The sequence below is a fragment of the Micromys minutus genome (genome assembly GCF_963924665.1).
Source record: "Micromys minutus genome assembly, chromosome: 29".
Lineage (NCBI taxonomy): Eukaryota > Metazoa > Chordata > Mammalia > Rodentia > Muridae > Micromys > Micromys minutus.
The window spans coordinates 36,724,867-36,796,955 of NC_137964.1; the positions used below are offsets into that span (position 1 = coordinate 36,724,867).

At 40.2% G+C, this 72,089-nt stretch overlaps 2 protein-coding genes and 1 pseudogene across 7 annotated transcripts; 1 reads left to right on the plus strand and 2 right to left on the minus strand.

Moving 5' to 3' along the window:
• Positions 1–11,523: 11,523 nt before the first annotated feature.
• LOC308439524 (vomeronasal type-2 receptor 116-like) lies at positions 11,524–36,765 on the plus strand (the record flags this gene model as incomplete). Its single annotated transcript, XM_080941346.1, has 6 exons — positions 11,524–11,729; positions 25,531–25,813; positions 26,145–26,945; positions 33,329–33,553; positions 34,544–34,667; positions 35,822–36,765. The coding sequence occupies 6 exons, from the start codon at positions 11,524–11,526 to the stop codon at positions 36,763–36,765; spliced, it is 2,583 nt and encodes an 860-aa protein (XP_080797472.1).
• Positions 36,766–43,594: 6,829 nt separating this feature from the next.
• LOC308439162 (GA-binding protein alpha chain-like) lies at positions 43,595–44,948 on the minus strand (annotated as a pseudogene). Its single transcript has one exon. The product of its transcript is annotated as a GA-binding protein alpha chain-like (transcript).
• Positions 44,949–57,765: 12,817 nt separating this feature from the next.
• On the minus strand, positions 57,766–63,403 carry LOC308439400 (interleukin-3 receptor subunit alpha-like). 5 transcript variants are annotated; one of them, XM_080941194.1, is made up of 12 exons: positions 63,196–63,403; positions 62,764–62,850; positions 62,415–62,569; positions 62,214–62,334; positions 61,731–61,863; positions 61,041–61,225; positions 60,408–60,523; positions 59,864–59,893; positions 59,668–59,779; positions 58,963–59,065; positions 58,359–58,434; positions 57,766–57,904 (listed from the first exon to the last, which is right to left on the minus strand). In XM_080941194.1, exons 2-12 carry the CDS (start codon positions 62,807–62,809, stop codon positions 57,839–57,841), a joined length of 1,143 nt encoding a protein of 380 aa, XP_080797320.1. In that variant the 5' UTR covers positions 62,810–62,850; positions 63,196–63,403; the 3' UTR covers positions 57,766–57,838. The 5 variants fall into 5 exon arrangements, with proteins under 5 accessions (XP_080797320.1, XP_080797322.1, XP_080797321.1 ...); XM_080941196.1 differs by lacking the exon at positions 60,408–60,523 and having other exon boundaries at positions 59,668–59,766; XM_080941195.1 differs by lacking the exon at positions 60,408–60,523 and having other exon boundaries at positions 59,864–59,961.
• Between the last annotated feature and the right edge of the window lie 8,686 nt (positions 63,404–72,089).

Consider the following 72,089-nt stretch of genomic DNA (forward strand, 5'->3'; position numbering starts at 1 on the left):
ATGGCCCTTCCACATGTGATCACTAATTGAGAAAATGACTTACAGCTGGATCTCATGGAGACATTTTCTCAAGGCAGACTTCTTTCTCTGTAATAACTCCAGCTTGTCTGAAGGTGACACCCAAAACCAGCTAGTACAGTTACTTTATCCATCTATCCCCAATTAGGCTACATGTGTTAATCACCTAAGCCAGCAGCTTTTAACCCTCAGATTCAGAATAGAACGTCCAGAGACCATCAGTCTTTAAAGCCACACCAGAGTCCTTGACCACAACAACTCTTATGATGACAACATTTAATTGTTGCTGGCTTACAGGTTCAGAGGTTCAGTCCATTATCATCAAGATAGAAACATGGGTAGCATCCAGGCAAGCATGGTGCAGGAGGAACAGAGAGTTCTACATCTTCATCTGAAGGCTGATAGCAGAATACTGGCTTCCAGGAAGTTAGGATGAGGGTCTTAAGGCCCAAACCCACAGTGACACACTTGCTCTAACAGGGCCACACCTACTCCAACAGGGCCACACTTTCCAATACTGCCACTCCCTGGTTCGAGAATATAGAAACAATCACATTTCACTCCCTGGTCCCCATTTGCTTGTTCAAACACATAAGTCTATATGGGCCATACCTAAACATAGCATAATGTAAAATACATTTAATCCAACTTCCAAAGTCCTCATAGTCTATAGCAGTCTCAACAATGTTAAAAGTTCAAAGTGCGAAGTCTCTTCTGGGATTTTTTTTCAATCACTTAACTATAATCCTCAAAGCAATACAGGAAACCAGCTGGGAAAACTCCAAACTCTGTATCTCCATGTCTGGGTTAGGGTTAGGGAGTTAGGGTTAGGTTTAGGGTTTAGTGTTAATGGTGGGGCTTAGAGTTAGGTGTTAGGGTTAGAAGGAATGAAAAGAAGAAAGAAAGGAAGGAAGGAAGGAAGGAAGGAAGGAAGGAAGGAAGGAAGGAAGGAAAGGCATGAATTTGATGTAGGGAATGGGAGGAGGTTGTTTTGGGGAAAGGGAGGGATGAAAATGATATAAATATAGTGTTCACATATAAAATTTCCAATTCAATTAAAAACTGTAATGGCTATTCCTGGTTAATGAAATTAAAAAAAAAAACACTAGGTCTAACCTTCAAAAACCACATGTTCCAATCAATTGGAATACCCTAAATTAAAGTATATCGATTTCTAGGTGTATATGTCCTACCAAAATTAAATCATGAAAATATTTTAAAAAATAGAACAGGTTTGTAGAAAACAATAAAAGTGAAGCAATAGTCAAATATCTACCAATTAAAAAAATTACCAGACATTTAAGGAAATAAACAAATGCTTTGAAATCTATTCTATTAAATAGCTAAAGAAGGTTACATTACTAAACTCTTTATGAAGCTACTATTAGCCTAACACAAAAAACAGATAAAAAACAAAATAAACATTTACTGACCAATCTCTAACATATATTTCTTTAATGCATATAAAATTTCTTTTAAAAATACTTGCAAACTTGATTCAATAATATATCAAGAAATCACTCACCATAATCAAGCTGGTTTATTCCAAAGATGTACTGCTAATTCAATATGTCAATGAATAAATTTTATAAGTCTCACAAAATGATCTTTTTTATAGAATAGAAATCACATGACATCTTGAAAGACATGGAAGGCTTTTGACAAAAGCAACACCAATCATGTCAAACATCCCAAAGAAACTCAGAATATAAGAAACATATTTTACTATAATAATATACATGACAAGCCTATAGCCAACATTATATTAAATAGAGAAAACAAGGTTTTCACTTTCCTGACTCTTATTCAATATAGTATTAAACAATCTTGGCTAGAACAATATAAAGCAAATAAAAGGAATATAATACAGAAAGGAAGAAGTCAAAGTATCTCTATTTGTAGATAATATAATTTTATATGTCAAAGACTCCACTAGAAAACCTAAAGAATGGATAATTACTTTCAACAAAATGGCAGAATACAAAAATGACATATAAAAGTCAGTAGCCCTTCCTTCCAGTCTGAATTTGTGCCCTGAGCAGATCTTAAGTGCAGGTTCCACACCCCTTCCCACAAAACCCAGAGGAAACCAGTCTCCTAGGTGCTCTAACACACCCAAGATCACAGGATCACAGAAGAAGCTCGACTCTCAGGAGATTTGACATACCCAGGAGCACTGGAGCTCTGACACACTCAAGATCACAGTTGAGGTCACAACATCTTTCCCAACAAAGAGTGTAACTGGGACCTCCACAGGAACTAGGGAAACACAACCCCCTGCCCAGCCAGAGGCATGGGTTTCGTGCAGCTTGTACATGTACTGAGAGCAAATTCAGGTCTCTGCACCCCCCACTCCTGCAACATCCAGCGAAAGCTTGACTTCCAGGAGCTCTGACAGACCCAGGATCACAGTATCACTGAATCACAGGGACAGCTGAACTCTGAGGAGTTCTGACACAACCAGGATCACAAGAGGGACTGGGTCCAGTCAGAGACAGCAAGGGCAGGTAGCACTAAAGATAACCAAATGGCAAGAGGCAAGCTTAAGAACATAAGCAACAGAAACCATAGTTATTGGCATCATCAGAACTCAGTTCTTCCACTATAGCAAGTCCTGGAAAACCCATCACACTGGATAAGCACGATTTAGATTGAAAGATCACATCTCATGATATTGATAGAGGACTTTAGGAAATACATAAATAACTCCCTTAAAGAAATACAGGAGAACACAGATAAACAGGTAGAAACCCTTAAAGTAGAAACAAAAAAATCCCTTAGAGAATTACAGGAAAATACAACCAAACAGGTGAAGGAACTGAACAAAAATATCAAGGATCTAAAAGTAGAAATAATAAAGAAGGCAGAACAGGTGCTCAGGCCATCTGCCACCAGGAACAGCGGAGATCCAGGGACACAGGCCTGATGAGAAAGCGCTCCGAGTAACCAGGGAGCAGAGAAGTCTGTGCTGAATGCTCGGAAAGTGCCTCCCCATTGGTTCAGGGGAGCAGGAACCCTGCCTTAGGGTGTCTGTTTCCACCTGGCCGCCCGTGAGAGCAGAACAGTCGCTCAGGCCATCTGCCACCAGGAATAGCGGAGATCCAGGGACACAGGCCAGGTACAAGGGAGAGACAAGAACCAATCACTGACAACAAGACCATGTATAATCACAGACAACAAGATGGCAAGAGGAAAGCAAAAGAACTTACCCCAGAGAAACCAAGACAACCTGGCAACACCAGACCCAAAATCATACCTCAAGATGATGATAGAGATCCTTAAACAAGAACGGGAGGAAAAGCATAAAGAAATGGAAGCTTTTAGAGAGGAAACAAGAAAAACACTCAAAGAACTAGAGGAAAACAGAACCAAAGAGATGAAGGAATGGAAGAAGGAATTTAAAACGGAAATGGAAACAATAAAGAAAACACTAAAAGAGACAACCCTAGAGGTAGAAAACCTAAAAAAGAAATCAGGAGTCACAGATGCAAGCATCTCCAACAGACTACAAGAGATGGAAGAGAGAATCTTGGGGGCTGAAGACAACATGAAAACAGACAAAACAGTCAGAGAAGATGCAAAACCAAAAAGCTCCTAAACCAAAATGCCCAGGAGATCCAGGACACAATAAGAAGACCAAACCTAAGGATAATAGGAATAGAAGAGGTTGAAGAATATCAACTAAGAGACACAGTAAATATCTTCAACAAAATCGTAGAAGAAAACTTCCCTACCTTTAAGAATGAGATGACCATGAGCATAAAAGAAGCCTACAGAACTCCAAATAGAGAGGACCAGAAAAGAAATTCCTCCTGACACATAATAGTCAAAATGCCAATTGCCCAAAGCAAAGAATACTAAAAGCAGAAAGGGAAAAAGGTCATGTAACATATAAAGGCAGACCAATCAGAATCACACTCGACTTTTCAACAGACTATGAAAGCTAGAAGATCCTGGACAGACATCATGCAGAGCCTAAGAGAACACAAGTGCCAGCCCAAGCTGCTATACCCAGCAAAACTATCAATCACTATAGATGGAGAGACTAAGATATTTTAGGACAAAACTAAATTTACACCATATCTGACCACAAACCCAGCACTACAACGAATTATAGGTGGAAAACTCAATACAATGAGGGGAACTACATACTAGTAAAAACAAGAAAATACCTAAGCAAGAAAACCACAAGAAGAAAGACACACAGGCACAATTCTACAACTAAAAACAAAAATAGCAGGAAACAGCAACCACTATTCCTTAATATCTGTTAACATAAATGGACTCAATTCCCCAATAAAAAGACATAGGCTATCAGACTGGATACATAAACAGAATCCAGCATTTTGCTGCATACAGGAAACTCATCTCAGAGACAAAGACAGACACTATCTCAGAGTAAAAGGTTGGAAAAAAACCGTCCAAGCAAATGGCCCCAAGAAACAAGCTGGAGTGGCCATTCTAATATCGAATAAAGTAGATTTTCAACCAAAAGTTATCAAAAAAAAATAAGGAAGGACACTTTTTACTCATACAGGGAAAATTTGTCAGGAGGAACTCTCAATCCTTAACATATATGTTCCAAATACAAGAGCACCCATATTCATAAAAGAAACCATACGAAAGCTCAAAAAATATATTACACCCCACACAATAATAGTTCGAGACCTCAACAACCCACTCACATCAATGGACAGACCATGGAAACAGAAACTGAACAAAAATGCAGTGAAACTAGCAGAGGTTATGAACCAATTGGAATTAATAGACATCTACAGAACATTTCATCCTAAATAAAAAGAATACAACTTCTTCTCAGAACCTCACGGCACCTTCTCCAAAATTGACCATATAATCAGTCGCAAAACAAGCCTTAATAGATATAAGTAGATTGAAATACTTCCATGAATCCTATCAGATCACCATGGTCTAAGGCTCATCTTTAATAGCAACAAAGACAACAAAAAGCCCATATACATATCTCAAGGAAATACAGATAATAGGGAGTATGCTGTTAATGAGGTTGTGGCAGGGATAAAGGAGTACTTCGACACTCAGCTACTCATCAAATTTGAGAGACTACAGTATGCTAAAATTCTGGCTGATCACTGGAATGCACCCATGTCCTAGATGCTTGGAGAGCCACATTTACTGAGATCATTTGTGAGAATTGGAGCGATGTTAGCCTATACACCTCTAGATGAGAAAAGCCTTGTTTTATTACTGAACTATCTACATGATTTCCTCAAGTACCTAGCAAAGACTTCTACAACTTTGTTCAGTGCTAGTGATTATGAAGTAGCTCCTCATGAGTACCATCAGAAAGCCGTGTGAGGGTAGTGCTCTCTCTCACTTGTGCTTGGGTCTCTGTAAACATTTTGGTTCTTAGTTCTTCTCTTGTACAAATGATGTACTTTGAAGACTGTTAGTGTATGACAGAGTTGATGTTTGTTTTCTGTTTGATTTTAAACAGAACATAAATGGAGTAACTGCTTCGTATTCTTCATTTCAAAGTTTCTACCAGTGGATCTGTAATGGATAACAGAAACACATACTATAAAGTGTTTGCCTACTGATGAAGCTGCTTTTGAATGCTGGTGTTTTTCTTCCTTTGACACTATGCACTTTTATAATATGTGTTAATGCTGTATGACAAAATGCTCTAATTCCTAGTGCCAAAAATGGTTCACATCAGTATCTATAACTGAACATTCGTCTGTCTGGGCTCTTTTTTTTAATGCTTAAAAAGCCCTTTCTTTGCAAGTCAAACATGTTCCTTACCCATTTTATCTTTCCTCAGTTGTTAGAGAATGGTGGCTTGTTTTCATGTTTTTGTATTTGTGTCTAATGCACATTCTAACATGATAGACGCAATGCATCGTGTAGCTACAGTTTTATGGAAAAGTCAATCGTGGAGAAGTTGTTTTTCAGATCTTCAATAATTTTTTTCTTTAAAAAATTTCAAAAATGCTAATTACATAGAGAATAAAAAATTATTAATAATGATAGTTCTATAATATTTGCAGAATATGTCAATATTGATGTGTAGGTTTATTATTGGTTATTTTATCTGTTTACATTTCAAAAGTTATCTCCCTTCTCCATTTCTCCTCTGCAAACCACCTATCCCTTTTCCCTTCTCCCAGCTTCTATGCGAATACTCTCACACTCACTCACACCTCACTGAGCTAGCATCCCCTATGCTGGAACATCAAACCTTCACTGGAACAAGGGCCTCTTTTCCCATTGATGCCATATAAGGCCATCTTCTGTTACATATGCAGCTAGAGACATGAACCCTTTCATGTGTACTCTTTGGTTGGTGGTTTGGTCCTTGGGAGCTCTAGGGTGTCTAGTTGGTTGATTTTATTATTTTTTCTATAGGGTTACAAACCCCTTCATCTCCTTGAGTCCTTCCCCTAATGCCTCCACTGGGATTTTAGTCAGGATTTTTCTGTTGTGAACAGACACTATGACCAAGGCAACTCTTAGAAGAACAACATTTAATTGGGCTGGCTTTCAGATTCAGAGGTTCAGTTCATTATCATCAAGTCAAGAACATGGCAGCATCCTAGCAGGCATGGTGCAGGAGAAGCTGAGAGTTCTATATCTTCATCTGAAGTCTTCTAGTAAAATGCTGACTTTGAGGTAGCTAGGAGTAGAGTCTTGAAGCCCATGCCCACATGACATACCTACTTCAACAAGGCCACAACTTCAAATAATACCACTCCCTGAGCCAAGCATATATAAACTATAACATTCCATTCCATGACCCTCATAGGCTTGTTCAAACTTATGAGTCTATAGGGACAATACCTAAACATAGGATGATGCAAACTACATTTAGTCAATCAAATTGACTTTAAAATTCCCCATAGTCTATAGGTCTCAACAGTGTTAAAAATCCAAAGCTCAAAGTTCCTTCTAACATTCATCTAATCATGTAACTGCAATCCCCAAAACAAGATAGTAAATGAGCTAGGCAAACGCTAAATTCAGCCACTCCATGACAGAAGTCCAAGTAGTCTTCAGATCTCCAACTACATTTTCATCTTTGTTAAATGCAACAAAAATCCTTTTCCTGAGATGGTTCCACACCCTGCTAGCAGATTTCCTCAGCAGAAATCTCATGTCTCTGACATCTTGAATATCTTGGAACCTCCAAGGCTAATTCAACATTACAGCTTCTAGTTCCAGTGTTTGGGATCCACACATGAACTTCTGGGCTTCTCTAAAGGACTGGATTCACTTCTCCAGCTCTGCCCTCTGTAGTATTCTAAGCTCAGGATGATCCATACCATTGCTGCTGTTGTTCTTAGTCATCATTCCATTGTACTGGCTTCTCTAATACACTGCAGTATTACACTAAAACAAGGCTTCACCAATACCCTCTCATAGGCTCTCTTTGTGGTGCTAAGCCTAAACTTCTTTGCATGACCCATTCACTCCTGGGCTGTCATGACACTTCAAGCTGTACCTTCACAAAGGGGCTCCTTGGTTTCGCACCAAGCCAAGCCACAGAAGTTTTCTATGACCCCTTCTTGCCTTCAAACCCAGTACCATATGGGTGAATCCTACACATTACCAATTACAGTTGCAGCATGAGGTACAAACTTGGCTCTCTGGAACACAGCTTCTTTGTGCTCTCAGAAAACACTTCTAGGAATATTTTACCTCAGTGAAGCTAGTCTCTTATTAATCACCACTAATTGCTTAGCTCCAGCTAACCAGCATCAATTGTCCCAGTATTCCCTTTTATTTTTCACTCTAAAGCCAGGTCACACAGCTGAAGCTACTGTGCTCTGCTTCTTGCTGGGGTGGGAACATGACACCTCCCCCAGTCCCCTTATTCTATTGCCAACATTGTTTTCTAACTCCCTCTCTGCCTAGTCTTGTTTTTCCTGGACTTGCTATATAGATTGACCTTGAATTCAGAGATCTTTACGGCCCTGTCTCCTGTAGTGCTGGGATTAAAAGTATGTACCACAATGTCTGAATGTAAGCTTTGCTTCAATCATAACCTGCTTTGTCCCAGACTGGACTTGAACTCAGAGATCTGTTTGGCATTGTCTCCTGAGATTTAGGTGTATACCACCATGCCCGAATCTAAATTTATCTGGGTAAGAACTTTCCCAAAATCCCATAATGTAGAACATAGGATTCATTCCATTATACTTCCTGGTACCTCTTTATTTCTAAGACTGGTACCTCAGTCTTTCTAATTCTTTGACATCTTTCAAGTAATGTCTCAACATTGAGATTTTTTCTCCATATGAAATGTGTTCATCTGTCTCACACTCTCACAGTAAATCTATTACTATTTGCTATGTGAATTGTAGCTCAATGTACTAAAACAAAATGAAATAGTGACACAACTGAAAGTCTTAAAATTTTGTTTCATGTGTAATATAATTTTCAGTTATTCCTAATGTTGCATAGAAAGAACAAAAGCGATTCTTACAGATTGTGTACACAGCTACATATATCTAATTCATGGCACTGAAGTAGAAAATAAAGCTAATGACTTACGTAAAATTGAGAATAATCTCATAAAAATTTTCTTCTATAGGTCCCTCATATGTGAAAAGAACAAAACCACAGTCACTTAGTACATCTCCACCATTATCTCCATTATTCTTTATTCTCCAAAAGCAACTGAGTTCTCTATGTGTTCTAAGGTTTTCCCTACGTTCTCTTCCAATAGTTTCAGTGTACCTGGTTTAATGTGAAAATCTTTTATCCACTTGAACTTGAGCTTTGTACAAGGAGATAAGAAAGGGTCTATTCTCATTCTTCTGCATGCTGAGTGCCAGTTGGACCAACACCATTTGTTGAAGAGGCTGTCCTTTTTCCATTGAATGTTTATAGCTCCTTTGTCAAAAACCAAGTGAACATATGTGTGAGGGCTCAATTCTGGATCTTCTATACTATTCCATTGATCCACATGCCTATCTCTGTACCAGTACCATGTAGTTTTTAGCACAATTGCCTTGTGATATAGCTTGAGGTAAGGGATGGTGATTCTTGCAGATATTTTCTTGTTGTTGAGGATGGATTTTGATATTCTAGGTTCCTTGTTATTCCAGATGAATTTGCACATTGCTCTTTCCAACTCTATGAAGAATTGAGTTGGAATTTTGATAGGGATTGCATTGAATCTGTAGATTGCTTTTGGTATGATGGCCATTTTTACAATGTTGATCCTTTCAATCCATGAGCATGGGAGATCTTTCCATTTTCTGAGATCATCCTCGATTTCCTTCTTTAGAGATTTGAAGTTCTTGTCATACAGGTCCTTCACTTGCTTAGATAGAGTCACACCAAGGTATTTCATATTGTTTGTGACTATTGTGAAGGGTATCATTTCCCCTACTTCTTTCTCCGCATGTTTGTCCTTTGGGTAGAGGAAGGCTACTGATTAGTTTGAGTTAATTTTATATCCAGCCACTTTGATGAATTTGTTTATCAGCTGTAGAAGTTCTCAGGTGGAATTTTTAGGGTCACTTCAGTATACTATCATGTCATCTGCAAACACAGTGATGTTTTTACTTCTTCCTTTCCAATTTATATCCCTTTGATTCCCTTTTGCTGTCTAATTGCTCCGGCCAGGACTTCCAGTACTATGTTGAATAGGTAAGAGGAGAGTGGGCAGCCTTGTCGAGTCCCTGATTTTTGTGGGAATGCTTCAAGTTTCCCATTGTTAAGTTTGATGTTGGCTGTTAGTTTGCTGCATATTGCTTTTATTATGTTTAAGTATGGGCCTTGGATTCCTCTTCTTTCCAAGACTTTTTAACATGAAGGGGTGTTGAATTTTGTCAAATGCTTTCTCAGCATCTAGTGAGATGACCATGTGGTTTTTTCTTTGAGTTTGTTTATATGGTGGATTATTTTGATAGATTTTGGTATATTAAACCATCCCTGCATCCCAGGGATGAAGCCTACTTGATCATGGTGAATGATTGTTTTAATGTGTTCTTGGATTCTGTTTCAAGGATTTTGTTGAGTATTTTTGCATCAATGTTCATAAGTGAGATTGGTCTGGTGTTCTCTTTCCTTGTAGGGTCTTTGCGTGGTTTAGAAATGAGGGTTATTGTGGCCTCGAAAAATGAGTTAGGTAGTGTTCCATCTGACTCTGTTATGTATCTCTCTTTTTTAAAAATGAAGTTGTAAGAGAGAAAAAAACCCAAATAATTCATACCATGATACACTGAAAACACACAACATAGACCAGTATGTAACAATCTTAATGAACAACATAATCAATGTATCAACAATAAAAAGTATGAAAACATTTTAACATAACAATTGGACAATATTTGGAAGTTTCTCAAATTAAACATGGAATTAAAAATTATTTATATCATTATCATTGTCATAAAAAGTTACGTTAATACTGCCCACCCTGTTTCTTTTTATTTCAATGTAGAACTTGGAGTTTTAGCTAGAGCAATATAAAAATTATAGGAGATTAACAAAATACAATTTTGAAAGAAAGAAGTCAAATATATATTTATTCAACGATGATATGATAGCATACATAAGACTCCTAAATGTTCTACCATAAAACTGTTAACATTAGAGATTACCACAAGTTTCACATAGCCCAACATGGAATCAAATATCTGATATCAACAAGAAATAAAGAGATAGCATACCAGAAGGAACTATACAATGATAGTTGTCAAACATGGAGGCAAATTTTTATTTTAAATACTCATCCAGTATTTCTGTATCTTCTGTGAGTATTGTCACCCACCAAAATATCCTTCAGGGAAAAAAAACCAAATCTTTTTCTTGATAATCAGAAGAAAAGATGGTATGTGGTGTGTATTTTTACCATGTCAAGTCAGTAACATGAGCTTAAGGCAAAAAGAGAATGAACGTTCAAGTAACACAACTTATTTCTAAATCATGGGAAGTTTGAGGAGACTTCAAAAATATGACTAGCATACAATAGTATGTGAACAACAGAGAACATGCACAAGTCCTGTCTCAATGTTGCATGTTTCCCGTACATAATTACCCATGAGTCAACTCAATGTCTAAATGACATAGGATAGTTATGACCTTCTCAATGCTCATTGTACTATGGATGTTTTAATAAAATCCATAATCATTGCTAATTGTGTTCATACATATGGCTGTTGACAAGTGTTCTGGCCCAAGCTGCTCAGGAGAAGATTGTCCCTGGAGTGTATGCTATGGATATGAATTAAATCATGGCACCTGAGGATGGAGAACATGGTCTTCACAACATGTTTTTAGAAATGTTTTGATCTGAAGTTTTCAGACCTCAGATGCAGAGCTTGGGGCCATAATTTTCCCAATGTACACAGGGACTATGACACTGCATGGTGAGTGGAATGAAACTGAAGAATATAATTAAGTGCATCTCCAGACAGCAATAACCTTAAAGCAGACACATACGTGGAAAAGTGAGTGCAGGATTTTTATCTTCATAAGAAACAGATTTTCACAATTGCTCCATCATAGATGCTAGCAGACATGAAAAATCTTTGTGCTTTCACTATTTCCTTTTTGCTCTTGAAGTTTTCTTTCATCTTGTGCAGTTTGAATGAACTCAGTTGCTTTTGGAGAATAAAGACTAATGAAGATAATGGTGGAGATGTACGAAGTGACTGTGGTTTTGTTCTTTTCACATATGAGGGACCTATAGAAGAAAATTTTTATGAGACTATTCTCAATTTTACGTAAGTCATTAGCTTTATTTTCTACTTTAGTGTCATGAATTAGATATGTGTAGCTGTGTACACAATCTATAAGATTCCATTTTGTTCTTTAAAGGTAACATTAGGAATAACTGAAAGTTATATTACACATGAAACAATATTTTAAGACTTTAAATACTGTCACAATTTTATTTTGTTTTAGTACATTGAGCTACAATTCACATAGCAAATAGTAACAGATTTACTGTGAGAGTGTGAGACAGATGAACACATTTCATATGGAGAAAAGATTTCAGTGCTGAGACTTTACTTGAAAAATGGCAAAGAATTAGGAACACTGAGGTGTTAAGAGAAATCTGATAACTTTTTAAGTAAATTGACATATTCACATTAAAAGATAACATGAAATTGATGTATAAATGATTCTAACTAATCATAATATAGTTATATAGTATATTGCATTATTTTATATATTTTGGATTGTATATGTAAATTTAAATGAAATGTATCTTAAAATAATTATCTTATTTTATAAACATTAGCATTTTAAAATATTAGATATAGCTGTCTTGGGATTTCCCAGAGCATGACCAATACAGATATGGATGCTTAGAACCAATCAGCAGACTGGGCAGGGGGACTGTGATTTTTTTTTTATGCTTGGCCCAGGGAGTGGCAATAAGTGTAATTGTGTCCTTGTTGGAGTAGGTGTGTACACTGTGGGCGTGAGCTTTAAGACTCTACTTCTAGCTTCCTGAAAGTCAGTATTTTACTTTAGAAATTAGAAGCCTTAAGATGAAGATGTAGAACTCTCAGATCTTCCTGTACCATGACTACCTAGATGCTGCTTGTTCCATCCTTGGTGATAATGGACTAAACCTCTTAACCTGTAAACTAGCCCTTACTAAATGTTCTTATAGAGTTGCCTTGGTCATAGTGTCTGTTCACAGCAGTCAAACCCTAACTAATGCAGAAGTTGGTACCAGGTGTGGGTTACTGCTATGATAAGCCTACCTTGCTTTTGTTTGGAGGAATGTAGATTTGGGAATTTTAAATTGTAGTGGAATGCTTTAAATTGGGCTCAGTGGGCTATCTTAGAAGGGATATGGAAGGTTTTGTTTCCTGAGTATGCTTGGAACTGTGCAAACCTGGCCCAAGAGTTTTCAGTGGACCAGAATTTTAAAATGTATTATAGAGACTGTTTTTATGGCATTTTCAAGAAAAAAAAAATGTGGCTGCTTTTTGCCCTTGTCTGAAGAGTCTAACTGAGACTAAGGTATTAATCACATTAAACAATGAGTCTCAGAAAACCACAGCAGATATTTTTTCTATGGTTAAGTCTCATGAAGAGTGTTTTGAACAAGTGTAGCAAGCTTACTAGAAAAAAATATGAGCTATATGGTTCAAGAATTAAAGGGGCACAAGGAAGTAAAATGGAACTGAATCCTATGTTCTTCTAACAGATTATGGTATTTGGGGGAAAATATTACCCAGATAAATTTGCATCCAGGCATGATGGTACACACCTTTAATCCAAGAAGACAAAGCCAAACAGATCTCTATGTTCAACACCAGCCTGGGACAAAGCAGGTTGTAGGTGAAGCAAAGCTTAAATCCAGACATGGTGGTATACACCTTTAATTCTAGCATTACAGGAGACAGAGCCAGGAAGATCTCTGAGTTCAAGGTCAATCTATAGAGCAAGTCCAGGAAAACCATAGATAGGCAGAGATGGAGTTGGAAAACAGAATGCTGACAATAGAGTAACGGGGCGGGGCACGGGGGTCATATTCTAGCCCCAGCTAGCATTAGAGCACAGTACCTTCAGCCATGTGACCTGGCTTTAGAGTGAAAAATAAAAGTGACTACTGGGGCAATTGATGCTGGTTAGCTGGAGCTAAGTAATTAGTGATTAAGAAGAGGCTAGCATCATCATTGTGGTAAAAATCTTCTGGGAATTGTGTTTTCTGAGATTACAAATAAGCTTTGTTCTAGAGAGCAAAGTTGATGTTGTTCCTTATACTGCTGGACTTGGTAATGTGTAAGATTCACCCATATGGTACTGGTTTTGAAGGCATGAAGGAGCCATGGAAAGCATCTGTGGCCTGGCTCTGTGTGAGGCCAAGGAAGGACCTTAGTGAAGGTGCAGCCTGAATTAAAATTAAAGGCCTAGGACTAAAAGGGTCATGCAAAGAAGTTGAGGCTTGGCACCACAAAGAGAGCCTATGAGAGGATGTTAGTGAAGCCTCGTTGCAGTGGAATACAGCAGTGAATTGGAGATGCCAGTACCAAGGGATGATCACTAAGAACAGCAGCAGCAATGGTGTGGATGACCTGAGTTTAGAGGACTACAGAGGGAAGAGCAGGAGAAGTGAATGTAGCCCTTTAGAGAAGCCCAAAAGTTCATGTGTGGATCCCAGACATCGGGAAAAGAAACGGTAATGTTGAAGTTGCCTTGGAGTCCCCAAGATATTCAAGATGTGAGAGCCATCAGAATTTCACTGAGGAAACCTGCTAACAAAATGTGGAACCATCCTAGGAGACAGAAATTTGTTGCAGTTAACAAAGATGAAAGTGTATTTGGAAATCTGAAGACCATTTTGCCATCTGTCATGGAGATGCCGAACTTTGAGTTTGCCTAGCTCATTTCCTAACTTGCTTTGGGGATTATAGTTACAAGATTGGATAAATGTCAGAAGAAACTTTGAACTTTATATTTTTAACCCTGTTCAGACCGCTATAGAGTATGAGAACTTTTAGAGTCATTTTGAATGCTTAAATGTATTTTGCATTATGCTATGTTTATATAGCAGTAAAATTCTAAGACAGGGACCCCAGTGGAGGAGTTAAGAAAAGGACTCAGGGAGATGAAGGGGCTTGTAACTCAATAGGAAAAACAATAAAATCAACCAGCTAGACCCCCTAATAGCTCCCACTAACTAAACAACTAGCCAAAGAGTACAAATGGGGAGAACCATGGCTCCAGCTGCATATGTAGCAGAGGATGCCTTATATAACATTAGTGGGAGGGGAAGCTCTTGTTCCAATGAATGCTTGATACTCCAGCATAGGAGAATGCCAACTCAGTGAAGTGGTAGTGGGTGGGTCAGTACTCTCACAAAAGCAAGTGTAAAAAGGAAGGAATAGGTGGTTTGCAGAGAAGAAATGGGAAAGGGAGATAACTTTTGAAATGTAAAAATATAAAATAACCAAAAATATACCAAAACATAAATATTAGCATATTTTACAAACATCATAGAACTATCATTATTAGTAATTTCTCATTATGTATGTAATTTTTTACATTCCAAATGTTGCTTCCCTCCCAGCCCCCAAAATTCTTCACACCATTACCCTTCCCCTTGTACTCTGAGATCTTGTTCCTCGCACTCCACACACTGGCATGACCCCACCACCACCCCATTTCTACCACTCCAGATCTCCCTAAACCTCTCCTTGCCTAGGCCACCAGCATCCTTCTTCTCTGGGACACTAACTTCAACAGGATTTGATGTATACTTTCCCACTGAGGTCAAACAAAATTGTCCCCTGCTATATATGAGCTGGGGGTAACCAATATGAACCATGTATGCTCTTACTACTAAGACTAGTCATCAATAATAGCAAAACTAGCGTTTTCTTAATGATTGATTTCAAAATATTTCTCCTACTTTGATTTTTGTAAAATTTTCTTAATGATTAAAGGAATTTTCTCATAAAAATGTGGGTTATCTTTTTAAGTAAACTGATTATTAGACAATTTGTACAGGCAGATAAAGCATTTTGAATACTCTCACTTTATGTCATGTGGTATTATATAATAAATTTTTATATATTTCTTTTTTCTTTTTAAAATTTCACATTCTTTAACTATATTTATTTTCCAAAGATTATTTTGTATGTTATGAAACATAAGTTAGTACTCAAGCATTAGAAGTGGGATCTTGAGTTATAAATATTATTTAAAATGTGTTAATGATCCTTTTTGGCTACTAAAGGAGCCAATAATAGAGAAGATAGATGAAATATCTTGATGTATTACTTAATTTGTAGAATAATCAATATAATTAAGATATTTGATATATAAAATAAATTTCAAATAAAGCATTAAGGAGAATAGCTTATGGATTTCATATACGGCTCAAGACTTTTTTATGTTTCTGTGGAATTAGAACTCCAAGACTATTGTATAATAGTCCTACTCTCTAGAACTATAAACTAGTTCATGAATTGCTTTTGGGAATAAAATAACCTTGTTATATGGATTTTCACAAACATAAAAATCCAAGTGACCTATTTACAATTTGAAATCATATTTGACTCTATCTCTAAATTCCCAAGCTTATTTAAGGAAGAAATAAGCTTATACATTTATACAGAAATGTAGCATGTGTTGTTACAAACTTTACTGCAATTGAATAAAAAATTTTGTGTTTTGACCAATGGTGGTTTGAGTGTGCTTGGCTCAGAAAGTGACACTATTAGGAGGTGTGGCCTTATTGGAGTAGGCATGGCCTGTAGGTGGACGTGTGCCCCTGTGGAGTGGGAGCCAGTCTTCTCCTGGTGGCTTTCAGATGAAGATGCAGAACACTCAGCTCCTCCTGCACCATGCATTCCTGGATGCTGCCATGCTATCACCTTAATGGTAATGGTCTGAACCTCTGAACCTTTAAACCAGTCCCAACTAAGTGTTGTTTTACAATTGTTTCCTTGGTCATCCTGTCATTTTTACAAAAATAAAAAAAACTTACTGTGGTAATACTGTGGGGTTTGGGAATTGCAGTTACTTACAATATTATTACAGTTACAATAAGCCTAAAGTACATGTAAAAGAAAATGTAACATGGAAATAGTCAAAGTTTTCTTGGTGTGTAAAGATTAAACATAATGATTTTTAAGTACCAAAAATTGTAGCAAGGCTATCTTCTTAGCTCTTGAGTTATTAATGATTTAAGGTCTAGGTGTACCATACTCTGAGAGGGTGCTATACACTTTTATTTCCCTCAGAAGGACTGAGGCTTTCACTTTTTTGACTTTGTTTTCCTTGAGCTTCATATGGCCTGTGAGTTGTTTCTGGGGTATTCAGAGCTTTCTAGGGCTAATATCCAATTATCAGTGACTGCATATTATGTCTGTTCTTTTGTGACAGGGTTACCTCACTCAGGATGATATTATCTAGATGCATCCATTTTCTTAGGAACTTCATAAAGTCATTGTTTCTAATAGCTGAGTAGTACTCCATTGTGTAAATGTACCACAATTTTTGTATCCATTCATCTACTGAAGGACATCTGGGTTCTTTCCAGATTCTGGCTATTATAAATAGGGTTGCTATGAACATTGTGGTGCATGTGTCCTTATTGTATGTTGGAGCATCTCTGGGATATATGCCCAGAAGTGGAATAACTGAGTCTTCAGGTAGGACTAAGTCCAATTTTCTGAGGAACCACCAGACTGATTTCTAGAGTGGTTGTACCAGCTTACAACCCCACCAACAGTGGAGAAGTGGTCCTCTTTCACCACATCCTCGCCAACATCTGTATTTTAGCTCTGTACCCCATATTTTAATAGGATTGTTTGATTCCCTGGAGTCTAACTTCTTGAGTTCTTTGTATATATTAGATATTAGACCTCTATCAGATGTGGGGTGGGTAAAGATTTTTTCCCAATCTGTTGACTGCCGATTTGTTTTCTTGACAGTGTCCTTAGCCTTACAGAAACTTTGCAATCTCATTAAGTACCATTTGTCAATATTTGACCTTAGGGAACAAGCCATTGGTGTTCTATTCAGGAAATTTTCTCCTGTACCTATATGTTCTAAGGTTTTCCCTACGTTCTCTTCTAATAATTTCAGTGTATGTGGCTTAATATGGAGACCTTTGATCCACTTACACTTGAGCTTTGTACAAGGAGATAAGAAAGGGTCTATTCTCATTCTTCTGCATGCTGAGTGCCAGTTGGACCAACACCATTTGTTGAAGAGGCTGTCCTTTTTCCATTGAATGTTTACAGCTCCTTTGTCAAAAATCAAGTGAACATATGTGTGAGGGCTCAATTCTGGATCTTCTATACTATTCCATTGATCCACATGCCTATCTCTGTACCAGTACCATGTAGTTTTTAGCACAATTGCCTTGAAATATAGCTTGAGGTAAGGGATGGTGATTCTTGCAGATATTTTCTTGTTGTTGAGGATGGATTTTGATATTTTAGGTTCCTTGTTATTCCAGATGAATTTGCACATTGCTCTTTCCAACTCTATAAAGAATTGAGTTGGAATTTTGATGGGAATTGCATTGAATCTGTAGATTGCTTTTGGTATGATGGCCATTTTTACAATGTTGATCCTTCCAATCCATAAGCATGGGAGATCATTCCATCTTCTAAGATCTTCTTCAATTTCCTTCATCAGAGATTTGAAGTTCTTGTCATACAGGTCCTTCACTTGCTTAGATAGAGTCACACCAAGGTATTTCATATTGTTTGTGACTATTGTGAAGGGTATCATTTCCCCTACTTCTTTCTCCGCATGTTTGTCCTTTGGGTAGAGGAAGGCTACTGATATGTTTGAGTTAATTTTATATCCAGCCACTTTGCTGAGGTTGTTTATCAGCTGTAAAAGTTCTCTGGTGGAATACTTGGGGTCACTTCAGTATACTATCATGTCATCTGCAAATAGTGATAATTTTACTTCTTCCTTTCCAATTTGTATCCTTTTGATTTCCTTTTGCTCTCTAATTGCTCTGGCCAGGACTTCCAGTACTATGTTGAATAGGTAGGGGGAGAGTGGGCAGCCTTGTTGAGTCCCTGATTTTAGTGGGATTGCTTCAAGTTTCCCACCGTTTAGTTTGATGTTGGCTATTGCTTTGCTGTATATTGCTTTTATTATGTTTGGGTATAGGCCTTGGATTCCTGCTCTTTCCAAATCTTTTTAACATGAAGGGATGTTGAATTTTGTCAAATGCTTTCTCAGCATCTAGTGAGATGATCTCAGCATCTAGTGAGATGATCATGTGTTTTTTTATCTTTGAGTTTGTTTATATGATGAATTATGTTGATGGATTTCCATATATTAAACCATCCCTGTATCTCAGTGATGAAGCCTACTTGATCATGGTAAATGATTGTTTTGATGTGTTCTTGGATTCGGTTTGCAAGGATTTCATTGAGTATCTTTGCATCAGTGTTCATAAGGAAGATTGATTGGTCTGATGTTCTCTTTCCTTGTTGGGTCTTTGTGTGGTTTATGAATGAGAGTTATTGTGGCTTTAAAGAATGAGTTGGGTAGTGTTCCATCTAACTCTATTTTGTGGAGTAGTGTGAGAGTATTGGTATTAGGTTGTCAATAAATGTCTGATAGAATTCTGTACTGAACCCATCTGGACCTTGGCGTTTTTTGGTTTGGAGACTTTTGATGACTACTTTTATTTCTTTCTTCCTTTCTTTTTTTTTAGGCATGAACACCCCAGAATCCAATCTTTACTACAGAGCTGTAGGCATCAAGACACCAAGACACTTACACAAAAACCAATTTGTAAATCAATGGAGCAAAAACAGAAAACCCAACACTAAATAAATCCCCAAGTTACATTTATGAATTTGTATGTATAGATACATATGTAACAATGATTTGTAGGACTTCTCACCTGGCTTGAAAACTGTGCCACACTTTAACATAGATAATTCTCTTTGAAAGGAATTCTTTATCTTCATCTCTATGTCTTAAGTGAGAGTCCTCAAGTCAGACTTCTCCAAGTGCTTATTCCAGCTTTCATGTGGAGCAGCCTAGGTACATTTTCTTCTATGAAGACAATAATGCCTTGGGTAGAAAGCCAGTGGTCTCTTTTTTCTTTAATAACCCTACAGAGACTTGATGCACTGGGAAGGGTTATGGGGGGCACCCTCTCAGAGGAGAAGTGGGGGAGAGGAAGAACTCTGTGATAGGGAGACCAGGGAGGGAAGGCAGTGATAGAATGTAAAAAATAAATCAATAAAGGTAATTATGAAAAATACTCTTCTGGAGTGTTTGGCAATCCACTGCTTGCTGTTGGGGGGAGAGCTGGGTTCTGATGTTTCCAGGTTGTCTTGGTTTCCATTGGGTAAGTTCTTTCGCTTTCCTCTTGCCATCTTGTTGTTAGTGATTATACGTGGTCTTGTCAGTGATTAGTACCCGTCTCTCCCATGGACCCGAGGGCCCGTGGGATCAGGAGGAAAACAGCTTCTGGGTGTTCAGCTTTTAGTGGGCAAGCAGTGAGCTCTAGTAGCAGTGACTCAGCTCTGTCTTTGTGGGCTCAGGTGTGGGAGCTCTTGTGAGGCTGTTCTGGTAGCTCAGCCCTGTGCCCACAGGTCCTGAGTACTACTGGCAGGGACCTGGTTCTTTGTCTAGGCCACAACAGACCCTTTCCCAGATAGCACAGTACTTTCTGCTCTTTGAAGACTCCTAATGTCCTCTCCCTGGGCCTATGCGTCAGGCTCCCAGAAAACTCTGAACACCCCAGAAACAACTCACAGGCCATATGAAGCTCAAGAAAAACAAAGGCCAAAAAGTGAAAGCCTCAGTCCTTTTTAGTAAAAAAAAATGTATAGCACCCTCTCAGAGTGTTGTACATTTGGACCTTAAATCATTACTAATCCAAGAGCTAAGAATATAACCTTGTGGCAATTTTTGGTATTCAAAGATCATTATGCTTAATCTATACACACCAAGAAAACTGACTCTTTCCATGTTATGTTCTGTCCTACATACACTCTATGCTCATGGTAACTAGCGGGATTTCAGTGCACGCTATCAAACCTCTAAAAGAACCAAGTACTGACAAAAATATATTCATATAGTGTCATGCCAAAATGCCTTTAAAAATCTGTACATGTATCCCTCTTTTTTAAAAAATAAAGTTCTAAGAGAAAAAAAATACTCTTTAACTATTTGCTCATTTTTTCTTTAAATTGAACAACTTTATTTTTAAAAACAAAGATAAATATACAGATTTTAAGCATTTTTGCATAAAAGTATACGAATACATCTTTGTCAGTACTCGGTTCCCTCAAAGGTTTGATAGTGTGCTAATGCTTCTATTTCTTTGGGTGTATGGAATTGTTTAGATGGTTTATCTGGTCCCAATTTAACTTTAGTGTCTGGTATCTGTCTAGAAATTTATCCATTTTCTCCAAATTTTCCAGTTTTGTTGGGTACAGGCTTTTGTAGTAAGATCTGATGATTTCTTCAATTTCCTAGTTTCTGTTGTTATGTCTCTCCTTTCATTTCTTTAAAAAATTTTTTTAATTATAATTTTTATTTATTGTTATTGGATATATTTTCCTTACAACTTTATTTTTAAAAAACAGAGACACATGTACAGATTATTAAAAGTATTTTAGCATAAAACTATATGGATATATTTTTGTCAGTACCTGATTTTTTTAAAGGTTTGATAGTATGCATTGAAATCTTACTAGTTACAATAATCATAAAGTACATGTTAAACAAAACATAACATGGAAATAGTCAAAGTTTTCTTGGTGTGTAAAGATTAAACATAATGATTTTTAAATACCAAAAATTGCCACAGGGCTATATTCTGATTTTGTTAATTTGGATACTTTCTCTTTGTGCTCTAGTTAGTCTGGTTAAGGGTGTATCAATCTCCTTAATTTTCTCAAAGAACCAGCTTCTGGTTTTGTTGATTCTTTGTATGGTTCTTTTTGTTTCTACTTGGTCACTTTCTGCTCTGAGTTTGATTATTTCTTGCTGTCTACTCCTCTTGTGTGTATCTGCTTCTTTTTGTTCTAGAGCTTTCAGCTGTGCTGTCAAGTTGCTAGTGTATGCTCTCTCCAGGTTTTTTTTTTTTTTTTTTTGAGGCACTGAGAGCTATGAGTTTTCCTCTTCATAATGCTTTCATTGCATCCCATAGGTTTGGGTATGTTGTGCTTTCATTTTCATTAAATTCTAGAAAATCCTTAATTTCTCTTTTTACTTTCTCTTTGACTATGCTATCGTTGAGTAGAGCATTGTTCAGCTTCCATGTGTATGTGGGCTTTTTGTTGTCTTTGTTGTTATTAAAGACCAGTCTTAGTCCATGATGATCTGATAGGATGCATGGGAGTATTTCAATCTTCTAATATCTATTGAGGCTTGTTTTGTGACTGACTATGTGGTCAGTTTTGGAAAAGGTACCGTGAGGTGCTGAGAAAAAGGTGTAGTCTTTTAATTTAGGATGAAATGTTCTGTAGATGTCTGGTCATTCCAGTTGGTTCATAATCTCTGCTAGGTTCAATGTGTCTCTGTTCAGTTTCTGCTTCCATGATCTTTCCATTGATGAGAGTGGGGTGTTGAAGTCTCCCACTATTATTGTATATGGTGCAATATATGTTTTGAACTTTATTAGAGTTTCTTTTATGAATAGGGGTGCTCTTGTATTTGGAGCATATATGTTTAGGATTGAGAATTCATCCTGATAACATTTTCCTGTAATAAGTGTCTTTCCTTATCTTTTTTGATAACTTTTGATTAAAAATCTACTTTATTCGATATTAGAATGGCTACTCCAGCTCGTTTCTTAGGGCTATTTGCTTGGAAGGTTTTCTCCAGCCTTTTACTCTGAGATAGTGTCTTTCTTTGTCTCTGAGATTAGATTCCTGTATGCAGCAAAATGCTGTATTCTGTTTATGTATCCAGTCTGATAGACTATGTCTCTTTATTGGGGAATTGAGTCCATTTATCTTAATAAATATTAAGGAATAGTGATTGTTGTTTCCTGCTCTTTTTGCTGTTAGAGGTGGAATTATGTCTGTGTGTCTTTCTTCTTTTGGTTTTCTTACTTTTTCTTGCTTGATTATTTTCTTGCTTTTTCTAGGGTATAGTTTTTCTCCTTGTATTGGGTTTTCCACCTATAATTAGTTGTAGTGCTGGATTTGTGGTCAGATATTGTGTAAATTTAGTTTCCCTGGAATATCTTGGTCTCTCCATCTATGGTAATTGAGAGTTTGGCTGGATATAGTAACCTGGACTGACTTTTGTGTTCTCATAAAGTCTGTATGATGTCTGTCCAGGATCTTCTAGCTTTCATAGTCTCTGTTGAGAAGTCGGGTATAATTCTGATTTGTCTGGCTTTATATGTTACATGATCTTTTCCCCTTACTGCTTTTAGTATTTTTTCTTTGTTTTGAACACTTGGTGTTTTGACTATTATGTGTCGGGAAGAATTTCTTTTCTTGTCCGATCTATTTGGAGTTCTGTAGGCTTCTTTTATGCTCATGGTCATGTCCTTCTTAAGAGTAGGAAAGTTTTCTTCTACTATTATGTTAAAGATATTTACTGTGCTTTTTAGTTGGCATTCTTTGTCCCCTTCTATTCCTATAATCCTTAGGTTTGGTCTTCCCATTGTGCCCTGGATCTGCTGTACAATTTGGGTTAGGAGCTTTTTGGTTCTTGCATCTTCTCTGACTGTTTTGTCTATGTTTTTCTATGTTGTCTTTGGACCCTGAGATCCTCTCTTCTATCTCTTGTAGTCTGTTGGAGATGCTTGCATCTGTGACTTCTTATTTCCTTTTTAGGTTTTCCATCTCCAGAGTTGTCTTTTTTTTGTGTGTGTGTGTTTTCTTTATTGTTTGTCTTTCCATTTTCATTTTCAATTCCTTCAACTCTTTGGTTCTGTTTTCCTGTAATTCTTTGAGTGTTTCCTCTTTAAAAGCTTCTATTTGTATATATGTGTCCTCCTGTGATTGTTTAAGGGATTTATTCATGCTCTTCTCGAAGATCTCCATCATCATTTTGAGGTATGATTTCAGGTCTGAGTCTTTTTTTTCTGGAGTGTTTGGCAATCCACTGCTTGCTGTGGTGGGAGATCTGGGTTCTGTTGTTGCCAGGTTGTCTTGGTTTTCATTGCTTAAGTTATTTCACTTTCCTCTTACCATCTTGTTATATGTGATTATATGTGATCTTGTCAGTAACTAGTGCCTGTCTCTCTTGTGGCTCTGAGGGCCTGTAGGCTCAGGATGAAAATTGCTTCTGAGTGTTCAGCTTTTTGTGGGCAAGCAGTGAGTTCTGGTGGCAGTGACTCAGCTCTGTCTTTGAGGGCTCAGGTGTGGGAGCTCTTGTGAGGCTGTTCTGGGATCTCAGCCCTTTGCCCACAGGTCCTTAGTACTACTAGTAGGGACCTGGCTCTTTCTCTAGGCCAAAAAGGACCCTTTTCCAGAGAACACAACACTCTCTGATCTCTGAGAATTCCCTGTGTGCCCTCCCTGGACCTATGTGTCAGGCTTACCTCTGGTCCAGGTGTAAAAGTGCCTGTGGATCCGATCTTCCAACACTGCCTTTTTGGGAGAAATCCTGATTCCCTCTGACAGAGGCCTGGCCTTTACTGTGGTCCAGAAAAGAACCTTTTCCACAAGCACCTCCAAGCACTCTCTGTGCTCTGGGTACTTGCAACATGTTTGGACTTTTAATCTGGACTGAACTACAATCCAAAAATGGAGGGCACCCTTATGATCCAAATCTTGACGCTGGAAGATACAGGCTTTTGATATGGATGTTCAGGAACAGTGGCCATGAAAAGCTTAGGCCCAGGCATGATGCTACACAGATTTAATTCCAGAAAACAAAGTGAAGTACATCTTAGAGTTCAAGGCCATCCTGGGACAGAGCAAGTTCTAGGTGAACAAAAGCTTAAGGACAGGCATAGTGGCTTTGGCTTTAAATCTAGCATTCAGGAGATCATGAGACAGAGACATGAAAAATCTGGGTTTAAGGTAAATCTACAGAGTAAGGTTCAGGAATGAGAACATTAGAAAACATAAATTTGCTAATAGAATAAGAGGTGGGGGCTATATTCGAGCACTAGCAAGCAGCAGAACTAGGCAGTCATGATGCTCTGGCTTTAGAGTGAAGTATAGAAGGGACTTTTGGGACAATTGATGCTGCTTAGCTGAAACTAAAAGATTAGCAGTGATCTCAGAATAGTCTAGCATCTAAGAAGTAAATTCTTCTGGGAAGTGTTTTCTCAGATCAAAAAGAATCTGTTCTTCAGAGATAGTGATGGCTGTACCTTGTGTGTCAGCTGTACTAGGTAATGTGTAAGAATCATCCAGGTGGTACTGGTTTGGAAGGTATGAAGGGGGTCATGGAGAGCAGCTGAGGCTTAACATAGTGAGAGGTCATGGAAGGCCATTGGTGAAGGTGCAGCCTCAGTTGTAGATGATGGCCCAGACCTTGAGGGGTCATGTAAAGAGTTGAGCTTTGGAATTATAAAGAGAGCCTATGAGCAGCTATTGGTGAAGCCTAGTTGCAGTACAAGTCCCCAGCAATGGGGATGCCAGTAACATGGGATGATCACCAAGAACAGCAGCAGCAGTGGAGTGGAGTCAACCAGAGGCTAGAGTGCTACAGAGTAGAGGGCAGGAGAAGTGACAAAAGACCTTTAGAAGAGCCCCGAAGATCATGTATGAATCCCAGACATTGGAACAAGAAGCTGTGAAGTTGAAGTTGACTTGGAGACAAGATGTTAAAGAGGCCTGAGTCTGCATAATAAAAACTTGAACACTATTGTGTAGCAGTCTTACTTTATAGGGCTGCAATCTAATACATGATGCCATCCAGAGATAAAACAGTTCTTTATGGATTTTCATAGATATAAAAATTATCATATCATAGTGACCTGTTTGGGGGAATTCTTAAGCTCTAAAGATCTTTAATTACCCAAGTTTATTTTAGGAAAGGTATCATTTACTGAGAAACTTATCATATATAGTACATAATTTACTGCAATTAGGGAGAAAGTTTCATGTTTTAAACATCCACCTTAATCATCCCTGTGCCTCCTTTTAGAATACCAAGAAGAAGATATGAATATTTTTTGGTAATGATATTTGCTACCAACGAGATAAATAAGAATCCTTATATTTTACCCAACATGTCTTTGATATTCTCTTTCCCTGTTGGCATGTGTGAAGATACACTGGGAGTTCTGGATGAACTATATTCAACCATGAAAAAATCTTCTGATTTTATTAATTATAAATGTGGATTGTGGCAATCATGTGTTATACAACTTATAGGACCATCATGGACAATGTCTGTAAAACTGACAATTACTTCTACCTCACCAAAGGTGAGAATGTGTGAACTGGACAAATTAACATTTTTTACTCTATTCATAGTTGCCTACAGAGTAAACTTGATCAGCATGGTATTGTGTGTAAGTGCTACTTTACATATATTGTAAAAATTAAATAATCAGAATGTCTAGATACATTGTGGAACCAGACAAATATTTTCTAGAACAGTCACTCTTGCCAGGAATGTTGTCTAATGCAATAACAATAATATATGATATTTATAGGAGTTCTGAAAAGTGAATATCGGTACTTGTAGATAAGTTGAAGTTTCCTTACACTCATATTCTTCATGTAGATGTTTCATCCTCTTTGTACATCCCTTAGGTTTTCTTTGGACCATTCAATCCTAACCTGAGTGACCCTGTGCAGTTTCCCTATGTCTATCAGATAGCAAACAAGGACATACGTTTGTCCCATGCCATGGTCTCCTTGATGCTTCATTTTAGTTGGACTTGGATTGGACTGGTCATCTCAGATGATGACCTGGGTCTTCAGTTTCTCTCAGACTCAACTGAAGAAATGCAGAGACATGGGATCTGTTTAGAGTTTGTGAATGTGATACCAGAAAACATGCAAATATACATGGCAAGGGCTAAGATATATGAGAAACGAATTATGGCATCAACAGCAAAGGTTGTTATCATTTATGGTGAAATGAACTCTACTCTAGAAGTCAGCTTTAGAAAATGGACAAATTTAGGTGCTCGGAGAATCTGGATCACAACCTCTCAATGGGACGTTATCACAAGTGCAAAAGATTTCAGCCTTGATATCTTCCATGGGACTGTCACTTTTGCACACCACAATAGAGGGATTTCTAAATTTAGCAATTTTATACAAACAATGAACACTTCCAAATATCCAATAGACATTTCTCAGACTATGCTGGAGTGGAATTATTTTAATTGTTCAATCTCTAAGAACAGTGATAGTAAAATCAAACATTTTACATTCAACAACATAGATGAATGGTTAGCACAGCACAAATCTGACATGGTCCTGAGTGAAGAAGGCTACAATTTATATAATGCTGTTTACCTTGTGGCCCATACCTACCATGAACTCGTTCTTCAACAAGTAGAATCTCAGGAAATATACAAAGGAATATTCCCTGACTATCAGCAGGTAAAATTACTGTTCATTATGTTTAGACTTATCAATGCCATGTTTTAAATGACTTCTGAGAAAATTGCATAGATTTGTTAGAAATTATTTTCTTTGTGGAAAAATTTCTATACCACAAAACTACCTAAAGAATCCTTTCTATGGATATATATCATTCACAAGGATAACATTTAATAGGAGACAATATATTTGTATGAATAGCAGTGATTTTTGTCAAACTGTGTCTCAACATTTTCTCTTTGTTTTTAATTTATTTGTTTAATTATTCTTTTATTTTAATATTTAGCCTTAATCTTTTTTTTAATAATCCAGTTATTTTCTTCTCCTGGTCTGCCCTCTGAGAGTTCCTTATCACATTCATTTTTCCTTCTGCTGTCTCCAAAAGGATTTTCCCACCTCTAACCTACCCCTGCCCTCCAGGCTTCCCCACTCCCTGTGGACACAAATCTGTTGAGTATTATTTCCTCTTCTTTCAGTGAGGCCAAACTAGGCAGTCTGTTTATGCATCAGGGGCCTTGGACCAGCTAGTGAATGCTGCCTTGTTGGTGGCTCAGTATATGAGAGGTCTCAGGGGTACAGGTTATTTGAGACTGTTGGTCTTCCTATGGAGTTGCTCTCCTCATCTTCTTCCAGAATTTTCCTAATTCAACCACAGGGGTCTCTGACTTCAGTCCATTGGTTGGGTGTAAATATCTGTATCTGTCTCAGTCACCTGCTTGTAGATGGTCTCTCAGAGGAGAGCCTTGTTAGGCTCCTTTCTTTAAGCATACCATAACATCAGTAATAGTGTCATATCTTGGTTCCCCCCTCCCCTGAGATGGGCCACTCACTGGAACATCTTTCTCTCAGTACTTCTCCATTTTTTGTCCTGTTATTTCTTTTAGACAGGAACTGTACTGAGTCAGGGTTTTGACTGTAGAATGCCAACCCCTTCCTTTCACTTGATGCCCTGTCTTTCTACTGAAGTAGACTCTACACATTTCCTCTTCCCACTCTGGGGCATTTCATCTAAGGTCCCACCTCCCTCTATGTTTTGAGAGTCTTTTACCTCCCAGGACTCTGGTACATTCTAGAGGGTCACCCCACCTCCAACCTACAGAGGCTGCATATTCCTATTCATTCTGCTGGCCCTCAGGGCTTCACACCTGTCTCATCCTTCCCACCATACCTGATCATGTTCCTGTTTTTCCTTCCTAGTCCCCTCTCCAACAAAGATCCCTCCCACCGTCTTCCTCCCATGATTATTTTCTTTTCTTTCCCTCCTGGGATTAAAGCTTCATCACTTGAACCCCTCTGCCTGTTAACCTTATTGAGTTCTGTGGATTGTGTCCTAGGTATCCTGTACATTTTGACTAATATGCACCTATTGGTGAGTATGTACCGTGCATGTCCTTTTGGGTCAGAGTTAACTCACTCAGAGTCATATATTCTAGTTCCATCAATTTGTCTGCAAAAGTCCTGATGTTCTTAATAGCTGAGTAGTAAGTATTTCATTGTGTAAATGAACCACATTTTCTATATCCATTCTTTTGTTGTAGGATATCTGGGTTGTTTCCCACTTCTGGCTATCACAAATAAGGCCACTAGTAATGTAATGGAGCACATCCTCCTGTGGCATGGTTGGGTGTCTTTAGGCTAAATGCTCAAGAGTAAGAAATGTAGCTGGATCTTCAGGTAGATCTATTTCCAATTTTCTGGGGAACCTCCAGATTGATTTACTGAGTGGATATAACAGTTTTCAAACCCACACCAGCAATGGAAGACTATTCTTCATTCTCCAAATCTTGGCCAACATGTGCTGTCATCTGAGTTTTTGATTTTAGCCATTCTGATTTATGTAAAATAGAATCTCAGGATTGTTTTGAATTACATTTTTTTTAATCACTAAGAACCTTGAACATTTCTTTAAGTGCTTCTTGTCCATTCGAGATGCCTATGTTGTGAATTCTCTGTTTAGCATTGTACTCCATTTTTTGGATTGGGGTGTTCTTTTTTGGAGGTTAGCTTCTTATGTGCTTTATATATTTGGGATATTAGCCCTCTATGAGTGTGGGGTTAGGGACTTTTTCCCCAATGTGTAGGTGGCTGATTTGTCCTATTGACTATGTCCTCTGCCTTGCAGAAGTATCTCAGTTTCACCAAGTTTCATATATCAATTATTGATCTTAGAGCTTGAGCCATTGGAGTTACATTTAGGAAATTTCCCCCCATGTCTATGAGTTTGCAGCTCTTTTCCTCTTTTTTTTTTCTATTAGATTCAGTGTATCTAGTTTTTTTGTTGGGGTCCTTAATCCACTTGGACTTGAGGGTTGTGGAAGGTGACAAATATGGATCTATTTTCATGTTTCTACATACAGACTCCAGTTAGAACAGCACTATATATTGAAGATGTTGTCTTTTTTCCCATTGTGTATTTTTGGCTTCTTTGTCAAAGATCAAGTGTCCATACTTGTGTATTTTTATTTCTGGGTATTCAATGCTATTCCACTGATCAATCTGTTATCACTATTGGTCTGCAGTATAACTTGAAGTCAGGAATGGTGATTCCCCTAGAGGTTCTTTCATTGTTAAGTATTAGTTTCACAATCCTGGGTTTTTTGTTTTTCCATATGAAGTTGAGAATTGCTCTTTCCATGTCTTTGAAGAATTGCGTTGAAATTTTATATAAATTGCACTGAATCTGTAGATTGCTTTAGGTAGGATGGCCATTTTTTAAAAAATTTAAATTTTAATTAAATTAAATTAATTTATTTATTGTGACAGAGTATTGTTTTGTTTTGGGGTTTGTTTGCTTTATTTTGTTCCATTTTCTTTTTGCTTTTTAAAAATTGGATATTTATATATTTACATTTTGAAAGTTATCCCCTTTCCAGGTTTTCAGTCCATAACCCACTATCACATTGAACCTCCCCCTGATTCTATGAGGGTACTCCTACACCTAGCAACCCACTCCTGCCTCTTTACCCTGGTGTTCCCCTATACTAGGGCATCAAACCTTCAAATGACCAGGGGCTTCTCTTCAAATTGATGCCCTCCAAGAAGGATGGGTATTTATACTATATTAATACCAATAATCCTTGAGCATCGGGATCTTTCCATTTTCTGAGGTCTTTTTCTTTTTTTCTAAAGATTTATTTATTTATTTAATGTATATGAGTACAGTGTATCTGTTTTCAAATATACCAGAAGAGGGCAGCACATCCCATTATAGAGGGTTGTGAGCCACCACGTAGTTGCTGGGAATTGAACTCAGGACCTCTGGAAGTCTTAGCGTCAGTGCTCTTAACTGCTGAGCCATGTCTCCAGACCTCTGAGGTCTGTTTCAATTTCCTTCTTGAAAAACTGAAGATTCTTGTCATACAGATCTTTCGTTTGTTTGGTTAGAATTACCCAAAGATATTTTGTATTACTTGTGTTGTTTCCTTATTTTCTTTCCATTTATCATTTGTATAAAGAAAGGCTACTGATTTTTTTGTTTGATTTAACTTTATATCCAGCCACTTTGTTGAAGTTGTTTATCAATTGTATAAGTTCTCTAGTAGAATTTTTTGGGTTGCTTCTTTATACTATCTTATTATCTACAAAGAGTAATACCTTGACTTCTTTGCCAAATTGTATCCCCTTAATTGCCCTTTTTTTTTTATTGCTCTAGCTAGAACTGAGTACTATATTGAATATATATGGGGAGAGTGAACATCTTTGTCTTGACACTGATTGAGTGGGATTGCATCAAGTATCTCTCCATTTAATTTTATATTGGTTGCTGATTTTTTGTATATTGTTCTTATAGTGTTTAGGTATGGGCCTTGAATTCTTGATCTCTTCAATAATTTTAATATGAAGGTGTGTTGTATTTCACCAAATGCTTTTTCAGAATCCAATGAAATGATCATGTGATTGTTTTTCTTTGACTTTACTAATATAGTGAAATACATTAATGGATTTTTGTATATTGAGCCTACCTTGCATCATGAGCATGAAGCCTACTTAATTATTGTGAATGATGGTTTTGGTGTGTTCTTGGATTTGATTTGCTAGAATTTTATTGAGTACATTTGCATTGATATTTAAGATCAAAATTGTTCGTAAGTTCTCTTTCTTTATTTGTCTTTGTGTGGTTTATGTATCAGAGTAAATTTGGATTCATAAAACAATTAGGTATTATTTCTTTCATTTCTATTTTATGGAATATTTTGAAGAATGGTGGCATTACCTCTTCCTTGAAGGTCTGGTTGAATTCTGCACTGAAGCCATCTGTCTGAGTTTTTTGTGGTTGGGAAAATTTTAATGAATTCTTTTTTGCAAATTCATTTGGAATAATAAAAACCCAGAATAGCAAAACCCATTTTCAACAATAAAAAAACTTCTGGAGGAATCACCATCTCTGACCTCAAGCTATATTAGAGATCAATTCTGACAAAAACTGCCTGGTATTGGTAGAGAGTCAGGCAGGTAGACCAATGGAATAAAATCAAAGACCCAGAAATGAACCCACACACCCATGACCACTTGATCTTAGACAAAGGAGCTAAAAACATTCAATGGAAAAAGAACAGCCTCTTCAACAAATGGTGCTGGTTCAACTGGCAGACAGCATGCAGAAGACTGCAAATCGATCCCCTTTTATCTCCTTGTACAAAGCTCAAATCCAAGTGTATTGAAGACCTCCACATAAAACCAGGTACACTGACACTAACAGAACATAAAGTGGGGAAGAGCTTGGAACACATAGGCACAGGAGAAATTTTCCTGAAAAGAACACCAATGGCCTATGCTGTAAGATCAAATATTGGCAAATAGGATCTCACGAAATTGCAATGCTTCTGTAAGGACAAGGACACTGTCAAAAGGACAAAATGGCAACCAACAGATTGGGAAAAGACCTTTACCAATCCTACACCTGATAGAGGGCCAGTATCCAATTTATACAAAACACTTTAAAAGTTAGACTCTAGAGAATCAAATAATACTATTAAAAGTAGAGTACAGAGCTACACAGAGACTTCTCAACTGAGGAATACTGAATGGCTGAGAAGCACCTAAAGAAATGTTCAACATCCCTAGTCATCAGGGAAATGCAAATCAAAACAACCCTGAGATTCCACATCACACCAGTTAAGATGACAAAGATAAAAAACTCAGATGACAGCAGATGCTGGCGAGGATGTGGAGAAAAAGGAACACTCCTTCACCGTTGGTGGGATTGTAAACTGGTACAACTACTCTGGAAATCAGTCTGGTGGTTTCTCAGAAAATTGGACATAGTACTACCTGAGGACCCAGTTATATACTCCTGGGCATATACTCAAAAGTAGTTCCAACATCTAACTTGAACACATGCTCAACAATGTTCATAGCAGCCTTATTTATAATTGCCAGAAGCTGGAAAAAAACCCAGATGCCCTTCAACAGAGGAATGGATACAGAAATTATACATATTCATAATGGAGCACTACTCAGCTATTTAAAATGAGTTCATGAAATTTTTAGGCAAATGGATGGAACTTGAAGCTATCATCCTGAGTAATGTAACCCAGTACCAAAAGAGCACTCATGGTATGTACATATATGTACATGGAATGTACATATCCACATATAAGTGGATACTAGCTCCCCTAACAAAAGGCTTGGAATACCCAAGAAACCATCCACAGAACTTATGAAGCTCAAAAAATAAGGGAAGACCAGAATGTGGATGCTTCACTCCTTCTTACAAGGGAGAACAAAACAGGGGAGGAAATACAAGGTCAAATAGAGGAGCAGGGATTGAAAGATCTACAAAGACTGCCTCACCTGGAGAACCACACAATATGCAGCCACCAAACCCAAGCACTATTCCTGATGCCAAGAAGTGTTTATTGGCAGGAACCAGATATGGATGTCTACTCAGACACTCTTCCAGAGTCATATAGATACAGATGAGGATGCTTGCAGCTAAACATCAGACTGAACACGGGGACCCCAATGAAAGAGCTAGAGAAAGAACTGAAAGAGCTGAAAGGTTTGCAACCTTGTAGGAAGAACAACATCAGCCAAGGGACTGAGGTGGAGAGGGCGGTTGGAAGGGGGAGCATCTTCATGAAAGCAAGTTGAGGGGAAGGAGGGAGGGGAGTGTGTGTGGGGAACAGTATAACATTTGAAATGTAAATGCAGAAAATATCCAATAAAATTTTTTTAAAAAATTGTTCTAGCATTTTTATTATGGAACATCAATATACCGTACATGAAGTTTTAATCACCTATGAAGTATATTGTATTTTACTACATGGGACAACATTAATACAGCTGTTTCTTCTGGAATCCATTAGAAAAAATTAGAAGATATTTCAATTTTCACTGTCTTGATATGCGTATATAATCATCTAATGATGCATCTCATTTAGGTGGCTTCTGTGTTGAAGACTAGGATATTTATTAATCCTGTTGGAGAACTGATGAACATGAAGCATAGGGAAAATCACTGTGCAGAGTATGACATTTTCAACATTTGGAATTTTCCACAAGGCCTTGGATTAAAAGTGAAAATAGGAAGCTATTTTCCTTGTTTGCCACAGAACCAACAACTTCATATATATGACAACTTGGAGTGGACCACAGGAGGAACTACGGTGGGTATACCACAGTCATTTCAGTATATCTAAATTTAAAATATGAGTCACTAAAGTGATAGCTCTGTGGTTAAAACCAATTACTACTCTTGCTAAAGGCACATTCTCAGTTACCAACATTGAAATTTGTTAACTCACAACTTTTTGATAAATTTAGGTCATGGGTATCAAAGAACTCTGGAGTCTATGTTAAATTCAATCAACATGACTATTCAGTCCACACCACAGAAACACATTTAGAAAATACATATTTGTACACTTGTATATATTTTCATATATATGTATATGTGTGTATGTGTGTATATGTCTCATTGGAAACCTCATTTTCTGTACACAAGGCACAATATATATTATTGTTTGTGTGTACAATATATATTATATATATGGAGAAAGAGAAAAAACCACATATAAACCATCTGTGATTTTGTGTGAGCATATTTATAGCCTAGTGAGGTAAAGCTTATACTTATTTATAGAAATATTTCTCCACATTAAAAGTTTTCTTTGAAGCTTAGAAAACCTTTATTGCTTTCATGAGTATCTTATATAACTTACCTTGTTCATATTCATTGAACAATACATTTGATTCTCCTTACGTTTTCTTACCACCCAACTCAGTATTCTTATTTTTTATTTATAGATCATGTGAGAGAAACTGATTACACATAAATTTTTTGAATTTGATTAGTTTAGAAAGAAAAAAAATTAAATCTCTACAACCCAAACCCACACATACATATATTAGTAAATATTGATTGGTTCCCAGGGCAGTGCTATCTTACACAAAACAATAAAGTGCCCAATATTAATAAGTAATGCCTGTTAGCAAAAGAATATGTATAACCTTATCTATTAATGACACACACAAATATATAATATTAAGTTATATAATAATTTATATATGATATTATATATTATATAAAAATTAAATATATTATATATAAATATGATATATAATAATAATTTAATTATATAAAAATATTGCCTCAGGTTCCTACCTCCGTGTGTAGTGTGACCTGCACTGCAGGATTCAGGAAAATTCATCAGAAAGAGACTGCAGACTGCTGCTTTGATTGTGCCCTGTGCCCAGAAAATGAGGTTTCCAATGAGACAGGTACATGTTTGCATGCAGAAAAAAATTATTGAATTAAAATATCTTCTTTTTCCATACTAGAATTTTGAAATTGCCTAAATGAAAAGATGATAACTGAAAACCTAAAATCTTTGTGTTTCAGAATTTAATCATTTGAATAATATGAACCATTTTTAGACCCAGCAAATAATCTGTATAATTTGCTTCAAACAACTCATTTCTCTCACAATATGATGGTTACTGATTTTATATTTTGCAGAAAACATTTAGGCAGACAATTCTGTAACCAATTTAAAGACAAAAAATTTAGGTACAGTCTAGTCATACGTTTCTTCTTGGTGGATTTTTTTTTTTTTTTTTTTGCAAAGTAACTTGACTATGAGATCAGTCTACACTCTTTCCTTCCTAACATCCATCTTGGGCCTGGTAAAGACTAGATGCTCATGGAATCAGTTGTTCTTCAATGAAATACATTTTAAGAGCTCGGGTATCTTAAAAAATAAATCCTTTGGTGTCAAAGAATTAGAACAAGGGTGAGGATTTCAAGAATGTGCCCAGAGATGTGCCAGTGCTCATCAGCAATAACAGCCTAGATAAGGAAAGAGGGATAGATGTGAACATCCTCATTCTTCATGCCATCTAGCTTATAATGTGTAGTTGGGGGAGAAAAGGACATTTTTCCACATTGGGGGGGACCTGCATTGGTCTATGAGGCATATAGCTCCAATGATGGAAATATTAGCTTAGTAAAACAGTATTTGTATGATGAATTGTGTGTTCTTGTAGTTATGTGAAAATACAAACCAAAGGCAATACCTTGAATGCCAACAAGCTGAATAATGTATTGTATCAGCTGGCACTGAGAGCAATGTCTACACACTTCACATGTCCTTAAGTAGTAAGATTAAGGATTAAGGAATTAAATAATTTGAGAATATGCCTAGGATTATTCATAATGTACTAAAAAACAAAATATAATTCTTTCTCATTCATAAACAAGTATTTTTTTCTCTTTCTCTATGATGGTGCATAGGGTAACACAGACAAGCCTTATGATAGTGGTTCTCTACAGCAGTAAGAAATGGAATAGAAGCACAATGCCAAAGTATTTATTGAGGGATAAAATACTGAATAATTTAGTGCATATCTAATAAGGGTTTGTTGTTGTTTGCCAGCAGATATGGAGCAGTGTATGAGGTGTCCTGATGATAAGTATGCCAACTTAGAGCAAACCCACTGCCTCCAAAGAGCTGTGACTTATTTGTCTTATAAAGATCCATTGGGGATGGCTCTAGGCTGCATGGCTCTGTGCTTTTCTGCCCTCACAATTCTAGTACTAGTCACTTTTATGAAGCACAAGGAAACTTCTATTGTGAAGGCCAATAACCGTATTCTCAGCTACATTTTGCTCATATCTCTCATCTTCTGTTTTCTTTGTTCGTTGCTCTTCGTTGGACATCCCAACCAGGCCATCTGCATCCTGCAACAAACAACATTTGCAGTGTTTTTCACTGTGGCTATTTCTACAGTGTTGGCCAAAACAATAACTGTGGTCATGGCTTTCAAGCTCACTACTCCAGGAAGAAGGATGAGAGGGATGCTGGCATCAGGGGCACCTAACTGGGTCATTTCCTTTTGTACCCTTATCCAACTTGTTCTCTGTGGAATCTGGTTGGTAAAATCTCCTCCCTATATTGACAGAGATATACTCTCTGAACATGGGAAGACTGTCATCATTTGCAACAAAGGCTCTGCCATTGCCTTCTACCTTGTCCTGGGATACTTGGGCTTCTTGGCTCTGGTGAGCTTCACTATGGCTTTCTTGGCTAGGAACCTTCCTGACAGATTCAATGAAGCCAAGTTCCTAACATTCAGCATGCTGGTGTTCTGCAGTGTGTGGATCACCTTCCTCCCTGTCTACCACAGCACCAGGGGAAAGGTCATGGTGGTTGTGGAGGTTTTTTCCATTTTGGCTTCTAGTGCAGGGTTGTTAGGGTGTATATTTTTCCCAAAGTGTTATGTTATTTTAGTTAGACCAGATTCAAATAATATACAGAAGTACAAAGATAAATTGCTTTATGGAAACTTTAATAGCCTAAAAATTTTAGATAATACTTAACATATTTCTCTTTGCTTAAAAAAGTAGTACTTAATCATATAAGAATTTTAAAGAATATACAAATTTGAATTTACAAAAGGACAGCACTGTGCATTGCAATATCAGCTAATAAAGTTTTGTAGAAAGTGATTTCATTCATAAGTACATAAACCTGAAGATATTGAGAACTGTTAATTTCACTTGCAGTTGGCTTCCTTCATTTTGATCTACACTTTTGTGTGTAAGACATGTACCTCACTAAGGAATAACATAAGGTCACCCTGTTAATTGTGTACAGTGCCACCTCTAAGCATGTTCTGAGAATTATCAGAACGATGACAGAGACAACATGGATTTGAAACCAGCAATCAGCATTATTACACTTGCTTGTGTGGAATGCCTACATCAAAAAATTTCATGCCTCGGCTTCCTTCAATATACTGTTACCATGGTACATAAGTAAATAAATACTTTTCTTACATGTTTCTTTTAATAACCTTTACCACAATAAGGTCAGTGAATTCTATGAACATACAATCACTCTAGATGAAGGGTCTCATCATAAATTCTACCAAAATATGAGTACTAAGGATTATTTGAATTTAATATTACACATACACATATAAACACACACAAATTGTTACTTCTTTACATCAGGTTTTGAAGGTCAGTGTTATTTTTGTTAAAGTGCTATTTGCTGTTTTAATTTTAAATATTATTTGGTAGTTTATTTTTGACATAGTTCTTTAATAGCTTTTTGTTTATATTTTCTGTCTTTAAAACACCCTTTGTATCACTCCTTACACTCCTAAAAAATGCACACGAACTCTTATTTCATTCATTCTTACTGAATGTGTGTGTATATGTATTTGAATATACATATATGTTTTAAAATATAAATTTTAGTTTCCTGTAAATGCTTGTGTAGTCTATACTTTGCTAGCTCTCTTCCTTCCATGCTGCCATGCACACTGGAGTGACCTCATTCTCATTATATTTTCAAGTCATACTGGTAAGACTTCATGGGGTGCCTTCTTCCAATCCTATTAGGTATGTGATAATAGACAACTTCCCCATCCTTTGACTCTCAGGATCTTTCCCGCCATCTTCTTCCTTTTTGCCTAAGCCTTGGATGGGGTAGTATTTTGTAAGAGTATACATCAGATAGAGGCCTAATATCCAAGGTATACAAAGAACTCAAAAATCTAGACACCAGAGAATCAAACAACCCTATTAAAAATGGGGTACAGAGCTAAACAAAAAGTTCTCAATTGAGGAATATCAAATGGCCGAGGAACATCTAAGGAGGTGCTCGACATCCTTAGCCATCAGGGAAATGCAAATCAAAACAACCCTGAGATTCCACTTCACACCAGTCAGATTGGTCAAGATCCAAAATTCATATGATAGCAGATGCTGGCGAGGATGTGGAGAAAGAGGAACACTTCTCCACTGTTGGTGGGGTTGTAAACTGGTATAACCACTCTGGAAATCAGTCTGGCGATTCCTCAGAAAATTGGACATAGTACTACCTGAAGACCCAGTTATTCTACTTCTGGGCATTTACCCCAGAGACGCTCCAATATACAACAAAGACACATGCTCCACAATGTTCATAACAGCCCTATTTATAATAGCCAGAATCTGGAAAGAACCCAGATGTCCTTCAGTAGATAAATGGATACAAAAATTGTGGTACATTTACACAATGGAGTACTACTCAGCTATTAGAAACAATGACTTTATGAAGTTCCTAAGAAAATGGATGCATCTAGAGAATATCATCCTGAGTGAGATAACCCAGTCACAAAAGAACAGACATAATATGCAGTCACTGATAATGGGATACTAACCCCGAAAAGCTCTGAACACCCCAGAAACAAGTCACAGACTTTGTGAAGTTCAAGAAAAAAGAAAAGAAAAGAAAAGAAAAAAAACCATTATGCTCAATCCTTACACACCAAGAAAACTTTGACTAATTCCGTGTTATATTCTGTTTTACATGTACTTTTTGCTCATTGTAACTAGTAAGACCTTAATGCACACTATCAAAGCTTTGGGGGGGGAAAGCCAAGCACAGACAAAAATGAATTCCTATATTTATGCAAAAATGATTAAAATTTGTTCATTTATCTTTGTTTTTTAAAATAAAGTTGTTCAAAAGAAAAAAAAGAGAGTACACTGCTTGTTTTAAATGTACATTTTGGAGAGAAGAAATCTTTATGGCGTGGAACCCACTTGGTCTTTATTCCCTTTACATTTTCCTCTGGTAGCATGTATGGTTCTTTCTATCAACTTGAATTCCAATCACCAGAGGTAAAGTTTCTGGGTGGAGACCAGTTTCACTTTTTCATATTTGATGGCATGATTAAGGTTTGTCTTAAGGTTGATCTTACCACCAGTTTACATAGAACAACACCACCACTCAGGGCTCAGGGATGTATGTGGAAAAGCAGGTCAATAAGTATAAGGGGCAGAAGTATTGACTTACTTCAATGAAACAGTATCATTAAGAAAAAAGGACTGATAATCATATGAACTCACAGAGATTTCTCAGCATTCATAAGACCTGCACTGAATCAAGTTATACAGTGTCCCAGTATTTACAAGGAGACATGGGCAAATACATACACATTATAAAGTTAGAATACATGGCAATGTCAAGGAACATTCTTTTGCTATCTTAAACTTAAATATAATTACCATTGATATACTCTATATTGATGTAACATCACCAGATAACAAAGTTGAGGAAAGAAAACACAAATATTTCGATAAATGCATTCTAAATAAAATAAAACAAAAACACACAAGTAAATTTTTTTCTACAATTGGTCATGTGACCGTAGACCATATTTACAACTACTTCCTGTTCTAACTATTTTATATTTACTCCACTCTCCTCTACCAGCACTCCAGCAAGTTGTGACCCTTTCCACATGTAGTGATCCCTACCTATAATTCTGATGTGTCTGTGTCCTTTGTCATCCTGTCTAGATTAGTCTGTTTCATTTCCCTATTTACTTTAACCAAAGAGAGATGGTGATTCCCCAGAAGATCCTAAAGGATCTCCTGCACTCCAGAGATAAAGTGTATAATCTCTTTTGGGCTCACTGTTACACTTCTCTGGCTGTGAAGTAAGTTTCTTGCTCTGGTGCAATACTGTGTCAAATATGTTTTGGGAGAATAAAACATTCTGAAATTCTATGTAAGGCATTCAGTAAGGTTGAGGTTTTGTGTAAAGCCTACATAGAGAAAAGATTAACTCCACAGCCAGAAAAGTATTGACTTGGGTAAAGACAAAGCATTGTCTCTTTTAGAGTGGAAGTGTTCTGATAAATTTACATTGTATTAAAAACACTCTCAATGACATTCTGCTATACTCGAAAGCAACTGTGTTGATCAACCACCATCAGAGAGTTTCTCTTCTGTAATAGATAGGAACAAATACAAATTCCCTTAGTCAGTCTTTTTTGAGAAAATGAGAAAATTTGAAACACACATATTAAAGATGGAATAACTTCATGGAATAACTTCTTGAAATTACTTGCCTCAGGACTCAGAAATTCCGTGGAAGTGTAGGGAAAAAAATATTACCATTGCCAGAGGAGATTGAGAATAACCACCATGGAAAACAGAATTTTCAAAACAAGAGACAGATACACATATGAAATTACAGAGACTGTGACAGCATACACAGGGCCTGTATTGATCTGCTCAAAATGGGGTTTCAATATTGAGAAGGGAATGGAGCTACCTCCCCTTCCAATCCAGTTAATAAGCATTTACAAAAAAATATTGACTATTTTTTTAACTTTCAACATAAGAATTTATTGTATAATAGTTTTATTTTTCTCATTTACTATTTTTGCATTTTATGCACAAATATTTATCTGAGTAAAAATAGAAAATAACTGTTTTATGTAAAATTACAAAAAAACAAAGAAATACATAATTGTTATTATGATAGTATAAGTGTCTTTATTTAAAGAGTAAAAATGTATGCAAAAATTCTCTCTTCTACAAAAGACCGAGAGTGTTTTTATCATGGGAATAAGTGAAATATTGAAATATCAACATTTTATAGCCTTTATCTGAAGACATTAAGTCAGTCACAGATTTGGTTTGCAATTATAAATTATAAAACCTTTTTGTGCTATTTCAAGGACACAGTAGTTCTTTATAAAAGGCAGTGGCGTAAGTGGCAAATGCAGAAAATGACACAACTTGCCCAAACTATCTGGAGGCCCGCTCTTTAAAGGACGTAAACCGCACTGGAGCATCAGTGCAGGATCTGGGCAGAAAAACTGAGTGCTCTTTCCTACTTTACTTACATGGATCGACACCAAACTGAATGTAGTTGGTTAACACTCATCATGTGGAGCTTGGCTGCACGCAGAGCTTCTGCCTAACTAGCTGGACTTTCCAATGCCAGTACAAATGTTCAGATCTCAGGCTAGCACATATAAAATGAGCTCAATGTAAACATCACATGGAAAATGGTTTTCTAACAAAATGAACACTTCATTATTCTCAAACTTACAAGGTACAAATAACAGTTTTCTGTTCTTTTTGTTTAACTGTATCTTAGGTTCTATGAAAAATGTATGACAAAACCGAGCAAGGAATACCATGAATTAATATTCTTTTGTAACATGAATTGTTTTCATTGAAGATAGCAAAGTGTGGTCTCAGTAAGAACAACCAATATTTAAAATCTAAGTGGAGACAGAGTGGGAAAGTTTGAGTCGAGGAGGAACCCTTCTCATTTCCCGTGTGAAGGCTCCTGGAAGGATGCAGGGGTGAAGAGAAGGAGCACCTCATGTCTGGGAACTGTGCTCAAATCACAACCAACACAGCAGCTTCCAAGGAAAGGCAATCTACAAAATGCGGTTTGTGTTTTGTTTTTTTAAGCATTCGGAAATGTTTGATTTTACAGACATAAACAAATATAAATGTTTCTTTCCTTAAAAACATGTTTCTCTGAATGATACACAAAGTCTGTCCTCTTGGCTAGAACTTTAACATATTGTCTCCAAAACACCTTAACTCTTAAGATTCTCAAGCTCTGGATGTACTGTGGAATGTCCTGTTCTGAAGCAGTGACTGATGGCTCTCCAGGCTTTCAGAAAATGGGGAATGCCAATTTGTTATCTCAAGTCGGGGCCTCGAGATCCTTCTTATACTCTGCATTCTTCAAACCATGGTGATCAAATTGTACTAAATAATTTGCCTGCCTACTGTTGTGTGTGTGTGAGCGCACGTGTGTATAAACCAAACAAAAATAAAAGATCCAGTTTAACTCTTTCTACTTACTGTAGAATCATAAAGGATTTAATATAAAGAAAGTAGAAACACCTGAAGTTTGACAGCCAGCACTGGAAGTTATGACGTAAGAGGTAAGCAACCTCTTTCTTGTCCCCAATTCTCCATGCCAGTACTTAGTCCTGGATGCACAGTCAAGCTACTGCATGTGCTTTCTCTCCTTAGCAACTCTTCTAAAGCCAATTTGGGGAATGAATGGAAAGAAAAACAAATGAGAGAGGTGTATATAAATTAGCCTTATACTGTTCTGAGAAATTCCTTTCTGTTATGAAAACTATATGCTAATCTCTCATATCATGATTTATGGATAATACTTTAAAATAAACATAGAAAGAATTTTCTAGCCATTTCTTTCTTCTTGGTGTTAGCAAGCAGTAAGGCATTTCACTTAAGATTTATTTAAAGATTTTAGAAGTATTAGTTTCCCCTTAAATATTTTTCTGTTTTCATATCTGTAGAAAGTGGTCAGCAATGCGTATAGTATTTTTAGAGTCATATATGCAATATTCAAAAAAAAATGGAACAAGTGGGAAACTTTATTTAAAGAAGATCGCCTACAGAGCTCAGGCAAATACCCTTTCATAACTATTCACAAGGAACTTACTTCAACACTAAACACTTTCGCCTGATCTAAAGTCTTCATCTTATCAGAAACACAGAAAAGAATATATAAAGGGTGTTGCATAATAATCTGGTACTACAGATTAATTTTTAAAGAGGAAGTCAAAACTAAACCATCTTTTTTTCTAACTGGGGTATACTTTTTAAAATCTGAAAGAAAGAATGATATCATTTTAGAATTTTTGCAATAGCTGGTTTATTAGAATTAAATGCCTCTCTCAAAATAATTTAAGTCCTTGGCTTGACATAATGAATAATCTATACAGAAAACCACTAATAATGGTTTGAGTTAAGCCAGCTTTAAACCTGGGTCTCATTCAACACTTTCTTCTGTCAGTTAAGTTATTTCTTACTTGCAAATATATAAATTAATAACCTGATAGTTTAGTAATTACCAATATAATTTTATTTGATATGACCATTTAGCTCTGCTTGATTAGATGAAACAGGCACACATGCTTTAGCTGAGAATGTTCCTTTTCAGGCTCTGTGGAAAGCAGAGAGGAAACAGCTACACTCCCACAGTGGCTACACCAGGCTGGTTCCTGGAAATGCTTCTTCCTTACTTTCATCTTCAGACGCTATTTTTTTTTTTTTTTTTTTTTTTTTGGTAGGGCTAGACATTAATACTGACCAGTTTAGCTTTCCTGACTGTTAGCAAACTAACCCCCGATGAACCTGCTCTCACATCGCAGGCATCGTGGTGATCCTTTAACATATTCTAAAATATATGTTCAACGTAAAAAGATTCAAATTCACAAGAGTATGAAATATTTATAAAAAAAAATCATGCATCAGATTGTACACTCTAGAAATAATATTCAAATTCAGTAATAAAGGTTAGAGCAAAGCTTGCTCTAAATATTTAAGAAAAACCTTAAGAGTCCTCAGGAGGTGCTAGACCTCAATTGTCCTTCTCTGTTTGTAGAGAGGCAGCTGCCAGTGCTACGGCTGTGACCGGCTGGGCCATCCCGTGGAGCTGCGTCTTCGCAAGTTTCTTCTGCTCACACTCTGTGACCAGGAGGTTCAGTTCCGCTGCACTGTATCCAATCAGAGTCTTCAAGTCACAAACAAACTTGTACACAAATCTCTTGCCTTGAACTTTACAAATCATGTCCCCATCATAATAATACCATAATGCACGGCTAAGTTTCTCATAGTTCATCGTAGGCTTGTTTTTATGTTGTCCCCATTTTTGTGCAACCAATTCGGGCTGATTTAGCTTAAATTCACCTTCATCACCAACCCAAGAAATACAGTCTCGAGCATCCTTGTCAGTAAGAAGTTCCAGCAAAAACTGCCATAGCTGGATCTGACCATTGTCTCCTGTTCTGTTCCCCGGTGAGCTCCTATCTTCTCCTGAGATCCGTGGGGATCTTTGTACTTTTGCTGCCTTTGCGCTACTGTTTATAACTTTAATCGTAGTTGGTGTAGCAGAAGGCACTGACACTGGAATAATCTGCACAGGCTGGTCAATTGTAACTATCTCATTCATCTGCTGCTCTTGGCTTGCCAAAACATATTTTCGAAGAAGTTCCAGATGACTCCAGAGAATCTCTCCCCGAGGGACCCGCTGAAAAAAAATCTTCTTGGTTCAGACTACATAATTCTCTTCCAGAAATGTTGAGTGTGGTGAGGTCTTTATCAGTCATGCTGAACTCCTTCATTACCCAAACCACCCAATGCAGGACTTGGTCTGTGGACCACTGTATAGGATCATAGGGGATCCCCAGGCGCTCCTGCTCCTTTCTGTAGCCTTCCAGTGCAGCGGCCCATCTTGTCACTTGCTCTGAGGTCTCATCTGAAATGGTTGTAATATGCTTGGTGCCATCAAGAGTTATCACTTGGGCTTCTTCAACGAGATGTGCTTCTGCTTCTGCGTGGTGGGCGTCTGGATCAATGACAACCTCAACTGTTTCCGCAGTCTTTAACAATTCCAAGGATGTTTAACTTCGGCTCAATTCCTTGGTAAGAAATTACCTGTACACTAAGCTGTACAGTCTCATCTGTTTTCACTCCCTGATCAAACAAGCTTCGGTCTGGATCCAGCTGAATATCTTGCAGGCAAATTTCATGTGCATCCAAAGAACACTGCAATCTTGGTTCTAGTAGTTTCTTTAAATTGCCTATTGGTTCATTGATGTCTATGGCCTGGCTGGAGTATAGGTTTGTTCCACAATGCTTTCTTCTGTGCACTCTGATTTCTCAGTTCCATCGATCTCAATTTCTATCAGTTCTTCTGCTTCTCTCTTAGTCATGACTGAAGTATTTCAAAAGTTCAGTCCCTCCACTTCCTCCTCCTGTTTGGCTTCTGTCTCACCTAGAGGCGTCCGGTCGCAGGACTATTTTTATAACATAAAAAATTCAATACAATGTAGGATGACACCAGACCTTTAAATCTATCCCTGCAGGAAGTTATTGAGGATGCCATCCTATATGTAAAAAAATCACTTTCTATAAATATAATGGCCATTACATGAATGAAAAAGGAGACAATAAGGTTAGTGTCTAAATTATTAATGACTAAACAGACTTGCTTTCATGTATGATTTACAAGAATCTTTTTTTAAAGAAAGCTGCTCAATAAAAGGACATTCACAGGGTGTACAAACTACTCTTAAGGGCAAACCTTATGCCCAGCAGCAGATGGGCATTACAAAACAAACTCAAATACATTTTTTGGTGCTTATTTGTCTCATAATGCTTTTCCAGATATTTCTGTTTGCTTGTTGTGTTCATTTGTTGTGCTGTTTTTTGTTTTTACCACAAGTTACTTTTTTATTCATTTATTTTATAAAATATTATTACAGCTCACAAAATTTGTTACATAATAATATATGATGAATACATTATCTTTTTTCTTTTCCTTTTCTTTTTCTAAGAAGGACTGAGTTGTCCACATTTTGGCTTTTCTTCTTTTTGAGCTTCATAAAGTCTGTGAGTTTTTTCTTGGGTATTCAGAGCTTTCTATAGCTAGTATCCAATTATCAGTGACTGTTTATCATGTGTGTTCCTTTGTGACTTGGTTACCTCACTCAGGATGATATTCTCTAGTTCCATCCATTTGCCTAGGAATTTTGTAAAGTCAGTGTTTCTAATAGCTGAGTAGTACTCCATTCTGTAAATGCTCCACACTTGCTGTATCCATTCCTCTACTGAAAAACATCTGGGTTCTTTCCAGCTTCTGGCTACTATAAATAATGCTGCTATGAAAATGGCTGAGCATGTGTCCTTATTATATGTTGGAGCATCTTTGGGGTTTATGCCCAGAAATGGAATAGCTGGGTCTTTAAGTAGTACTATGTGCAATTTTCTGAGGAACCACCAGACTGATTTCCAGAGTGGTTGTACCAGCTTACAACCCCATTGACAGTGGAAGAGTGTTCCTCTTTCTCCACATCCTCACCAGTATCTGCTGTCATCTGAGTTTTTGATCTTAGCCATTATGACTGGTCATATTACAGAAGTTATAATATTGTTAGAGGAAGTGTTCTTTAGAGGTGGGGATTTGAGTTCTCATATATGGTCTAGTCAGGGGAGCCTCTTCCTAGATGTCTGCTGAAGATGTCTTCTCCTGGTTGCCCTTAGATCAAGATGTAGAACTCTAGGCTCTTCTGTCACCATGTCTGCCATAATTATTGTGATAATGTTGATAATGGATCAAACCTCTGAAACTGTAAATCAGTCCCAAATAATTGGTTTCTTTTATAAGATTTACCATGTTCATGCCATCCCTTCACAGCCTTTAAACCCTAACTAAGACAGAAGTTGGTACAAAGACTTGGTCTAAACTTTTAAAATATCTGGTGTAGGCTTTCTAATGTACCAGCAGTTTACAATTCACCAGTACCTTCAGCTACTGAGATGTCTTTAGTTACTCCTGGGAATCATAGATTGTTTATGCTCATGGTGGAAACTAAATTCCTAACTAAAAGAGGCAAATGCCTTTGATTATTTTGATCCGTCATTTGTGAATGACAATTGATTTGGTGACTTGGTATATGAAACTTCCACATTGTGGGGGGAAGTAAAGAAAATGTTTCCACTTTTAATTTGCTCTCAGCAACTGTGAATATACTTGTTAATGACAAGATCCATGATAAAATTGAATGGCTTCAGATGAGAGTAGTTTCTAAAACACTCTAAGTGTGCCCCTGAAAAAAAATCTTCCCTTTAGCAGCCATAGAGCTCAAGTTCCAAAAGTCAAATAGAATTATAAGATTGGCTGAATCACTGTGAAACTTCAAGTCTCAGTATCATAGAGTAACAGAAATTCAAGTAAGACAATAATTAGCAAAGAATGGGATTCTATACGTTGGTATGAACATGTGCAGGAGGGCTACATTGAAGTTGGAAACTGTGGATTTGAACATGCAGATTCTTAAGGGTTCACCTCACCAGAGGTAGTAGTATCCTAATTTCCACCCTTTGAAATATTGCTTCTTTCACTTGAAAAATTAATCCTTCGTTGTTCTGTAAATCAGCAGTGTTTTTCTCAGAAGTAAATGTTAGACACCACAATACTGATGTCTCTCAATCCCACCAGTAGTTTCCTCCATACCTATAACCAGGCTCAAGGGAAAGATGCCCTCTAGATGGGAAATAGAAAGTCCACTAAGAAGTATGCTACACTACTAAGAGGATTAAAGATGGTGTTAATTTATTTAAGCAGAATTCTGGGGTATATGTGTGGGACTGGGTTTTAAGGGTTTTGACTAATGGTGGAAAGAACATAAAACAAGATCAGACTGAGTTTATTTATACAGGCCCTCTGGGTAAAGATTCTAGGTTTAATATGGAAGCTTGCACAGTTTTCTTTAAAAAAATGGTGCAATCAATACGTTTGAAATCTTGAAAGCTGCCACATAGTACAGGTGGAACTGAAATTTCAGTGCATGCAAATAACACAGAGCAGTCAGTGCCAGTCTCAATGGTAGTGTGGTGACAGGATCAGGAACCCCTGTGCTCTACTTGAAGGAAATGGGACCATGAGGATTAGATAGAGCTCTGATTTGAATGAGAATGCAAAACCCCAGTAAATACTATAAGAGGGAAGACATCTAAGGCGCTTTCAGGTACAGATCCATAGTAAAGTCACATGACTGCTACGGGCATCCTGATTCAGAGAGTCTGGAATTCAGGCAGCAATGACAATACTCTGCATCTGGTGATAATGTTCATATAGAGCAGTGTGCTGTGTCCTCAGCATTCTATTCACCAATGTCATTTATTTCATTCCCTAATTATTAGTAACTGCCTTGCTTATACTGTGAATGTAGCAAAGGTATTTAGAAAGGAATGTTGATAACATTGTCAGTGTGCTGGGCCTTTCTGTCATGCTTTGCTATCACTTCTTTAATGTCATCAGTGATCACCTCATTTCCTGCAATCAAAACCTTACATTTCCATCTTTACACCCCGAAACTCTGCAAACAGGACTATTTTTGTTGTGCCTTGAGACCCACCTTTCTACCCAGGATTAAGGAATGAATTCTCTTGAACGTGACTGGGAATCACATCTGTTTGGAGAAATTCATCCACATGTAGGAGCTTCATAACACCATTAAGGTGTCTTTGCATCTACAATAAGTAATCATTTGGGACCATGGGAAAACATGGACTAAATGGAAAATAAAATTGTAATGGACTGGGTTAAAATGCCTTTCAGTCTGACAGATAGGAACATGGAGAAGGGCAACAGCATGCAATCATTAAGAAGAAGATCATTACTTTTGAGAAATTATTTATTGTATGCTTTAATATTATAACATTACATGATTTTCTCTTTTTTTATTACCACTTTATTTTTTAAAAAGAGGGATATATATACAGATTTCAAAGGCATTTTTGCATAACATTATGTGAATATTTTGTGAGTACTTAATTCTATTAGAGGTTTGATAGCATGCATTGAAAACCCACTAGTGGTGGACCAACGCTCAGGACATCTGCCAGTGGGAACAATGGAGATCCAGGGGTGTAGGCCTGGTGAGACTGAGCTTCGAGTAGCCGGAGCGCAGAGAGGTCCGGGGCAAGCAAGCAGAAAGCACCCCCCATTGGTTCAGGGGAGCAGGAACTCTGCCATAGGGACTCAGTTTCCACCCCGAGGGCCCTTGCGTGCAGAACAAATGCTCAGGCCATCTGTCACCAGGAACAGCGGAGATACAGGGACATAGGCAAGGTACACGGGAGAGATGGGAACCAATCACTGATAACAAGAGTACTTATAACCACAGACAACAAGATGGCAAGAGGAAAGCGAAAGAACTTACCCTATGGAAACCAAGACAACATGGCAACACCAGAACCCAGCTCTTCCATCACAGCAAACAGCAGAATGCCAGGCAATCAAGAAAAAGAAGACTCAGACCTAAAATCATAGCTCAAGATGATGATAGAGATACTTAAACAAGAACGAGAGGAAAAGCATAAAGAAATAGAAGCGTTTAAAGAACAAACAAGAAAAACACTAAAAGAAATCAAAGAACTAAAGGAAAACAGAACCAAAGAGATGAAGGAATTGAAAAAGGAATTTAAAATGGAAATAGAAACAATAAAGAAAACACTAAAAGAGACAAGCTTGGAGGTAGAAAACCTAAAAAAAAAAAAATCAGTAGTCACAGATGCAAGCATCTCCAACAGACTACAAGAGATGGAAGAGAAAATCTCAGGGGCTGAAGACAACATGGAAAACAGACAAAACAGTCAGAAAAGATGCAAAAGCCAAAAACCTCCTAAACCAAAATATCCAGGAGATCCAGGACACAATGAGAAGAGCAAACCTAGGGATAATAGGAATAGAAGAGGGTGAAGAATATCAACTAAGAGGCACAGTAAATATCTTTCACAAAATCGTAGAAAAAAACTTCCCTACACTTAAAAATGAGATGACCATGAACATAAAAGAAGCGTAAAGAACTCCAAATAGGTTGGACCAGAAAAGAAATTCCTCCCAACACACAATAGTCAAAACACCAAGTGCCCAAAGCAAAGAAAGAATACTAAAAGCAGTAAGAGAAAAAGGTCATGTAACATATAAAGGCAGACCAATCAGAATCACACTTGACTTCTCAACAGAGACTATGAAAGCTAGAAGAACCTGGACACACATCATGCAGACCCTAAGAGAGCACAAGTGCCAGCCCAGGCTGCTATACCCAGCAAAACTCTCAATCACCATAGATGGAGGAACCAAGATATTCCAGGACAAAACTAAATTTACACAATAAATTGACCACAAACCCAGCACTACAATGAATTATAAGTGGAAAATCCAATTTAAGGAGGGAAACTAAATCCTAGTAAAAACAAGAAAATACCCAAGAAAAAAAACCACAAGAAGAAAGACACACAGGCACAATTCTACCTCTAAAAGCAAAAATAGCAGGAAACAGCAACCACTATTCCTTTTACCTTACACCAGTCAGAATGTCTGACATCAATAAGACAAGTAACAGCTCCTGCTGGTGAGAATATGGAGTAAGGGGAATTCTCATCCATTGCTGGTGGGAGTGTTAATTGTACAGCCTCTATGGACATCAGTGTAGCAGCTTCTCAGAAATATGGAAATCAATCTCATTCTACCACCAGACATTTGTGCAACCAGGTTCATTGCTGCTGTATTTATAATAACCAGAAATTAGAAACAACCTAGACGTCCCTCAGTGGAAGAATAGAAAAATAAAATGTGGTACATTTACACAAGGTAGTATGAATACAGCATTTTTAAAAGATGAAATAATGAAATTCACAAGTAAATGAAAGGAACTAGAAAAAAATCATCCTAAGGGGAGGTAAACCAGACATACCAAGGAATACAAATTATGGTATATGTTCACTTATATGTAGATGTTAGGTGTTATGTCAATGACACAATCTGCAAGCCAAGCTACCATCTGGAGAACCACAGAGTTCTATGTAAACAGAGTAAGGAACTGGCAAGGGGCAAAAGATCTTGTTAGCAAAGGGAAATAGAATAGATAGTTATAGGTGGACTGAGAGAAACACTGGAATGGGAGGATTATGTGGAGAAGGTGATAAAATAGAAGAACAAAAAAGGAAATACAAGGAGAGTCAGCTAACATTGAGGGACATTTGAAATGTGGGATGGAAACCCAATACTGCAGAAGTTCCCTAAAATAAGTACAAACACAAAGGTACTCTAAAGGAAATAGCCAAATAATAAAGGAGTCAGAGCCCCGACAGGCCATGTCTTGTAACGAAATGAAGCTTTCAGTACCAGGATTATGTTATATCAAATTGAGTTGTTATCCAAAGGATCTTCATGGGAACCCTCAAACAACTCAGGTTATTGTTAAGACTATAAGTGGTTGTCTACAAATGATGCAAAGTTTCCATTGTTGAGGACAATGCCTACAAACCTCTTTAGACTAGAGAGAAGTCAAGCTGGAGCCCACACAAAGCCTTCATTTCTATGTGCTACCATTTTTTGGTACAGAAAATGCTCCTGCATACTAATCTAGGGGAGAAACTAAAAGGAAATAATAAAGAAACAAACTTTTGATTAGCAATGCTGCACTGGCTACAAGAAATCCTAGTGCAATGGTGGCACAAAGAAATCACCAATATCTGACTTGATCATAGGTCTATTTCAATAGATAAAGCCCATACTTGATACTGCTTTAATGATCAGGAACCTGAAACTAGATAGCCCAGGGATATAGGAAAAAATCAAATAAGAACAATGGGGAAGTTAAGGCAAGGATTATAGAAGCTGAAGTGGTTTGCAACCTCATAGGAAGAACAACCAGATGCCCAGAGCTCTCAGGGACTAAACTACCAATCAAAGAGTACATATGGAGGAACCCATGGCTCCAGCTGCATATATAACAGAAGATGGCCTTGTCTGACATCACTGGGAAGGAATTCCCCTAGATTCTGTGTAATCTCAATGACCCAGGGTAGGGGAACACAAAAAAAGAAAAAGAAATCTCACTAGTTACCATAAGCATGAAGTGCATGTAGGACAAAACGTAACATGGAAACAGATTTCTTGTTGAGTATAGATTAAGCATAATGATCTATGCAAACCAAAAATTGCCACAAGGCTATTATCTTAGCTCTTGGATTATTAATTATTTAACATCTAGGTGTACCACACTCTGAGAGAGTGCTATACATTTATTTTTTTCCTAAGGACTGAGCTTTCTTTTCTTTCATTTATTTATTTATTTATTTATTTGGCCTTTGTTTTTCTTGAGCTTCACACAGTCTGTGAGTTGTTTCTGGGGTGTTCAGAGCTTTCTGGGGTTAGTATCCAATTAATAGTGACTGCATATTATGTCTGTTCTTTTCTGACTGAGTTACCTAACTCAGGATGATATTCTCTAGATGCATCCATTTTCTTAGGAATTTCATAAAGTCATTGTTTCTGATAGCTGAGTAGTACTTTATTGTGTAAATATACCACAATTTTTGTATCCATTCATCTACTGAAGGACATCTGGGTTCTTTCCAGATTCTGGCTATTATAATTAAGGCTGCTATGAACATTGTGGTGCATGTGTCTTTGTTGTATGTTGGAGTTTCTCTGGGGTATATGCCCAGAAGTGGAATAACTGGATCTTCAGGTGGTACTATGTCCAATTTTCTGAGGAACCACCAGACTGATTTCCAGAGTGGTCATACCAGCTTACAACCCCACCAGCAGTGAAGGAGTGTTCCTCTTTCTCCACATCCTTGCCAGCATGTGCTGTCATCTGAGATTTTATCTTAGCCATTCTGACTGGTGTGAGGTGGAATCTCAGAGTTGTTTTGATTTGCATTTCGTTGATGACTAGGGATGTTGAGCAGTTCCTTAGATGCTTCTCAACCATTCAATATTCCTCAATTGAGAATTCTTTCTTTAGCTCTGTACCCCATTTTTTAATAGGATTGTTTGATTCTCTAGAGTCTAACATCTTGAGTTCCTTGTATATATTGGATATTAGACCTCTATCAGATGTGGGATTTGTAAAGAGCTTTTCCCAATCTGTTGGTTGTTGTTTTGTAGAAATATGTTTAGTTCTGTAGCCCATTTTTAATTGGTTAATTGGTTTTTTGGAGTTCTTATGTTCTTTGAATATTTCTGATATTATGCCTCTCTCAGAGGTAGAGTTAATGAAAGTTTTCCTCAGTCTTTAGATTGCCAATTTGTCCCACTAACAGTGTCTGTCACGCGCCCACGCTTCCCGCCGCTAGGAACAGGCGTGCAACAAACAAACAGATTCTTCTGCGGATAACCTTTATTGTACAGCACTTTGAGCAGGGGGCTTCTTGAGCAGGAAACTTCTCTCTGAGCCGGGGACTCCCTACCGGGTTCTACTGTCTAGGCGACCTCTCACGCGCAGTCCCCCACGTGCGATCTCTCTGTCCAGTCTCTGTCCACGCGGGACCTCCCGCAATCTCTCCTATCGGGTCTCTCTCCACGTGGTACCTCTCCGCCATCCCTCCACGTGGGGTCTCCCGCAATCTCCCCACTATCTTCCTCTTCTCCCACGTGGGGGAGAAAATGCACTGCTATATGTGCCTAAGAGACTTGTGTTGCTACCTGATTGGTGCATCCTCCTGTAGCTCAATCACGTGCCCCAAGAGTGGGCTGTGACTATGTGGTTGCCAAGCAACACGAGGGGAAAGGTTTTTGTAGGCTGAACAATGGGCGGGAAGCTGGCGCCATCTATTGGCGCCAACGGCTTCCTACAAGTGTCCTTTGCCTTACAGTGGCTTTTTAATTTCATGAGGTCCTATAAGTCGATTGCTGATCTTAAGAGTCTGAACCATTTGTGATTTGTTCAGGAAAATTTCCCCTGTGCCAAGGTGTTTGAGGGTCTTTACCACTTTGTCTCCTATTAGATTCAGTGTGTCCAGTTTTGTTTTAATTTTTACATATTTTATTAGATATTTTATGTATTTACATTTCAAATGCTATCCCCTTTCCCCTCTCTCCCATTCCCCTTCCCTTGCTTTCACGAAGATGCTCAATCTCCCACTTACCCACTCCTACACCATCATCCTGACATTCCCCTACACTGGGGAAATGAGCCTTCAAAGGACCAAAAACTTCTCCTCCACTTGATACCAGACAATGCTATCCTCTGCTACATATGCAGCTGGAGCCATTGGTCACTTCATATGTACTCACTGTTTGATGTTTTAGTACCTGGTAGCTCTGAGGGATTGGTTGGTTGATACTGTTGTTCTTCCTATGGGGTTGCAAAACCTTTCAGTTCCTTCAGCTGTTTCTCCAGCTACTCCATTAGGTCCTTGTGGTCAGTGTGATGGTTAGCTGCAAGAAACCTCATCTATATCTGTATGACTCTGGAAGAACCACTCAAGAGACATCCATATCAGGCTCCTTGCAGCAAACACTTCTTTGAATAAGCAACAGTGGCTTGGTTTGGTGGCTGTATTTGGGATAGATCACCAGGTTAGGCAGTCTCTTTTATTCAGTCCCTGCTTCACTATTTGTCCCTGTATTTCTTCCTGTGAATATTTTGTTCTCCCTTCTCAAAAGGATGGAAGCATCCACATTTGGGTCTTCCTACTTTTTGAGCTGTATGTTGGTCTGTAAGTTGTTTCTAGGGTATTTGGAGCTATTGGGCTAGTTTCCACTAACAAGTAAGTGCATACCATGTGTGTTCTTTTTTTGACTGGGTTACCTCACTCAGAATGATATTTTCTAGTTCCATTCAATTGCCTAAAACTTTGATGAAGTAATTTTTTAACAGGTGAGTAGTATTCCATTGTGTAAATGTACATTTTTTTTTTATCCATTCCTCTATTGAAGGACATCTGGTGGCTGTATCCAGCATCAATGAAAGGAGAGTCCTTTGGCCCTGTGAATGTTCAATACCCCAATGTAGGGGAATGTCAGATGGGAGGGAGGGAGTGGGTAGGTGGGTGTGGGAACACTCTCATAGAGGCAGAGGGAAGGGGCAGGGTTAGGGGAATTCCAGGGGGGAAACCAAGAAATGGAATAGTATTTGAAATGTAAGTAAAAAAAAAATCCAAACCAATCCAAAAACAAAAACAAAAAACAAATAAACAAAATAACCAAAGAGAGAAAAACAAAGGACATCTGGGTTCTTTCCAGCTTCTGGCTATTATAAATAAGTCTGCTATGAACATGGTGGAGCATGTGTCCTTGTTATATGTTGGAGCATCTTTTGGGCATATGTCCAGGAGTGGAATAGCTGGGTCCACAGGTAGTTCTATGTCTGATTTTTCTGAGGAATTGCCAGATTGATTTCCAGAGTGGTTGTACCAGCTTGCAATCCCACCAACAATGGAGTAGTGTTCCTCTTTCTTTACATCCTCGCCAGCATCTGCTGTCACCTGAGATTTTGATCTTAGCCATTCTGACTGGTGTGAAGTGGAATCTTAGGGAGGTTTTGATTTGCATTTCTCTGATGACTAGGGATGTCGAGCATTTCTTTAGGTGCTTCTTAGCCATTCGATATTCCTGTTGAGAAGTCTCTGTGTAGCTATGTTCCTCATTTTTTAATAGGATTATTTGATTCTCTGGAATTTAACTTCTTGAGTTCTCTGTATATATTGGATATAAACCCTCTAATGGATGTAGGGTTGGCGAAGATGTTTTCTCATTCTGTTGATTACTGTTTTGTCCTATTGAACATGTCCTTTGCAATTTTGTGGGGTCGCATTTGTTGATTCTTGATCTTGGAGCATAAGCCATTATTGTTCTGTCAGGAAAATTTTCTCTGTACCTATGTGTTCTAAACCCTTTTCCACTTCCTCTTCTAGGAATTTCAGGTTTTATATAGAGGCCTTTGACTTGAGTTTTGTACAAGGAGATAAGAATGAATCGATTTGCATTCTTCTGCACGCTGACTGCCAGTTGATCCAACACCATTTGTTGAAGAGTCTGTCCTTTTAACATTGAATGGTTTTAGCTCCTTTGGCAAAGATCAAGTGACCATAGGTGTGTGGGTTCATTTTTGGGCCTTCAATTCTATTCTACTAATTTACCTGCCTATCTCTGTACCAAAACCATTCAGTTTTTAATCATTATTGTCCTGTAATACAGCTTGAGGTCAGAGATCGTGATTCCCCCAGATGCTATTTTATTGAGAATAATTTTTGCTTTCCTGGGTTTTTTGTTATTCCAAATGAATTTGCAAATTGCTCTAAGTCTATGATGAACTGAGTTGGAATTTTGGTGGGAACTGCATTTAATCTGTAGGCTACTTTTGGCAAGATGGCATTTTTACTATGTTGATCTTTCCAGTTCATGAGCATCTTTCCATTTTCTGAGATGTTTAATCTCTTTCTTCAGAAACTTGACATTCTTGTCATACAGATATTTTACTTGTTTTGTTAAAGTCACACCAAGGTATTTTATATTGCTTGTGACTATTTTGAATGTTGTCATTTCTCTAGTTTCCTTCTCAGCCAGTTTATTCTTAGAGTAGAGGAAGGGTACTCGTTTGTCTGAGTTAATTTTATATCCAGCCACTTTGCTGTAGTTGATTATCAGGTTTAGGATTTCCCTCTTGAAAGTTTTGGGGTGACTTAAGTATAATATCATATCACCTGCAAGTAGTGATACTTTGATTTTTTTTTCTTTGTAATTTGTATCGCTTTGACCTCCCTTTGTTATCTAATTGCTCTGGCTAGGACTTCCAGTACTATGTAGTAAATAGGTAGGGAGAGAGTAGGAAGCCTTGTCTAGTCCCTGATTTTAATGGGATTGCTTCCAGGTTTTCACCATTTAGTTTGATGCTGGCTACTGGTTTACTATATATGGCTTTCACTGTGTTTAAGTACAGGCCTTGAATTCCTGATCTTTCCAATACTTCTATCATGAAGCTGTGTTGAATTTTGTAAAATGCTTTCTCAGCATCAAATGAGATGATCATGTATGTTTTTTTTCTTTGAGTTTTTTTTTTTTTAAATATGGTGGATGACATTGATGGATTTCCATATATTGAACCATCTCTGCATCAAGCCAACTTCATCATGGTAAATGATCATTGACATGTTCTTGGATTATGGTTTCAAGATTTTGAGTATTTTTGCATCAATGTTCATGAGGGAAATTGGTCTGAAGTTTTCTTTCCTTATCGGGTCTTTGTGTGGTTTAGTATAAGCATAATTGTAGTTTCAAAAAAAATGAATTAGGTAGTTCCCTCTGTTTCTATTTTGTGGAGTAGTGTGTAGAGAATTGGTGTTAGGTATTCTATTGAATGTTTGATAGAATTCTGCACTAAACCCATCTGGTCCTGTGCTATTTTTGGTTGGGTGGCTTTTAATGACAGCTTCTATTTTTTTAGCAGTTATGGAACTGTTTAGATTGTTTATCTGATCCTGATTTAACTTTTGTACTTGGTATCTGTCTAGAAATCTGTCCATTTCATGAAGACTTTCCAGTTTTGTTGAGTATAGGCTTTTGTAGTAGGATCTGATGATTTTTAATTTCCTCAGTTTCTGTTGTTATGCCTCCTTTTCATTTCTGATTCTGTTAATTTGGATATTGTTTCTGCACCCTCTCCTTAGTCTGGCTAAGGGTATATAATCTTCCCCCCCACAAAGTACCAGCCCTGTCTTTCTTGATTCTTTGTATATTTCTTTTTGTTTCTACTTGGTTGACTTTAACCATAAGTTTATCCTCTTGTGTGCATTTGCTTCCTTTTGTTCTAGAGCTGCCAGCTGTGCTCTTATGGGGACAGGAAGTGGGGATGCATAGGTGGGAAGGGCAGGAAGTGACTTCAAAGAAACAGGAAGTGGCCTCTAGAGATAGAAAGTGACACAGAAGGGCAGTGAGGCTGACAGGTCAGGATATGGGAAGTGGAGGGACAGTTAGTGACATCAGAAGACAGGAAGTGACACCAGAGACGCATGGAATCAAGCCAAGAAAAACAGAAAATGATATTCTACAACAGAAAGTGACCCCAAACATCTGGAAGTGACATCGGTTACCTGCCACCCAAGACCAGGCCCCTGAGAAACCCGCCCTGTTTCTGGGACGTCACTTCCTGCTCCAACTGACGCCCTGAACCCCACCCCCGACTTGTGGACACAATAAATATCGAGAGTTTAGTCCAATGGCTTTATGTTTGACCTCTGACCCCAGCATCTGGGTGGGAAAGATGGGGTGGGGGCGGTGCTGATGAATGGGATCCGACGCTGCTCAGTCTCCACCAGCATCCATCACCCGTGTCACCATGCACTCTTCAGGGGGCGGGGCCCAAGGGACCTGTGGGACACCCACCACGAATCTGTCAGCACTGAGACACACCCACCTGTCCATCACTTCAAAGCCATACCCACTGGCTCTTCACAACAAAGGTCACACCTACCTGCCAATCACAGGAACTAACAGAGCTGTCAGCCACTTATAGCCACACCCCTATCACTCACCCTAGGGCACACCTACCTTGATGTCAACCCTTCAGCCCACCCCACATTCAATTCCCAAAGGCGACGACGACCCAACCTGATCTTGCCCACCCATCCGTCATCAGAAAGTTTGCCTGTCAGGACAGAAATTGGGTGCGGAGTAGGTGTTGTCACAGGAGGGTAGGACTAAGACAGGAGATGGTGTCGTGTGGGACAGGAAGTTGGACTGTTCATCAAGAAGTGGTCATGGCTCGCTTTGCCTGAGCTGGCTGCGCCTCTGGGCCCGCCCTTGAGGCCCTGCTCCCACTCACCGTCTCCCCTGTCAGCTCAGAGGGGATACGTGTTCGCGGGATGGGCGGGAGGAGGCAGCTCCGTAGCGGGGACTTTCTGTGGGGGTCAAGATATCAGTCACTGGTAGAAGTGGGGCGGTGACATCACCATTGTGAACAGTGATGAATTTGCATAAATTTACACTGTTTTGTGTAAATTTGTGGTAAATAGGTCCCCTCCTCCCCTGGCTGTCAGTCAATGCAAAAATGCCCACAGCTGTCAATGACAGCAAGGGCAGAAAATGACGACATAGGGCTCCTTTAAACAAATCTACATAATTTTGACATAAATTAGTACAAATTTGCTTGAATTTGCGAGTGGAAGGAAAGAAAAGCAGGAATTGAGACAGAAAGTGAGGGGGAAGTGAGAAAAGTGAGAGGGAAGTGAGACAGGAAGTGAAGAAAAAGTGAAGCAGGAAATGAGACAGGAAGTAAGACAGGAAGTGAGACAAGAAGTGAAGAAAGTGAGGCAGGAAGTTAGGAGAAAGTGAGACAGGAAGTAAAGCAGGAAGTGAGACTGGAAGTAGAACAGGAAGTGAGGTGAGAGAAACATGTCTTCCAGAGGCCCCACCCTCAGTGCTATTACCTCCAGCACAGCAGCAGCGCAGCCAACCCTGTAAGCACTGCCCCCCCGCCTGTCAGCAGCAACGACATCATCGTCGGGGTCGAGGTCGAAGCTTGGTTGCAGTCTGTGGAGTGGGTAGAAAAGAACTGGATGTGAGGCGGGTGGGGGGAGGGAAGTGAGGGCAAGAACAGAAAATGAGGTCACAGGGAACAGGGAGTGAGGGAAATACAGAAAGTAACGGCGTGTGGAACAAGAATTAAAGGATGGAACATGAAGTGAAGTCAAAGAGGCACAGGATGTGGGGCAGAACCAAAAATTGAGGTCACATGTGAACAGGAAATGGGGCAGGACAAGAAAGTCAAATCATAGTGGAACATAAAGTGATGTCAGTACCAGCCCTGGTGACCTTGGCAGGGGCAGGGCTTTGTGAAGGTGTGGGGATTGGTCAGATGAACCTGAAAATTGCATGAGGGCCAGGAAGTGACAGGGGAACCAGGAAGTGACATTGCTGAGAAGAGAAAGTGGGGCCAGAACCCAACCCAGGACTTCAGGAGGAGGTGGGGCTGTGGTGAGGTGGGCAGGACTTGTTCTCAGAAATCAGGAATTAAATCAGTGAGCACGAGGCATGGCTGGAAAAGCACAAAGTGACCTCACTGGGGTAGAGCAACACAGTCATTAGAAAACAGGAAGTGGGTGGGTCCAGGTGCTGACAGATGGGTCACTTACCCAGGCTGCGCACATCACTCCAGGGGCTAGCCCCGCCTGACCCGGGGGCCTCGGCGCGAACACGAACAGAGAAGACGGTGGGATTCACAACCCTGAGGTCTGAGACATAGACCTAGGGGTGGAGCCACGGTGGGATGGAAGGTCACTGGCAGACCACGCCCACCACAGCCACTTCCCCGACTGAACCCCAACTCACAGTCTCTTCCTCTGGTGCAGCCTGCGAGCTCTGGGGATGTACAGGAAGTGGCATCAGACAGAATGGAAGTGATGTCAGACAGACAGGAACTGGCATCACTAGAACAAGTAGTGGTCCAAACAGGAAGTGGCATCAAGACAGGAAGTGAGGTCATGAGGACAAGAAGTGACTTCTCTGGGAGAGGACGCCGAGTCCCCAGACAGTGACCTTGCCAGGAAAAGAGACGCCGGAGGGACAGGAAGCGGAGTCAATGGTCAAAAGGTGATGTCAGCAAGACAGTGAATGATGTAGAGGACAGGAAGTGGAGTTCCTGGGATAGGAAGCATCATTAAGGGAACAGGAAGTTGTCTATACTGACCAAGAAGTCATGTCAGAAGGACAGGAAGTGGCATAAACAAGCAGGAAGTGGAATCGGTGAGACAGGAAGTAATGTTGACCCTGCAGGATGTGATGTCTAATGGACAGAAAGTTGGACTCCGGGATAGAAAGTGCCAACCCTGAGAAAGATAGTGGTGATCTCTGGACATAAAGTGGCGCCACCCACCCGGTTGAGCTGCACTGTGAACCGGAAGCTGTGGTGGAACCAGCTGCGCATGACCCAACGCACAAGCGCCTCGGACCCGTTGCACTCAGCAGTCACGGTGGGCGGGGTCAGAATCTCTGAGGTGGGCAGGGTGAATGCGGGAGGTCAGGGGAGGGGCCGTACCCCCATGGCCCCCGTATTGTGTGCAGAATGAGGGACCTCAGGTTGGGATGTGCATTGAAGGTGTGAAGGGCCATCCACCGGGGGTTGCACAAGCACACAGTATGCCGGTCACTGCACATGGGCGCGTGAGCATAGTGGGCCCATTTTCTCCCACATAGGAGCTGGTGTGCACAGTAGGGCCGATTACCACCTCATAGGGACACCAACATGTTTTAGGCCCATTTTCTGTGTGAGAGGTACACAGTGGGTCCATTTTGAAACCACAGGTGCCTATGTAGGCCTGTTTTTATGTCTGGGTGTGCCACACAGCACACACTAGGCCAATTTTTTACCCCAGAGGAAGGAACTGTGCACAGGTTTGTCCATACCCCAGAATGCCGCGGGCACACATTAGGTCTATTTATCTTGTGGGATGATCGTGTGTGCAGTAGGCCCATTTCCACTCTCACCCCACACGCACAGTAGGCTCACCGGCGGCAGCAAGGTCCAGGGCGAGGTCGGTGCAGGGCACGGGGCCAGCATGGCTGCTGCCGTTCACGGTCACGGTCACCAGGGTCGCTGCAAGGTCTGTGACACCATCAAGGGCACAGCCCACCCGAGCCCCGTGGGCGTCGACTTCATAGGCTGGGCACTCTTGGTCATGGGCGGGGCCGTGCCTGTGGGCAAGACCCGGGTGGGTGGGGTTGGCTCGGGGAGCTAGAAGTGACATCACCCACCCCAGCAGAAATGAAGTCCCACCCTAGGCAGAAAGTCCTTCTAAGCGACAGTAACTGAAACTCCCAACCCTAATACTCATCCCTGAGACAGGAAATCCTCGACCCCTCCATCCCCGCCCACACAGAAGTCACCAGCGATGGACGTGACCCGTGCCTCCACAGAAAGTGACCTCACCCATCCAAGACCCCGCCCTGCTTATGCAGGAAGTCACGCCCTGGCAGAGATATAATCTCACCCCTGAGAGACAGGAAGTCCCACCCCGACACAGGAAATAATGTCCAAGTGGAAGGAAAATAAAATTTAGATGGGAAGTGATGTTACAGGAAATAAGTGAGATGATCAGGGCGCACTGAGCCCCACCCATGTGGGAAGCCATGCAAGTAGGAAGTGACATCATCATCGCCTACCTCATGACCCTAGCACCCGCCCCTGGGCGCTGCCCACCTGGCATCACGAACAAACATTCGGTAGTGCACATCGCTGCCCGCTCTGGGGCCCCGTCCCCAGCTGCAGCTCAGCCGGTCTACATCCTGTACTCGGCAGCTCAGGTAGCGGGCAGACGCTGTCCGGTCAGAGTCTGCAGGGTTGGGGTTCACGAACAAGGTTCAGAAGGGTCGTGCAGAGGTCGGGGGTCAAACATGAATTTAGTACTGACATGAGGTCAGGGATCAAATGTGGGGTCAGAGATCTGATGTGGGGAGTCAGGGGTCTTGCATGGAGCCTGAGAGTCAAACTTTGGACCCGGGGTCACATATAGGGTCGGAGGTCACAGTCAGAGTTCAGACACCAGGGGCAGGGTCAAGTGTCAAACATGAGGCTCAGGGGTCAATCGTGAGTCAAAGGTCACACAAAGGCCGTGAGGGTCAGACACAAGGTCAGGGGTCACAGTGGGCGAGGCAGAAGTGGCAGGATGAGGGTGACACCAACCTGCAGGCGGAAAGCGGACAGAAACGGCCATGCCCTCGCGGCCCTCAGGGAAGACCTCAAAGTCCGTAGCATGGCACAGGGAGAGCGCTGGGAATGAGCAGCGCAGGCGCTGAGGGTCAGCCTAGGAATGGGGCCGGGCCGGGGTCAGCACAGGGGCGGAGTCAGGAAGCCCATTCCCAACAGGAAGACCTGCCCCCTCACCCGAACCGGGTCCCGCCCCCCCTTGCGGCACAGAAAGCGAACGCCCGGAGTGCCGTCCCACTCCCAGGTCAGGCTGCGCCTAGCAGCATCCATGCGCAGGTTCCGGATGTGTGGACCTGCGGGCGACACCGTGGGCAGGGCCAGTGACCTGAAACCTGCGACAGAAAGTGGGGGGGTGGGGCCGGTTTGATTGACATGTGACGCCATCGGTAGAAGCCACTGCGGTGGGAGGGGTTCCCAGAACTGCTTAATGATGCCATCCGCCCGGGGGAAACATGGGTGGGTGGGGCCTAAGCTTTGAGGGGCGGGGTAGGGACGATGGGCGGTGTCTGGTTGAGGCCACCCTCACCCCGAATTGCCGACAGCACCAGCAGTAGCCACAAGGTGGCAACCATGACAGCACTGGAAACCGGATTAGGATTCAACTACACAAGGCCTGCAGAGGGTGGAGGGCAGAGAAAGAGCAGGGTGAGCTCGCAGGCCACGCCCACCGGGCCCCGCCCTCCACGGGCCCCGCCCTCCACGGGCCCCACCCCAAGCACCAGGGTCTTAGGAGCCACGACAGAAAGTGGGGGGCGAAACTTCCTGTGTCTGGTTGGAGACCAGAAAAACACCCGCCCCTGGTTCCCACGACCCCCGACCTCCGCTGGCCCCGCAACCTCCAAAAATTCCCAATAGAAAATGGGAGGAGGGATATCCTGTGGCTTCCAGATCACTAAACGTCCCCCCACCCCTATTTCCCCTTCCCCCCAATCCCCCCACTCCCTGTCCCGGCACTGACCTCCAACCCTGTAACCCAAGCGGCTACACCCCGATTTTGACTCAGGAACTGTCCGGAGTGGTGGGAGGGGCTTTGGGGTCACACGGGGTCGCCCCGTCACGCCCCCAGCCCTTGGCGCCAACTTGGAGTGTAACCCTAATCGCTTGAGACCGGAAAGCGGCTGCCTATCAATCTCTCGCTCTTCGAGCCCCTCCTGTTCTGGCCGTGCCTACTCTTTACCGAAAGGTTGAAGCCATACCCGGTGTAGAGGGTGGCATTTATTAGAGAGGAGGGCACCGGGGTGCAGGCTGTCAATAAGGCAGCGGGGCTGGGACTTTCATGGACCTAACACACACCAAATGGATCAGGAAGTCGAGGTCTGTCAATCACAGAGGTGGGGGTGGGGTTTTCTGTCCGCGACCACGCTGATTTAAAAAAAAAAGGGGGGGGGGGAGCAGGAAGTTGAGATTTGTCAATAAAGGAAATGAGGGCGGAACTTCCCAAAGGCGCTGTCATAGACTCAACAAAACAGAAAGTCTGAGTCTGAGAATCACAGACAAGGGGGGGGGGGGGGGGAACGTGTGACTTCCCATAGGCAATGTCACCGAAAAAGACAGAAAAAAAAAAAAAAAAAAGCCTGATTGCGGGTATCTGTCAATCACTTTCTCCAGCCTGGGACTTCCAGTCTCCTGTTCCGATTTAAAAAAAAAAAAAAAAAGAAGAAGAAGAAGAAGAAGAAGAAGAAGAAGAAGAAGAAGAAAGCAGGAAGTCCGAGCCTGGCAATCGAGCCTGGCATTCAAGCGCTAGCACACATGACTTCCTGCCAACGATGTCATTCTCAAAAGGGGTCAGAAAGTCTGTGTCCGTTGATGTAAAAGTTTTTAGGCGTTCTGAGACTTTTCCAAAACACACATTCTTAGAATGTGAGACCCTAAAGACACAGAAAAGGCTGAAGTCAGACTCTGAGACTTTCCAGTCATCCCAAGGCTATGAGATCCTGCCTGTGCCTGACAAAAACAATGGCCCAGAGTAATTCTCAGAAACACCACAGAATATACTGACTGATAGCCACCTGGCCCTCTAGAAAGCCCTAGATTGGGTCCTGATGCATGTCATTAATTAGCTCATGCTAATCACCCATTTCTGAGAAACAAAGACAAAACCCCTCAACGTTTTAAAATATATAAACAAGGTTCTAAAAATGTAAAAACAAAGTGTTAGTGGACAGGTCAAGCTATACTGACCAAGCTGACTTAAGACAAAACAAAAATAAGTGGGATTGTTGGGATGAAAGATCCCTGGATTGGGGAAGCCCCTCATTCAAGTACCAGGATACGAGAACCCAAGAACTCACGGAGAGCTTATCTTGCTGCAATCAGACAAGGGGTTTATTTCCAGAGCTCTGGGAACGACACATATCTCACGCAGGAAATAGAGGAGTCAACCCTGAACTCAAATAGGGAGAAGTATTTATAGGGAAAATCACATAAGCAGTTAGCAACAGGAGCATAGCAATTTCATTGGTTCATTCAAATTGGCACACTCTGTCCATTTTGGACACGATTCAACTCTAGGCCACTCTATTGTGGGGCACACTAACCTTCATACTTTGTTTTTCTCAGGACTGCAGAGCCAGAGACCTTAACGAGACTAGTTGATCTGGAGTTGGACCATTTCTTTAAACAAGTTATTTTGTTCTTAGCCTTGAAGCATACTTGTCCTCAAGGCAGGGTCAGTGGGGCCAACTTAAAATTTTAACTTTTTCATTCCCCACTTCTTTTAGTGGCTAGTTCTAATCTTAGAACTCAGTATCCTGCTCCTCAGCCCTCTTGAAGTCCTTTACTGCATAATATTGCTGGCAAAGCATTAAAATATGCAACGCACTAGCTCTTTCCCTAATGAAAGCTACTAACTTATTTAGGATGCAGGGTCCAAATGTCAAAAGTAACAAGAGAATAACCCTTGACCCCAAAAGCGTAGAAATGAAGGTGGTAAGCCAAGGAGGGTAAGAGAACCAGCTTTCAAACCATCTTTGGTGGCTTCCCTGTCCCTCTGTCTGGTGGCTAATCTTTCACAAAGCTTAGACATGGTGTCCTTGATGACACCGGAGTGATCAATATAAAGATAACATTCTTCTTTTAGGGCTGCACATAACCCTCCCTCTTTGAGGAATAGTAAATCCAGTCCCCTGCGGTTTTGCAGGACCACCTCAGATAAGGAAGTGAGTGATTCCTCTAGCTTTCTTACTGACTGCTCTAGGGCCGCTAAGTCTTCAGTCATCACATTCCTCAGGTCTGCAAAGTAATGGTGGGTGGTAACAAGTGCTATGGTACCTGTCCCATTTCCTGTCAGGCCAACACCCAATAGTACTGCAGAGTCAGAGCAACCGGATCCCTCCTGACCCGGGCTGACCTTATGTCATATACATCGCGACTACAACTCCCTCCGGGTGGTAATAAACTCAGGGTACCAGCTGGACCAAAACACAAAAATCTTGGGTGGAATTAAATACTGAGGTGGAAACACAAGGGATAAGTCTAGTACTACAGGCCCACCAAGTGTCAGGTTGTAGGACCAGCTAGGTGCCAGCAAATGAGTTGACAGTCAAAGTGGAGCTGCAGAGGGAAGTGTAGGGTCTAGGAATTGTCCCTATACATAGGCCTGTCCCAGATACTTCTGTGAGGGTTAGCTTGTGGCGAAATCCCCATGAACAAAACTGGTGTGATTCATTATAGGTAACAGTTCTATTGGTTGCTATCTCTTCATAGTAGGGGGTCCCAGACCCCAGACAAAGCTAGTATGATTCAGTAATATTGGAGCCTGTCTGATTCAACACCTGGAAGACTCCCTGCACAAGGTTGAGAAGTCTCTGCTGGTTGTCCCTGAAGGGGAATGTAACAACTGCCATTCCTGTGCCTTGGGGTGGGGGGGGGTCACTGATGTTGGCGAGGTGGATGGGATAAAAAGTGGGGAGAGAACAGGGGGAGCTGGTACAGGCACAGGGCGTGGGTTTGCTTAGGGGGAGCTGGTACAGGCACAGGGTGTGGGTTTGCTTGTGGTAAAACCTCATTGGGGCTAATGGGTTGAGCAGGGAGGCTCCCTACTTTCAACTGTATTGTAAAAGCAGATCCTAAATCTTGCTTAAGCATTCTGTCTGGAAAATACCATCGAAGGCCCCAAGCTGCATCCCTCTGGCCACACAGCATTGGGGAGGTATAATTTTTACGTACTATAATCCAGTCCCAAGAATAACTGGGTTTCTAATAGGTTTCTCCAGTAGTCTCACATCCCCAAGTGGAGCAGTATAAACTTTTTAGGTCTCCACAGCGTCGTGTGGTGGCCCGGTCTCAGCCATCTCAGGGGAAAACATAAAAACCTAATTTTCCTAAGTGGCACCTGGCCTCTGGGCTCCCACATCCAAACTTGCCTCCAGGTGAAAATCTCTTAGGGACTTCTAAGAGCATTTTCTGAGGATTAATGTTAGGAATGTCCCAGGAGTCCAGCCCTGCTGACAACTGGCAAAAGTCAGGAGTGAGTGTAGGCCACCATGTGTATGGTGGGGCCACTTTGGAGGTGGACCAGATCACCTCCCCAGTCTGTGTGGAAACTTGGCAAGTCAGTTTCTGGGGCGTATGGGGGTTAGGAGCTCTTGCAGCGAAAGCGAACTTAAGAGGATTAGTAGTCTTTTCCAATTTCCATTCATTCTTAAGAAGGTCTGGAGCTTTCTTTACGTGAGAGGCATGGACCCAAGGCAGCAATTCCATCTACCTTGACAGCAGTAGGGGTGGTCAACAGTACCAGATATGGTCCTTTCCAATAAGGTTCCAAATTTTCAGCTTGGTGTCAATGAATCAGGACCTCATCTCCCACTTGAGACTGGTGGGGTGTTTCCGGGTTTCCCGTCTCTTAGGCACCTTTCTGCTGGCTCCCGATTTCACTTTGGACTGTTTCTAGTGCCTTTAAATGAGCAAACAGGGTTTTAGGGAAAACCTCAAGACTGGGGGCCCCGCCCAATTAGAGGAAGGGCGGGAACTCCCATACATAATCTCATAAAGTGTTAGGCCAAAGGGGCCAGGGGTGTTCCATACACAGAAGAGGGCGAAGGGAAGGAAGACAGTCCAGTCTCCCCCACCAGTCTCTGAGGCCAATTTTGACAAGGTCTCTTTTAGAGTTTACTCATCCTCTCTACTTGTCCTGAACTCTGGGGTCTGTATGCACAATGTAGTTTCCAATTAATCCCCAGTTGGGTGGCCAGTCCCTGACTTACCTGGGCAACAAATAAGGGTCCATTGTCAGACCCAATTACCTTGGGTCTCCCAAACCTGGGAAAAATTTCTTTGAGGATCTTCTTGGCTACCACAGTGGCAGTCTCTGTTTTAGTGGGATAAGCTTCCACCCATCCTGAAAAGGTATCTACAAAACTAAGAGATATTTGTTACCATATCTGACAGGCTTTTAACTTCAGTGAAGTCTACTTCCCAGTGTACACCTGGCCAGCTTCCTCTGGGCCTTTTTCCTGAGGGGAGTTTCAAATGTCCTGCATTAATCATAACACAAGGCACACAGTTTTTTACTACACTATCAACAGTCTCTGAAAGTTTGGGGACATAATAATTTGAGGTCTTGATCAGAGTCTCAGGATGCTTAGCCCCTAAGATGGTGTAGGTGGTCCACATATTTGCGCCCATCTTTCTGGGGTGGGACTAGTTTGCTGTCTGGAGTGTGTCTTCTCTTGTCCTTTGATGGGGGAGGAAATCCTAGTTTGTCCATGTGTTGGTGGTCTTCTTTAGTGTATTCAATATCTGGTTTTGGGGGCACTAGGTGGTCAGGGGAGACCCCTGTCATAATCATAACCCCTTGGGCTACTTCCTTGGCTATAGAGATTGCCATCCTATTGCCTTTTGCAATTCTGTCTGTCCCTTCTGATTACCTGGGCAGTGGACAATGGCCACCTTCTTGGGCAGATGGATAGCTTCTAGCAAACTAAGTATTTCTTCCTTATTTTAAATGTCCTTTTCTGCAGAGGTCAGTAGCCCCCCTCTGCTTGTATACGGCCCATGAACATGTGCAGTGGCAAATGCATACCTGTTGTCTGTGTAGATATTTATAGCCTTGCCCTCGGCCATCCGTAGGGCTTGGATGAGGGCTATCAGCTCAGCTTTTTGCACTGAAGTCCCTTCCGGAAGACGGCTGGCCCATATGATGTTAGTTCCATCTAGTACTGCTGCCCCTGCCACCCGCTTACCTTCGACCATGAAGCTGCTACCATCCACGTACCAGGTTGGGTCTCCTGGCCATGGTTTATCTTTCAGGTCTCTCCTTGTACCCCTTTCTTCTGCTAGGATTTCTTTGTATCGGTGTGCTGGGTCTGAATCTTCAGTCTCTGGTAGCAGAGTGGAGGGGCAAAGGCTATCCTGTCAGTTAACAGCAGGCTCTGGTAATGGGTCATGCAGGCGTTCGTCATCCATTGATCAGGGGGCTGCCGCACAACACTCTCAAGAGAGTGTGGGGCTACTATAGTCACCCGCTGCTCCAAAGTCAACTTATCAGCATCCTTCACAAGCAGGACCATGGTCTCAATGGTCCTCAGGCAAGAGGGCCAACCAGTTGCAACAGGGTCCAATTTTTTGGACATGTAGGCTACCGGTCTTTTCCACGGTCCCAAAGTCTGAGTAAGGACCCCTTTAGCCACTCTAGCTCTCTCATCCACAAATAAGGTGAAAGGCTTAGTCAGATCCAGTAGGGCCAAGGCAGGGGCTGATAATGGGGCTTTCTTAATTTCATCAAAAGCCTTCTGATGTTCAGGGGCCTAGGAAAATATTTTCCCTTCCTTAGTTAGAGGGCACAAGGGGGCTGCAAGCCGTGGCAAACCTGGGGATCCATAGTCTACAAAACCCAGCAGTACCCAAGAACTCCCTCACTTGTTGAGGGGCAGTAGGCACAGGGATCTGTGTGACTGTCTTCTTCCTAGCCTCTGTCAGCCACCATTTTCTCTCCCTTAGAGAGTAGCCCAGATAGATTACTTCAGTCTGGCATAGCTGAGCCTTTTTGGCTGAGGCCCAGTATCTCAACTCACCCAGTTCCACAAACAGTTTCTTAGTCCCATGGAAGCATTCTTTTTAGTTGGGGCAGCAAGGAGTAGGTTGTCTATGTACTGCAGTAGGGTTACCTGGGGGTTTTCAGTTCCAAATGTAGCCAGGTCCTGATACAATGCTTCATCAAAGAGAGTAGATGAATTCTTGAATCCCTGGGGCAACCTAGTCCAGGTGAGCTGACCAGTTTGCCCAGTATCTGGATCCCTCCACTCGAAGGCAACAATGGGCTAACTGCTGGAATGAAGCCTTAGGCAGAAAAAAAATCATCCTTTAAATCAAGGACAGTATACTATTGCCCTTCAGGTAGAAGGGAACTAAGGAGACTGTAAGGATATGGAACAGTCGGGTGTATGTCTTGTACTCTCTTATTTACCTCTCTCAAGTCTTGTACTGGCCTGTAATCATTTGTGCTAGGTTTCCTTACTGGCAATAGGGGAGTGTTCCAAGGCGATTGGCATGGCACCAAGATGCCCAAAGAAAGGAACCTTTGTATGTGCAATCTTATTCCTTCTCTGGCCTCTCTACTCATTGGGTACTACCAAACTCCAATGGGGGTGCTGTCCAATTTAGGCCCCACCACCACCGGTGGAACTCTGACTGCCATGCCCAGCCTTGAGGAAAGTTAGACAGCCACCAGTCCAAGTCCAGAGTCACCTCTTTCTTTGGTTGCTCAAGCAACCTACACTCTTCTTCTAGTTTTAAGGCTAATACTGTGGTTGTGGGTTTCTCCCACCTCACCTCAGGTCCAGATGGGGTAAACTGAATTTGGGCTTTTAGCTTAGTCAGTAAGTCTCTTCCTAACAGAGGGGCTGGACACTCAGGGATGACCAGGAAACAATGGGAGATCTGGCCTTTCCCTAAGTCCACAGTGCGGGAGGTGGTTTACGAATACTGCTTCTGTCCAGTAGCCCCAAACACTGTGATTCTTTTGGTGCCCAACTTTCCTAAAGGCAGCACAGAATATTTGGCCCCCATATCTACCAGAAAGTTTAGTGGGGTTCCCTTTACAGTTAGGGTTATCCTAGGTTTGGGGAGGGGGACCGAGCCCCATCCCCTCTAATCATCATCTTCTCCAAGGTTCAGTATTTTGGGGGCTTTTTCCTTCTTTTTAGGGCACTCTTGTGCCCAATGTCCTTTTTCTTTACAGTAGGCACATTGATCTTTGTCCAGGGGACGTCTCCTCTTTGCTTGTCCTAGGTCTTCTGTTGCCCAGGCTCCCTGTCTGTCTATGTCCTGTCTTATCTCTTTCTCCTACAACTACAGCCAAAACTCTAGTCAAATTCCTCTCTTGTCTATGATCCCTCTGGCTCTCTCTCTCTTCTGCCTCCTTTTTTTCTCTTTCTTGTTTCTCATCCTCTGTCTCCCTCTTGTGGTACACTTTTTCTGCCTCTTTAACTAAATCCTGCAAAGTATAGTCTTGCAGACCTTCCAGGCGCTGCAGCTTCTTTTAATATCAGGAGCTGACTGTCCTATAAAAGCCATAGCAATTGCTGCTTGTTGTCCTGGGGAGGTAGGGTCAAAAGGGGTATACCTCCTGTAAGCCTCCATGGGCGTTCTAGGAAAACTGATGGTGGCTCTACATGCCCTTGAAGTAGTTTTCTTACCTTAGCCAAATTGGTTGGTGTCTCGCAGCCCCTTTGAGACTTGCCACCAGAGCCTGGCAGTAGACTGTCAGTCGCTCCCTACCTGCCACAGTGTTGACATCCCAGTCAGGCCGGTTCAGAGAAAAGCCTGCGTCTATCTCATTGGGTTGTTGTGGGTTGACCATCGGCCCCTGGCACATGCTTTCGTGCTCCTAGGAGGATTCACTCCTTCTCCTCTGTGGTGAACAGAATCTGTAAAAGTTGCTGACAGTCATCCCAGGTAGGTTGATGTGAGTGCATTAGGGACTCCATCAACCCAGTTAGACCAGCAGGGTTTTCAGAAAAGGGGGGGGGGGGTGATTTGACTTCCAGTTATAAAGGTCAGCAGATGAGAATGACCAGTACTGGAGGGGTTGGAGGTTGGGGTGGGTGTCTACCAGGGCACCATAAGTGCACGAGGGCAAGGCCACCGTGGAGTTGGGATCTCTGGGGCTTTTAGCCCTGCATCTTCGGGTACCTGTGGCTGGACACCCGCCTTCTGCTCCTTGCGGGGCAGAAATTGAGGGATGCTGAGGGAGAAGTTGGGGATACAGAGGTGGGGTTGGCCACTCAGGAGGCTTCTCGATTTCAGGGTATATCTTTGGAAGAGCAGAGGGTACTGGAGGCTCCAGCTTGGAGGGAGCCTTTGTCCTCATTCTCGGCAGCGGCGTTGGAATGCTGCTGAGAGCCAGAGTTAGAGATCCTGGCTCTGGCTTCCTGACCCACCGTTTAACACAGGGTAGAGGATTCTGTACATTAGGAGCTTTGATGTGTAACTTTTGAGAGACCATGGTTTCATAACATAGATTTCTTTGGGGCATGACAACAAATCTTGTGTTGCTTTTCCCCCAGGTTCCCCAAATCCTACTACCAGGTAGGCTGAACTCAGGTTTAGATGTCTGAGTTACGTTTTTTTCTGTTGTTTCTGCCAATTGTAAAGGTGGTAGCTGCTTTCTTCATTTACCATTTTTATGTCCATTTTTATGCTTCCTGGGACTGTTACCATCTTTCAACACCTCCTGTCAACACCCTTCAATAACCAATTTCACATCGAATCTTGTTCTGTGAAATGCCTGATGTGGCCTCTATTTTCAGGCTGTTGGCAGCCCATAGAAAATCTGTGAATTAGTCTTATAAGTCTAGATGTAGGATCATCTAGATAGCAGGAGAATTGAATGTTAGAACAGTGTGTCCACAT

Excerpts from the sequence above, each read along its gene's own strand:
- LOC308439400 (XM_080941193.1), bottom strand. The coding sequence starts at position 62,809 with ATGGTTGCCACCTTGTGGCTACTGCTGGTGCTGTCGGCAATTCGGG. Across the intron at positions 61,226-61,730 it reads ATGTTTGTTCGTGATGCCAG|GCACGGCCCCGCCCATGACC; the intron begins GTGGGCAGCGCC and ends TCTTGCCCACAG. Across the intron at positions 59,767-59,863 it reads CTGCACCAGAGGAAGAGACT|ACCTCAGGGTTGTGAATCCC; the intron begins GTGAGTTGGGGT and ends TCTATGTCTCAG.